The 72,089-nt window shown below is 37.3% G+C and overlaps 1 long non-coding RNA gene across 1 annotated transcript; it reads right to left on the bottom strand.

Annotated features, from left to right (window-relative positions):
• Nucleotides 1-12,403: 12,403 nt before the first annotated feature.
• Nucleotides 12,404-52,679, bottom strand: LOC111758390 (uncharacterized). The gene is made up of 4 exons (XR_002792572.2): nt 52,517-52,679; nt 39,438-39,695; nt 20,230-20,359; nt 12,404-12,870 (listed from the first exon to the last, which is right to left on the bottom strand). It is a non-coding gene; the product is annotated as an uncharacterized LOC111758390 (long non-coding RNA).
• Nucleotides 52,680-72,089: the final 19,410 nt, after the last annotated feature.

The raw sequence follows: 72,089 nt of genomic DNA, 5'->3' as shown, positions 1-72,089 counted from the left end.
GAGCAAGGCAAGCTGATTGGCTAACATCATCAGTTGCCAGGCAGACTATATTGTTGAGCGGGTTGCTTACGCAGTAAGCAGGAAACTAACGTGCTCGATGGGAGGGGTAATCTACCTCAGGCTTTACTCTTTACTACAGGCCTCACGTCCGCCAAGTGAGGCGACCGGGCTCGGGGCTGCGGCTCCCAACATGAAACCAATGCAACAATTGTCCAGAAAAAACAAACAAACAAACAAAAAACATTTTTCCTTTAAAGTCATTTATTGTAGCTATTTTTGTAACACTATTGCAAAAATTTTTTCCAACTAAGATACATTGCTGGAAAAGAGCCAGAAGTGGATCAGTTTTTGGAGTACAAGACAAGATCAAAGAAGGCTTGGGGTCTACAATTGAGATCTAGGAAACTTCAAAGGAAATTGATGCCTAAATTTCTGGTGTATGCTTAATCAGTAAGCTCAGAAGTCCATTCTTATATACTTCCCTTTGTTTAGTGTGGTTTGTTATTTGGGCTTATTCTTTGCTACTCATTTTCTTTGTCCTTGTAGCCTTATGGGATTACCAGGTTTCCTTTGACATGCGAAGCATTCTCAGAGCAGTCGTATTTGCTCTTACCTCCTAAAACTTTCCCTCAGACATCTGTACCATTCACTTTCTCATAGCGTGTGTTCTCCTAACAACCTTATGAAAAATGGAGCCAACACATCATTTCCAGCCTGTAGTGGATTGGTAACTGGTGGTTAACTCAAACATCAACTGATGGCCCAGCTGAGGACTTTCGCCAGCATAGAAAGGAGACCTGGAGAGGAGGAGAAGCACCGTGGGTTCTTCTAAGAGTGGTTGTTTGGAGCCACTGCTTTTCCTGGAGCAGTTTTTCTTGTTGGCTTCCTGATATACACTCAACTGTTTTCATGGTTAGAGGAACTCAGGAGCTCATTGTTCCTGAAGATGGCTGGGGTATTTTCAGGGGAGCCCTGGTCCTTATTTTGAGTGTTGCTACTTGGCTCCAGTAGAGAACCCTCAGCCTGCTGACACAGATCCTTCACCCCTGATATAGACTTTCTAGCTTCTACCACTGACCTTTGGCCTTCTCAGTGCAGATCCATGAAACAGACTTGAGTGAGTCGCTGTGGGTTTTCAGCTGAACTCATGTAGGTTATTGCCATGGAATCCAGGCCCTCAGCAGGATTTTCTAGGTCTTTAGCACTGCAGACAGACTTGCTTTCTTGGGCAATCATTATAAATAATACTATAACTTATGTGTCCTGTATGTAATTGTTCTTCTTGCAAACCCATGACTGCAACAATCCTCACTCTGATCCATTCTAACTTTTAGATCTTGTCCTTAAAGCATCATATTTTAATTGTTTACTCATGAACAGAGTATGAGATCTGTAAGAGTGGAGAATTTCACTCTTTTCACCTTAGAAAGAGATGGACTTTGTCTAAATTCACTGAATGCTTGGCTCCCATCACAATACAAGCACAACTAGAAACATGGTAAGCCTATAATATACATTTAAGAAATGAGTAAACATTAAATTGAAAATACAGCTAACAGTAAATTTGGTAAGTGAAGAAAATGCAGTGACAGAAAATTGTGTGAGCTCACTGATGAAGCTTATGTCTAACAAGCTTGTCATTGTTAATAGGAGCACTCTCATTATATAATTATATTGTGTTGCATTATTACTATAACCTAAGTAAACAATTTAACAGAGGAAAGTTTTATGTTGATTAGCAGTTTTACAGATTTCAGTCTATCCTTGGCGGATTCCATTTTATTGGGCCCGTGGTAAGGCAGAGTATAGTGGTGGAGAGGGCGTGATGAACAGAGCCATGAGGAGAGAAAAGAAATTCTGGATCTTTTCTGACAATTTATTTCCGTCTGAGTCATCTTTACATTACTGTAACAAGAAATACCTGGGCAAAAGGTGGAGAGGTTTATTTGGGCTCATGGTTTCAGAACTGTTGGTACATGATTGGTGGGAGACACAGCTGGGTAGATGGAGGAGAAAAAAAGGGAGAAAGGAACAAACCAGGAATGAGATATAGTTTTCAAGGTCTCACTCAGTGATGAATTACTGTCTTCAACTAGGCCCCACCTCCTAGGTTTTCATGATTTTTATAACGTTATCCCAAATTAAAAATTCATGAGTATATTAACTCTCTGATGAAGTTCTACCCTTCATGATTTAGTCACATTCTGAAAGTCTTACCTCTGAACACTGCTGCATTGAGGACCAAGCCTTTAGCGCATAAGATTTGGAAATTCAAGCTGTAATTGTAGCCCTAACTAATCACTGGTGGTGGCCCTAATTATACTCATACAATTCTGATTCGAATAATATTTGAAGATGACTCTAACTGTACTGTATAAAAGGAACTTGCATGTGATGGGATCCAAGTATTAGGTGAATTTATACAATGTCAGTCACATCCTTTCAATCATCTTAAGTACCTGAAGGCTTCTCTTGATTGGTTCTTTAGACACTGAAACAGTTTGCCTGCACTAGAGCGCAATCTAGAAGGTAATTGCTACAAACTCAAATAAGTTGGATGTCAGCCCAACAGTAGAAATGTATGGGTTGTGTGGAGTGAAAAACACAAGGAAGAGCTGCCCAAAAGCAGGAGCTGCTGCTACGTATGAATCAATAGCAATCTGTTGTGATGCTAAAAGGCAGGTCCAATAGCAACATCTTCTATATTTTAATGAGAAATTGGGCTGGGGAAGTAACTCAGTTGCCAAGTGCTTGCCTAGCTTGTGTGAAGACCTGGATTCAATTCCCAGCATTGCAGAAAGCAAACCAAACCACTGGAAGTTCAGATAATATGTTAAATATCCAAATTTTGAAATATTGACAACTTATTCAAAAGTTGTGTAATATTATGTAAGCAAAGAAAAATTCATAACTGTCTCACTTATACTGAGTTTAAGCCCAAAATGTGATCTATCAAAATATCATTATGTATTCAGGTTCGAATTTCATGTCTATGAACAATGAACTACAATTCCAAAAAAATTGTAAGAACAGAGATATATTCCCATTTTCAATTGCTTCCTTTAAAATTCCGGGGTTTCCTTCACACTTTGTCCTTTTATTAGTGTATATTTATGATACATAATACATTTTTCATCATGGGGAATTGATACATATATATCTCACATCTTGATCCTTGGTTTTCTTTACTGATTGTTAACAGGGATTTTAATCATGTTTATATATCAATTTTGTTCAGATGTTACCAGAACATGAGAAAGATATTATTTATTTATTATCAAATTGTTTTATCTTTTTATTTGTACAAACTTTCAGGGATTCAATGGCAAGCAGAAACACCAAAATGACACCCAGGATTTGAAGGCAAATTTGTTAACGTTGAAGGACAATGATTGGGATCACTTCCAAAATATCAGGCCCTGGTCTTTTGTAGTCTAGGGATTATGTGGGATAACCAGAAGGAAGTACAGGCACAGAATGGCTTGTCGATTGGGGACTGGATCTCACAATGCACATCATTGTGACCAACTATACCTCACAGTGACTGCAGTGTTTCTAAGAGACAGAAACCACCAGAACTGCAACAGGAACTATCAGCTGGGCAACTGATGCCTACTGGCTGGGGTGAGGGGAGCATTTTCTATTACAGGGAAATTTGTTCAGAGATTCCACTGCATACTCATCTGCATTGTTTGGGCAGTGACGTTTAATGTGTCCTGGCTCCCCGCAGGCAAAACACCCTCTGGCCTTACATTCCCCTCCTGACCCGCGAGGTCCCCTCTGCTGTACAGCCGCGGCCAGGAGAGCAGCCACTCCCGAGTTGGAGAGCGGCCCCCCTATCTCTCTGCATATCCTAATCCAGGTGTTGAGGTCCTTGTTCTTATGAGGGGCTATCGCTGCCTTGCACTCCTTTGTACATTGCTCGAAAATCAGCTGCCTTACCAGCGGTCGAGCCACTCCCGGATCAGAAAATATTTTATCGGCAGCATCTTGCATTCGGGCCACAAAGTCAACAAATGGCTCTGTGGTACCCTGAATTATTTTTGAAAGACACAAGGAGGCTGTTCCGGCACCACTTACCTGCTTCCAGGCGCGGAGCCCTATGGCATTGATTTGTTCATAGACAGCGCCGGGGAACTGAGTCTGATCATCAGCGTGCCGACCTTCTCCCATAAGCATTTCCTTGTTCCACCCCCGGTTTCCCCGACTGGCGCTTCTCTCAGCCTGCTCTGCAGAGAACTCTGCGTACCAGGCTCGCCAATCCAGGTAACTACCCGAGGGCAGACACGCCTTTGCCAGCTGAATGCAGTCCGCGGGGGTGAGGGGCCCAGAAGACAGGTTCTCCAGCATGGCAATGGTGTAAGGCGCAGTCGGCCCAAAGGTTGTAACTGCATTTTTAAGTTCTCTAATCTGCTTTATCTCAAAAGGCTCCCATGCATTACGTCCCTGGCCCATAGCTACTTGTACAGGAAATATCCCGTAGGGGCCACTATCTATCCCAGGTGGTGGATGTACCTCATGAGACAAACGTCCCCCTTGCCAAAGCCGCCTGTAAAAATACCGACCCGCCGGCGGCGGAGCATAAGACGGCGGCCGTGATTGGGTGGAAAATGGGGGCCCGTGCATCACTTCCTGTTCTGGCGAAAGGGGAGGGAGCTCCCACGCGGCCGCCTCATGTCGAGGGATCGCTTCCGGGAACAGCCCCCAAGGTGGGGCGGAAGGCTTCGCCTCCCTCTCGCGCCAGGGGGCGCTCAGGAGCTCTCTACTCCTCCGCAGACCAAGTTGAGCGGAGCGCAATTCGCGGCGCAACGCTGGGAAAGAACCCTGCGACTCCTTATCGAGCGGCCTATCCTCTTGGCATCTAGGCTCCTTGGTCTCATCGTTGTCTAAGCCTTCCTCGTTCTCGGAGTCAGACGACTCCGAGGCCTGAGCCCCGTCTTCCTCCTTTATATCTTTGTCTCCTTTGACGGACCCCTCCCGGGAGCTCCCTGACTGGGCCTGTTCGAATGCCCTACGCACTTTAATGAGCTCTTGAGAACCTTCCCTGCAACCACCCTCGCTCTTCAAGCATGCATATATCATTTCCCACAGTGGCCGAGCGAAGACCGAAGCCCCGCCCTCCCTTTCCGCTAGAGAAAGATCCCTGCCCAACTTCTCCCAAGAGGGCAGGTTTAAGTGCCCTGTGGGCAAGAACCAGGGAGCGAAACTATCAATCTCCTCAAAAAAGCTCTCCAGCGTTTTGCATCCCACCTTGAGGTCTCTGGACTTTAAGAGCTTCCGGAGGACCTGTACCAAGGGCTGGGTTTCGTTACTCGGTACGTTATCCATATTTAATATGTTACTCACCGCGTGAGGCCCAAAAATCCGCCACTTACGCGTGAGCCTGAGGGGAGTCTAAAAACCCTGTAGGTGCGCGCCACCCAGGGCCCAGGTTTATCCCCTACTCACCTGTCTCGCAGTGCTGTATCAAGGAACGTTGTCCACTACCACGTCTCGGGGGTGATCAGTTGTTCCCCGTACGGGCCACCAAATGTCGATGTCGCTCCCGGCCGGCAGGAAGGACACACGACAAAGTCTAGCAGTGGACAACCTTTTCTTTTATTTTCTCTCCGTACAGCCTGCCCTGGGATCGCTCCCAGCCGAAGCCTCCTCTGGTCCGCTCCCCGCGGCTCCTTCCGTGCTTCGCTCCGAAGCCTCTACCGGTCCGCTCTCCGCGGCTCCTTCCGGGCTTCTACTTCCCCCCAGGGTTGGCACCAGTATATATACGGATACAGTGTCCAATCATGTTAAAGTAAGCAAGGCAAGCTGATTGGCTAACATATTATTGAGCGGGTTGTTTACGCGGTAAGCAGGAAACTAACGTGCTCGATGGGAGGGGTAATCTAACTCAGGCTTTACTCTTTACCACAGGCCGCATGATCGCTATATGCGGCGGCTCGGCAATGTGGTGGCTCCCAACAGTTTGGATTTAAAATAGAACCACTGACTCCAGCAAAATTAAATCATTACATCTGCCCATCCTGTTCTAGCTTATGCTGGGGCGAGGTAGGTATAAGTTTACACACATCAAATATGCACACATGTGGTTACATCATTTTCTTTTTATTTCTTAGGTTGGCTTAAGACACATGTGAAATGCCTTTCAGAGGTAATGTGAACCTTCCCAAGGTGGTCATGGCAGAAAGGCGCCTGTGAAGCCTATGCAGGGATGTGGAACATATGACCCACTACAGGGGCTTTCAGCCCTCTAATGCTTGCTTTGTGCAATGTAGGCACAGAACTGCAATTCCTAGATCTCCAGGTCAAGACATGTGCTCTTAGTTTAATTGATACTTTGTAACTATTAGTTATTAACTTAAATTAAAACAATCATAAAAGAACTGAGTCTACTAAGGCAAGAAAACATTCCATAAACCTGCTGGCTTGGGATGAATCAAAAATATTTGGGAAAAATTGCATCTGAACCAAACATGTAGCACAGACTTTTTTCCTTGTCATTTTTCCTTATTCAATGCAGTACACCAAATATTTACAGAGCATTTACAAAATATTATTATTCTAAGTAACCTAGAGATGAATAAAGTATAAAGAAGAATGTGCACAGGCTTTATGCAAATATTATGCCTATTTGCGTGAGAGACTAGAGCATCTGAAGTTTTGGTGTCTTTGGGAGTTCATGCTACCAATCCTCTAGAGATGCTGAGGACTGATTTCATGGTTACAGTGATGATTGTTATGCTTTGAATGTTTGTGTTCACTCTGAAATACATTTTAAAATGTAATTGTTAGTACAGCAATATTAAGTGGTAGAGTCTCCAAGTGAGTAGTCCATGAAGGTTCTGCCATCACGAATGGACTGGTACCCTACAAAACAGCATGAGGAGGTCATTTGCTATGTCGTGTGATGACAGTGTGTCCTCCTCTCCAGTGTATGATGCCGCCTTGGAAGTAGAGTTCAGCCATTTAGAGGCCCTCACTCTGCGGACAGAAGAGCAAGCTTGGGAAGAGATACAACCTCTTAAGTGGTGGCCAAGCTATGGTACAATGCCACAGTGGGATGTTTGTATCATAGCAACCTCTAAAATGTTAACCATCACTGTTCTAGGGTCTTAAATGCCTTAATTCTGAGTTCTTCTCCCAATTCCTTGTGTACCTATGCCTGGACCACTGAAAATCTTAGCTACTCACAGTCAAGTCCATGGTATTGAAGCTGAGTAGTCCTAATGTGTTTGAGAGTATAGAAAGCATTCTGATGAAAAAAAAAAAAAAAACCATGGGGATTCTTTTTTAGGAGATGACAGGTACATTCAGATGAGCATTCATATGCATTTTTTGTCTTCTCTTGCCACATTAAATAGAGAGGATGTTAGGTCAACATAAAATTCCAAAGATGGTTCAGGAGTCAAAACATAGAAAATGTTCTTCTAGAACTATGGCAATAGGAATGATGAAGATTCTGTAGACATGTGCTTGAGTCTTGGGAAGATGAAATTAGATAATCAGAATATTAGTCTAGCAAAAAGACTTGGATGAGAGTTGTGATTTTAAACACATAGATGAATATGACATAAAATGAAGTGTTAATATTTTTCTTCTGCATGGCCAATATTTTAACTTGCATCAGTAAGTGAGGAATATAAGAGAAATTTTACTTGGGAAAGAGAAATGACTCCTCTAGCTTTTAAGTAGGAAGAAATATTTCAAGAGGCATTTTGGTTTTAATGTTATTTAAGTGTTCACATGGAGGTTATGGAAATGCTTAGCAACAAATTTCAAGAGGGATCTGAGCCATGATATTTAAGGTGGGGTGAAGATAGTGCTGGCATCTCACTGCCCATCTGTATCTGTGTAAAGATTGTTAAACATGCAATAGACATGGTATCTAATCCACTAAGTATGTGTTAGAGAATGAAAAACGTAATTCTTTTTTCCCCATGTTGAGAATTAATCTCGAGGCCTGGCACGCGTTAGGCAAATGCTCTACCACTGAGCTACATTTCCAATTCCCCCAACCTTGTGTTTTAAAATTTAACATAAGATCTACCTAAGTTCTCTAGCCTGGCCCTGAGCTTGTGATCTACCTGCCTCAACCTCCCCAGTAGCTAAGACACAGGTGTGCATCACCATACCTGGAAAAAGCATATATTGCTTATCAACTATTCCAGGTGATTTTGTTGCTTCTGTCAGTCAGTAAAACACTTGAATGGGTTTCCTTAAACTTCATGCTTTTAGGATAAAACTAAAGGAAAAAATAATCATTAGCTCTTTAAGCAAATGCTTTCTTCCAGGCACTGACATTCGCATTGTGTTTATTTCATTTTGCTATGCTCACCCATTCCTCTTTTATAAATAGTGAAAAGGGAGCTTCAATAAGTTTAACACATTGTAGCTATGAAGCTAGGGGTTAACTAAAGAAGCAGAAATTTGCTTTGATTTTCTACCAACCTCTTAGCTCATTCTATAACTGGCTACTTTTTGTGCCTTCGGTATGCTCTTGGAAACAGTGGTCTGACTAGGCACAAGTACCATCAGGGAGAGATTGATACCTATTTCAAATCTTCCAGCACCAGCCTCTACACTTTGCCTTCCTTTGACCAGAAAAATAGTGGCTACCGCCTTTGACCTGAGCATACAGTGGTATTTGTGGATAAATGAATAAATTAAATCAAGGAACATAAACAAGGAGAAGAGGAAATACAGCAGTAACAAAAACAAAAACTGTTTCCTAAACAGAATCCTATTTATCCCATTGTCACCCTGGGCACCTACTCACATGTAATGAATGCTGTCCTTGGAGCTACACAGAACTCCTGTGAATATGAATAAACAAGCCTAGTAATAGGAATGCAGGCAGGACAATCTGTTTCAGAAGAAAGTGGAACAGTGCCTGCAGAGCTGAGCATTTTGACTTTCAATATCTCGATAGCCACAGTGAGGCAGACCAGGATCGTTCTCACTTTCGTGTACTACTTTTCACAGGAAAGGACAATGGAAATTATAAATAATTTCTATTCGTAATAGAGAAGCTAAATTTGCTAAGTAAAAATTGTCTCCAGATTCTTAATATTGGCCTAAGCTCAATTATGTATTCATTCTTTTTCTTTTTTCTTCCTCTAAAAAATTTATTGGTCTATGTTTGTAAAGCATAATGATTACTTTCATTGTATGAATTTAGTACATGTACATCACATTTCTTAGTTCATTCTAAAGAGCCGCTCCTCCCTGCCCCTTCTTCTATGTCTCTGGCACTGCTTTTCATATATATATTTCTAGACAAATCAATGTGCAGTCTTTGTTTCTTTAGTTTCTTTTAACAGAAATGCTTGAAGATACTTTGAGGAAGGGCTAGTAATGCGTGGAACACCTTGAAGAGTTGTTTAACTAAGAGTAGTTAAATACATGCACGCACACTCTGGCTGCTTTTACACGGAAACCTGACGTGTAGCCTATAAAGAACACAGGGATGGTGGGGATTTGAAAATAGGGAAAGCCGTGGCTTTAGTTTTGACCAAAGAATCTTGTCGACACCTATAAATCCTATAAATATACAAGTTTTTAAAAACACATTAAGAAAGAAGAACTGGAAAATTTTGAGATGTCAATATTACAATGAAATAAAAGGCTCTCCAAGGAAAGAATATGCACTTCTAAAATTTGTCCATCCCAGGGATGTATTCACATAGAGTTAGATAAAGTATTTGGATTATTTATTATTTCAAGTCACTAGCCAATACATGACAATCATTACCTAATTTTTATGACCTGTCATTTAACAAAAGTTAACGCTGAGCATGTACTCTACATTTGCACTATGTACTAGTTTTAATCTTTGCATAGTGGAATAGCTCCATCAAAAGTCCTCAAACTCCTAATAGGAATCAAGCACTTACGCCATGAACAAACGTCATCATGATGCACTGCAAAACAAGAGCGTGGAATGGTGAGTTAGTGAGGATTTACTCTGATGACTTATAACCACATTTCCTTTCTAAATTGTTTCCTCACTTATACTGAGATAATGTTTTAGAATCCAAATAAATTTGCCACCTAGTCTATCTACAAATCAGTAAGTAAAATGACTTAGAATTTGTTAGGTGAGTATCTTCTTGAGTTTCCATAGGATCCTCAGAATAGTGTAGGGGCAGTGACCTGTGCTTGCATAAAGAGCTGCTTTATTATTCTTGCAGAGAGAGTGGTAGGTTTCTGGATCCTCTGTTATAGAGTCCAACAGGAGGAAAAGAACAGTATTGGAGGTGGTTTAAAGCTGGTAGGGAGTGAAGTAAAAAGTGAGGAAGAGCTAAACTGAGTATCAAGTTGCAACTGGTAATCAAAATCTGGATTTCATTAAAGTATGTGTCCACAAAAATTGCACCAGTAATTGTCAAATTGTCCTGTGGAGCCTGAAGCCAAACATAGCTGTCTACATAAAAAGTGAGATTTATGAAAATGACTTGATACAGTGAACAACTTTGATTGGAACCTGTAAAAATATGTATCTATGTCAATATACAGTTATATGTTATATTTATATTTGTATGAATATATGTATGTATGTGTGTGATTGAATATGTTGCATGCTTTATATCTTATGAATAATTTCAATGTATTATGAAGAAGAATTAAAAAGAGAGGGAATGAACATTACAAACCAAACTTACACTTGAAGCTTTTGCCTCAGGGTTAAATTTAGTATTTATACTGAGGTTTTGATGATCTTTCTTGAGAACACAATGTGCTAAGCTAATGTGGCATCATTTTGATATTCCAAATGCAAAACTCAAAACATATCCTACATTCAGATTTGTAGCTCTTGGAAAAGTAGAAGAATTCAAGATCGCAATGAGGCCTTCACTTTCCATTATGAATTCAACTAGAGTTAACTGTGACATTCACCTCAAGCGTTGGATTCCTAGCAGAAATTTTTTCATAACAACTGATCACTTAGCACTTTTTTAGTTTCCTTATTTATAAAATGCTTTCTATTTGTATTAGTAAATAATGATTATATTCATTATGGGGTGTTGCTGCATGTACATGGCACATCTCAATTCTTTTTTAATCCTCTTGGCACTTTTGGAGAAAAGTTCTGTGTGTACAGTTCTTTCAGGAAAACTGAGCTTATAAATATATGAAGAAACTGAAATCAAAATTAGCTATGCTTGGCATGAGCCAAGGCTTGGCTGGATCACAGTTGTTTAGGTCCAAAAAACTGGTAGGATGCGTGGATTAACAGCTTTTCATTTTAGTCTGAGCTCAGATGGCTGGCGATATATTCCTTCTAGCCACTGAGAGAATAAGCTTCACAGAGCCAAGACATATCATCTCTGATGCCGCCCCCCGCCTTTCCTATGGCTTGTTTGCTGTAGTGAGACACTAGTGTATCCAAAGTTCACAAAAGGAAATTTGCATTTACGGAACAGCCAATGTGGCCTAGTTGCTGGTACCAGAAATTTAAAAGTGAGTAACACTTAGACTCTCACTGTACAACGTCCAGGGCTTTCTGAGAGGAGACAGAGAGACACATATCATGTTGCTGATAAGAACTGCTGTAAAATGTATGCCCCAGGCATGATGGGAAAAAAGTGGAGGGATTCTATTGGCCTGGATAAGGCAAGGGCAGTCAGCAGATCTGAGAATGTCGTCTGCTCATGAAACATAAATAAAGATTTATGAAATAAGAATATTAATAATAATAGGCAACATTTATGCTTGCCAGGCTTACATTCATGTATGGACTTCTCTCAATCACTCTGTGTGTTAACTGGTATTACTATGTTCATTTTATTGATAAAAAACTGGGGGAAGACAAGCAATTGATATGGTGCCCAAGCCTCTCCTGTTTCAGAACAATCTGATTTTTACAAGGTCTCATATACAAGACGAGAAGAAAAAAGAATTGAGGTAAAGGTGATAGATTAGAGTTGTTTTTCATACTTACGTAGTATGCACGTGTGATAAAATAGAGGAAATGGGAATAATAACTACAATCAAAGAGCAATATATCTGCTTTCTGCTCTGTAACAAAATATCTCAGATAATTAACTTAGCAAAGATTTGTTTCCACAGGTTTGAAAGTTGCAGTCCATTGCCCATTGGCCTTATTTCTCTCGGCTGGTAGAGAGGCAGACATTTTGATGGGAGTGCACAGCAAAGCAAAAACATCTGGCATTACAAGCCAGGGAGTACAGAGAGGAAAGAGCTAGGGTCCCGCAATGACCTTCAGTGGCATCCACTAGTGACCAGAGGACCTGTCAGTATGTTCTTCTTAAAGATTCCATGGCTTCCCAGTAATTGCACCCTTGGGACTAAGCTTTAACAAATGGGTCTTTGGGTGACATTCAATATCCAGTTTATAGCAGGTAGAGGAGGGGGCTAAATCAATCAAGAAATTTTCAAGCTGTGCTACAGTGTATAATTTTACTTGGAAAGCAATGAAGTGCAATTGTATAATTTTCATCAGTAGAGAGTTGTAGTTGCATATTAGAACTTTCAATTCCAGTTCAAGAAAGATTCATTCTATAAGTTTCAAGGAAATAAATATTTTAGGATGAACCTGAAAAACATTGATAATTCATTGGCAAGAGGCACTAGGGCCATGGTACAATTTTTTTCTTTCTCTTTAGTACGAGTATGATTTTGTCATGCATTTTTGGTTTTATTTCTTCGGTTTATTACTTTCCCTAGAAGATTTTACAGCCACGGCTTACTAGCTATGCCCACTAACTCTGAGTGTTTTTGGAGAGTCTCTTGATTTGGCTGGTAGCGATAGGTTGAAGAAGGGAATCAGGAACGAAGAAGGCCATCTCTCAACCCAGGTTGACGTGACAGATGAGGGGTTACGATTTTGATTTAAACCAATGTTTCTTCTATCTAGAAATACAAAGGAAGACTGACTTTATTTTCATGTAAAGCCTAGCTTTCTTCAATTCTTAGATTAAAATATAAGAACTTCATTTTTGGTAGTAATCATTTGACAGTAACTGGCAGAATCAGAACATTTTGCAAGGTATTTATACAATGAACCTTGCCAATAAAGTCTTAAAGTTTATATGGGTGACAAGTAGTAGTATATTTGCAACTCCAAGAATGAGTGCTTTTCTTATACATAGACACAACACTCCCTTCACATGGTAAATTTGCCATGAACTTCTGAATGTATCTTTTTTTAAAATTTTATTTTAAAGAGATTGAAACTAAACATAAGACAGAACAAAGCAGATCAGAAGAAATCTTTTGCAGGAGCAGTAAGTCTCAAAGAAATTGTTCTATTTGTAAACTCAGATGAAAATTTAACTGAAAAATTTTACACTGAAAATACAAAGCTCTACATAAATAACTTATCAGTACATTGGTTGCAAACCCCAGTGGGCTTTGGCCAGTTGTGAATAAATTTCAAGAAGTACCGACATAGCTTGTTATTAAAAGTATATATATATATATATATATATATATATATATATATATATTCCAAACATGAAACACTTTGATCTAATTGTGACTGTCTTTTCTCAAATAAGAAGCAACCAAACCAAACCTGACCAAACCAAAACAAACTGAGCTAGAACAAAACCAAACAAAATAAATGCACTGGAAGTCAGTTTGAGACATAGTGGCTTAGGAAAAACATCTATTTGCCCTAAAAACTTGAGATTAGGTGACATAGATGATTCCCTACTTAAATCTGACAGAAATTCCCATTCATCTCTGCCAATTTAGAGTCAGCAGAGGAAGTAGTTGAGATGTCAAGGAAAATGAGAGCCCTTCATCTCAAGTTCTTGACTTTCCTTCCATCAGTCAGGGGACAAAATTCTTCCTCTTCTCTTTCTTTTTCCCCCAGTGTCTCCATCCTCTATCACTCCGCTCCTTCACACCTAATTGAAATGTCACCTGAAGAGAAGATCATATTCTTGAATGTCATAAATTGCTTAGCATTTGGCGCCATGTCAATTCTAAAAGATGGGATCACTCAGACATCCCAAAGGTTTTCTTATTGGGATACAATTGTTGGGAGTTATCTGAAATACTCAGGAATTTCCATGGTGTGCCATAGAGTATCATTTTACTTGGAAAGTGTCTGAACAGTTTTCGTCAGTAGGAAGTCACACTCACATGTTATAGCCCTCTCTTCCTCTAATAAGGACGATTCTGAACCACACAGAATCTATGAACAGACTCTGAAAGCTGGGCAGTGACGGGGGGAGTGGCGAGTGGGAATGTCACAGGGATCTATTATTCACTGAAACGGTTTCACCTAGGGGAAGGAGGATACTGCGACGAGATCTAAATTGTTTATGATGTGGTTAGATTGTGGATCATGGGGGTACTTTACTAATAACTGGGTTCATCCACTGATGAGATCATGGCTGCCTGTGCTCTTTGCATGTGGGTTCTGGGAGGCAGAGGGAACCCGGGGGTCTGGCTTGGAAGGATGCCTGTCCCGGCTCCTCCTCTCTCTGCTTCTGGATGCCATGAGTGAGAGCTTTCCTCTGCTGGGCCCTGAACTTTCTGGAAACCCTGAACTAAGATAAACCTCTGTCCTTTAAGTTGCAGGTGTCGAGTATTTTTGTCACAGTATCAGGAAAGTGACTAATACACCAGATATGCCATTTAAGTAGGCTTTTGTCTCACATGAGGAAAATGGACCAAACTGGAACAAATTTAGTTTGATAGGTAGTTTACTGGGTTCCAGCAGCCCGTGTAAGAATTCTTGGGTCATGAACGTAGTTTCACTCATGCCACAAACATTTACTGATTACTCACTTTTAGAAGACTATACTAAGTGACAGAGTTAGAAACAGGTGGATAGGCCCAACGCTATGTTTGAAGAAGTTGAAGATAGATTTTGAAGTAGTGAATACCCAGAAATTCCAGAGTCCAGTCTGCAATTTCTTATCACTGAATTATCTGAATGACAGGAACCAAATTTTTGTCATCATTTTCTTTCCATATGCATTTCATATAATGCAAAATATCACATCATTGAATCCTTGCCAGTAAACAAACTCTGATTAAAGTTTTTTTTTTTTTTCATTTCATTCTTTATCTTTACTCAGATGTCCTTAAAAACTGCCTCTATGTCTAGGTGTCTGTCTCACTGACTGGGGTATAGGTTGTAAAATATTTCAGGGGAGAAGTGATTCAAAATGTGCTGAAAGGCTGTAGACTTTATGCTCTAAACCTTTGTACTACAAAAATAAGACATTATTCAATAGACCTTTGTTTTTCTTGCCATATTTTGATTAAAACTGAAAGATCAGTGGCAGTGTGGCAAAGGATACTGAATGTAAGGGAGGAACCTTGAATCCATTCTTAATTTCTGAAATTAGTTTGCAACCTTGGACAATAAATTTGTTCTTTCTGAACTCATATATAAAAGGGAAAATTTTATTTAGTTAATTAACTTTACCTACTTAGAGGCAGGTCAAGAAAAAGTTCTTAGATTTGCTGAAGGTTTATGAATAGAAAGAAAAATACATCCTTTCCCTTTCTGGTAATGTTCTATTTTCTCATTTCTCTATTGATACAAAGGATGAAGTTATTTAAACAAAAATCACATTGTGCACCTATACTCTGTGTGCACATTTCTATGCTGTGCTTTACAAAAAAAAATCACTTTAAGTAAGGACATAAACACAAAAGCACTTGAGTGTTTCATTTTATTTTGGACAAAAAACAAATAGTAGATAGATGAACAAAAAGAAACAAGAAAATTATTTAATCTCACTATGAATCTCCATCTCATTTCAAGGTGCTTTTTAAGGTCCTTTCTAAGCAACTTTGTATTGAAATATGAGAAAGAAATAGGAATAGAATATCAGCTGCAGTCACAGCTTAGTGTTGAGATGTTCTATTCTGATGAACAAATCCATATTTGAATAATCACTTTGTAAATTATAGCCTTACAACTACGTGGTTTTACTCAGCTGTTCTGAAAAATTACAGGATTTAATTAGTTACAGATAGACTTTTATCTGAAAATTAAAATTTCCAGAATCTCAGTAGCTCAGCAGCCATGATGGTGGATCTCTGGTGCTATTTATTCCACAGTACACTGTAGCAGATATTAAAACTGATAGGACACAGAAAAAACAGAACTGACAATGAGGTCTCAATACAGTAAGCATGAACCATACTTGCGTAAATAAAACCACTTCTTTGTTTGAGCAACATTTAACTTTGGTGGGCTGTATTTACAATGGTTAGGCCATTTATCTGATAAAGATTTCCATAAAGCACTGATACACACATACTTGATACACACATACTTGAGTTTTGTGGAAGTAAGGTTTCTTTGGGTCAGCAGGAGAAAGGTTTGGGTCACTATGGCCTGCACCCCTGCCTTTGAATAGACATCAGAATTTCTCACAGATTTACACCAGCTCTCCACTGTGGAGAATCTCTGGTCAAGTTAAAGATACATTTATAATATGACTCAATGAATGGATAAGAATGATCTCTGCAGAATTTTGCTCAATTTTGCACAAAGAGTTGTGGCAGAAAGCTCATGGCAGCATTGAATGTGACAGTGACATGGTGTGAGAACCAGTAGTTCCATCACTGCAAGGATTAATAAGTAAACCATGGTTTCAGATGAAGCAATAATATTCTGAAGCAGGGAAAATGAACTAAAATAGTATACATTAACATTGCTATATTTCTCCATTAGATTTATGAAGGTAAAACACAAGTTACAAAAATATAATATGATATACCTGTGTGATAGTCAAAATAGAGTGTGATAATTAACTGATTGTGTCAAATTGGATAAGAAACAGCATCATCCTGTGTGTGGCTAAAGGAATTCACTGAAGGCAGAAGACCCATATGAGGAAGAACATTGGGCTCTGATATTTCAGAGGAGCCCCAGTCTTCACTTTCACCTTGAATGTTCTTTCTAGGCGTCTAGCCCAGACCCTCCAGCCTTCAGGCAGAAACTCCTAAACTTCCTGATAAGCACTCACAGGACTCACTATAGGGAAGCCCAGTCCCCTGACTGCATTCTTTAGATCTCCTCCCTCTTCCACACCTGATTTTATGAGTGGCTCCTGCAAGTCTGTCATTTAAATATTATAAATGTATTTAATTCATATTATATTTGTATCTTATATATTTGTATAACTTGCATTAAACATGCTCTTATAATGAGCACTGACTGATGGTACACAAGATGGCATTTAAAGACATGGAGAGTTACACTGATATGTCAAACACCACTGAGAAGGAGACCCAGAAAGAAAAATCAGGGAAAGGGTTAGTGAGCACAGTGGTATTTTTATTTGATTTCTTGTGGTTGCTTTATATTCTCATTAACTTATTAGGTTAACATGAAGTATTTCATACTATAATTTTAAAATTTAATTTGAAATATAAAATAAAATCCAAGTATTCACCTAGCATCCTATTACCTCTGTATTGATTTATTGAGTAAATTGTACTCAGCTTCTAATTTTTGTCAAATTCCCTTCTAGAGTTCATGAGAAAACACGAGAATTGAGACATAGCTCTTACATTCAAAGTTCACTGTAGTTTTGAAGATATACATGAGAATTTTATAAACAGTGTGAGATTTTACTAAAGGAAAATTTACACATAAAAGAAAAAGACTAAAACAGAAGATTTATCTGAGGCAAAACCTACTGACATTTTCTAGGAGAAATGTACAAAATTCTGCCTATTAACCTCCTTGCTTTTTTCTTTTATCCTTTGAACTCAGTGATATCCATTATTCTGCAGAATTTTCTCTTTAGAGGTTGGTTATTTTAAGCCTTTTAAAAAATGTTCTGTATTTTGTAGAGAGTGAATTTTATTCTGATGTGATTTTTCACTGTGTCACAACATTTCTCATAGAGTCGTAACAGTGATAGGCATTGAATTAATCAATCATATATTTTGTATTAGAAGAGTACTTTGTCACTACTCTTTTTGTAGACGTTGTTCAAGAACATTAATACTAGGGTAGAGCTGAATGGACGTGTAACAAGAGGACCAGAGGAAATATGCTTGGAGAACTAGGTAATCTCTGTTGGTAACCATCTAGGTAGGATTTGATAAGAAGTGCTGAGAAAGAATAATTAAAGCGTTGTACAAACTGAAAGTTATTCACCATCTCTGAGTTTCCTTTGGGTAGATTTTGAAATGAGTGGGTTGTCATTAAAAAACAGTTAGGTGATTTCACTAGGGATTGACACTATTTTAAATGTGTACATATGAATGCATGAGTATTTAAATTTAGTTGCTATATGGAATAGTCCTAAAAATAAAAGAACCCCAACAGTTACTCTGTTAGGTCAACGAGACAGTGATTTTTATTTATTCCAATATGTTTCCTTTTGATAGTCAAAATTTCCAAAATTATTACAAAGTGTGATGTCAGGTTAGTATGTCTTTCTTATTTATAGCCTTTAAACTCAGCTCCTTATCTAGCCTTAAGTTCCCTAAGATGTAAATTAAGTTTTAAGCCACTATGTATATAAATTATATATATATATATATATATCATATATATATTTCATTTGCAACTTTACATATTTATAATGCAGATTTGAAAGATATTACAGGATAAGTGTTTCAGATGAGAAAATTAGGGAACAGAAACTTTATCATTTCCCCAGCCCGCCATCACTGAATATAGAAGAGAGCTTGGGTTTGGCCTTCTGCTTGCTATTTCCCACAGCTGTCCAAGACTTCAGGAAGCAGGAAGGTACCACCCAGACTCCCACATTCTCAGTCCGCAGAAAGCCTTTTCTCTTTAATTTTGTGGACCATTGATAGTAAAAAGGGGTTGGGAGATTATTCATTTTGAGGTTTTCTGCAGTGAACCCAAAGCACACTACTCCTATGGTCCTTTTATTAACTGATGTCACTCACAAAGAGGCTCCTGGCTGTTGTCAGACTTCTCAGAGCTCAGAGGTTAAAATGAAGATGAGTCTTGAAGAGGGAATAGGGTATGTTCCCTTTTCCAAATAATTCTCACTTTTTGAAACACAAAACCAAATGATTTTCATGTTTGTCATCTTGGAAATTGAAAAATATATTTTGGGAAAAACAGGACTAATCTAACACTCATTTTTCAGAAGCTGAAAATCCTCATGTACCTACTCCCACTTAAAAGGAAAAACAATATCACTGTGTGGCAGAAGCCTTTCTTAGTTTTCTTCAGCTATCAACCCCCACTCCTCCCAAAGGTTCTGCTACCCTAACTCTAGCAGCATAAATGATTTCTTTTGTGTTTTGCTTCAACTGCTCAATAATTTGCAATTGAAAATTTGTCATTGTCACTAGTGTCAGATACCCTCTTGGGGAGATATACCACAAGGTATGCATCTGTTTAAGTATTGACAAACATCTGAGTGGCTTCGAGGTTTGCTTTCTTTGTTTCATTTGCTATAGTGAGTAGAGATGTGGCTCACATTCTGCTTCATGTTCTTTGGTAAATCTATGTATCGATTGTTTTTACACGACCAGGAGGAAACTGCCAGGTCATGTGGTGTGCACTTAACTCTAGAAGTATTCTAGTGTTAGTTTTATATTCTCATAGCAGATACCCAAAACGGCTAATCTACGAAGAGAAAAGATTTATTTTGGCCCACAGATTTTGAGGTTTCAGCCTCTGATTTTCTGACTCCATGGCTGTTGGGTTGTGAGGGGACAGCACATAATGTCACAGAGGGCAAAGTGGAGCCACACTGCTCCACTCATGGCCAGAAAGTGAAAGTGGAGGGAAGGCACTGGGCCCTGCAGCCCTCTGCATTCTGCAAGCCCATGCTGGAAGTGAATCCAGAGAACCTTGGACCTTTGTCAATAGATGTCATTCAGGAAGAAGCACAAGAAGATGACTGGAAGATCTTTCTCTCTCTAAGCTACATCTCTCACAGTTTCCATTAATTCCCTACGGCCACCTTGTAAATCTCGACTTTTATACACGGATCCTTGGGGGACCTTTAAGATCCAAACCATAAAGCCAGGTTTAGTGGCACATGACTATAATCAGCACTTTGGAAGGCTGAGGAAGGAGTGCCACATGTTTGAGTGAGCAACTTAGTGATTTAGTGACACCGTGTCTCAAAATAAAAGCAAAAAATAAAAAAGATCTGGGGATATAGCAAAAGAGACTAGGTCTAATCCCTAGTACAGGAAAATAATCCAAACCATAGAAATTATAAAACAATGTTTGTCTCCTTTCACAATATTTTTTATGTAATAAACAACTATAAAATTTCAGTTACATACCAAAAGAAGTGTTTATTATTTAGGTGCTGATGGTCAGCTGGGTCTCAGCTTATCTCTCGCACTCTTTTGCACAGGCTGGCCCAGGTGAGTTGGGATACATTGGCTGTTGGCTGATCTCAGCTGGAGTTGTCTAGAAAGAGAGAAACCCACATGTCTTTTCCATTTTCTAGAAACCTTTTTCAGGTATGGTTTCATTGTTCACACAGAGGCACAGGGCACAAGTGAAATGCACACCTGCTTTTCATAACACTGCCTGGGTAGCATTTTCAAACACTGCTAAAAGTTAGATAAACCAAAAGTTAAAAGGCAGATCCTACTTTGTTTCTTAGGAAATTGTTTTAGCACAAGTGGAGAAACGAGGCTGGCAATGATGTTGACGTACAGAAATTTTCCAAAGTAGGCGTTATAAATTTACTTTGCCTTTGGAATTGATAGTTATAGTTGCTGCAAACTGTTACCTACTAATCTTTTCTCTTCTTTTTAAAATCTCTGGGTCTGGGCTCTTGATTAGTGTAGAGCCCTAATCTAGCAAGGCCAAGTTTGGATTCCATTCCCGATACTGCAAAAAGTAAGATTTCTTCTCCACCTCCTGCTTCTTGGATTAGGAATATCTAAACATTTTGCTCTCTGATTTTGTTCTCATTTTCTTGGTTATTAGTGAAGCTGAGAGAATTTTATGGGTTTATTGGCAATTAGATACGCTGTTTTGTGAAACTCCAGTTGAAGGTTTTTTTGTGTTTGTTATTTTTCCTACAGCTATGTGCCTCTTATAGTAAAATATGTGTAGGACTAATAGAAGTTCATGTATATTCTCTGTCTCTGTCTCTGTCTCTGTCTCTGTCTCTGTCTCTGTCTCTCTTCCCGCGCTCCACTGATTTTTCACCCTCTTAGACCTTGTGGTCACTGAACAAAGCCGTTACTCAGTGTGTTAGGTGTGGGCTCTTAGTACACTCAGTCCCGCTTTGGGAGAGATGTGAAAGCTTGAGTAAGGTTGGGAGGGAGGTGAGGGGCAGCTTTCCATTTCCAATGCTGATAAACTACATCCACAAGAACGAAAAGGAATAAACAAAAAGAGCCCTGGTAATGTGAGACAGTAATGTTATCTACAGTATCCTTTAATGCTTCAGAATAAAATAGGAAGAATATACAGCTGTATAAAGCTACAGGATACAATGAAACTGATGAACTACAAGCTCTAAAGGACACTAGGTACTGGAGAAACTGGAAGAACAAGAAAGAGATTCAGAATGAAACATCTCTGTATTTCATGCCTGTAAAAGTCATCTCAGGCTTTTGGCTTTCATAACTATAAAAACAATTAATGTGTTGGGTTTACTCATTATCTTTCAGCCCTTACCTTTGAGTTGTTTGTTACAAAGATATAATGGTTCTAGATAGTTGTCATATGTGTTAGAAATGAAAAAAATAAGAGGGATGGTTCTCTTCTTCTGTTATCAGGAAATGTGATTTCCCCAACCTAAATCTTCAGCGGAAGACAGCAAACATCTCTACCCAGGAAGTAACTGAGCCATGACTTCACTCAGCAAGAACAGATCTTTACCCCAGAAGAACAGAATGTGAGATCTAAGGACTTATAACTTATGTGTAAAATGTGCTCTGTCCTTACCAGATGGGAAGTCATGGAACTATATATGGAAAATCAGCTGTGTTTCAAATAAAGAGCAAAACTGAAGTTGTCCCTCTGACTGGTATATATCAATTTGTTCCTATTAAAACATGTGCATACCACTTGTTGCTGAGGGAGATGGAATAAATGTTACTAAAATTAACTTCTTACTGTAGGAAAATATGATATGACATACAGTGCACTTAGAGTCTGCTCCCAGAAATTGGACCAACAGCCCAAAGATAAGATTCTTAAGAGATGTATGCGAGTGGAGCTTCACTTTCACATGAGCTTTGTACACCCTGTGCAACTTCCAAAGGGTGGGACCGGAGAGGCCAAGTCAAAAATGGAATGAAGTAGTGCTGGGAAGATGAAAGAAAGTGGAGGAATAAGTACCTACCAGCTGGACTAGTAGGGAAAGAGCTGGGGAGTAGAGAATTGTACAGCCGTGATTCTGGGTCAGGGTCTTTTGCATTCATGGCTAAATACCAAGCACTGTATGCATGAGAAGAGACCCTATCGGCACTCCAGAGAAGAGCTCCTGTGGAGCTATGAGCCTGTTAGAAATATTATAGACAATGAAGAACTGTGAGATATGAAAATTCCAAGCAGTAGAATAGCAGAAAATGTACTGAGCAGCTCAGTACTTACTTAAAATCTTGGAAGACCACATTTTAGGAGGATGATTTATTTATTACTCTAGATGAATCTTCTCTTAGGCTTGGTCTACCAATGCCTGAAACTAACCCTCATGAGGATCTAGTTAGGTCAACCCTCATTAATTGTCTATGGAGATAAAATTCAGGTTCTTTAAATAGACGAGATGTGGCCATCCAGGAGTTCACCAGTTAATTTTCCCTCTAAGTCAGAGCAGTGAGCTGCATGCTGCAGCTGCTGCACATTCATCAACCAGCTCAGCCTTTGATGAAAACCATGCTCCTGGCTGTCAGCCCTCAGCCAACATAGGGCTGGAAGAAATTGCCTGGGCTTGTGTGCTATACCCTGCCTAGCTGCAGCTCTCCTATGTGTGATCTCTTCATCCTCCATTCTGCATAAACCAGCTAACTCACTCAACTTGAAATCAGGTGCCTCACTCCAGACAGGAGGTAACCCAAAGTGTGGGAGCTTCTTCTCTATTCACTTCCCTGCAAACATTCATCTCCGGGACAGCTCCCTAACTACTGCCTTATTACCTCGTTTTTTCTTTAGATTATTGTGAAGCTATTGTGTTTCATTTTAGAGACATCTACTGTTTTTTATTCTAGGAAATTTGGGCTTTTCTACTGTAATGTTTTTTAATCCTCAAAGATAAAAATGTTGAAAGACATATTCAGTGAGCACCCATGAAGCCTATTTTTTATACCTGAGTTTTTTACTGTACTTAAGCATCCATGGATTGATCTATCAATCTATCTTTTTTATTGCATTTCAACATCAGTTGCATATACCTGGATAGTTAAGGTGATCTGAATTCTTTCTTGTGTTCCAGAAACTCAACAGAAGAATAAAATATTAAAATCAGCTATAGAAAAGAAACAAATCACTTATAAAGGAAAGCCCATCAGAATCACAGCGGACTTCTCAACACAAACCCTCAAGTCAAGGACAGTTTGGAATTTTGTATTTCAAGCACTAAAAGAAGCCAGTCTTTAACCCAGATTGATATACCCTGGGAGACTATCTTTCACAATTAATGGAGAAATAAGATACTTCCATGACAAAGAACTAATGAATTTATGACTACCAAACCAGCTTTACAGAATGCTCTGATGGACTATTAGATAATGAAGACCACAAACACATGAACACCAATAAAAAGAAGCTGCCATACAGAGCACCAATTAAACAGAGGAGAAATACAGGCAACAAACAGTAGGAAAAACGCATGGAAAATACAAACCAATCCATATTGATTACAACCATCAATGTAAACAGTCTCAACTAACCAATTAAAAGAAACAGAAAGACAGAATGGATCCAGAAGCATAAAAGTATGGTGCATTCAAGAAACATATTTAATGCCCTAAAAAACTCACAGAATAAAAATCAAAGGATGGAAAACAATTCTCCATGCTATAGGAACCCAGAAAAAAAGATTTAGGCCAAGACTGATCAAAAGGGACAGAGAAGGTCACTATACACTTATTAAAGAACACTCCAAGAAGAAGAGATAGCAATCATAAATATTTATGCACCAAACACAGGTTCACCAAGTTACATAAAAGAAATATTAACAGACACACACACACACACACAAAAAAAAAAAAAAAAAAAAAAAAAAAACCAAGTAAGCACCAACTCTATGGTAGTGGGCAACCTTAATACACCACTCTCACAAATAGATAATCTAGACAAAAAAAGTCTATAAAGAAATATTAGAATTAAACCAAGCCTGTGAGTAAAAGGACTTGGCAGACATTCACAGAATGTTCCACCTCAAAAGTTTGGAATACGCATTCAGTTTCAGAAGGGACATTCTCAAAAATAGACCATTTATCAACTGATAAAATATGTTTAAGTAAACATAGAGGAATTGAAATAATGCATACTGTCTGACCATAGCACAATAAAAATGAAAATCAATGACAAAAGAAATTTCATGAACTACATTAACACATGGAAATTAAAAATGCTTTTTTAAACAAACAATGGATCACAGAGGAAATTAAGAATGAAATTATAGCATATATACAATTAAATGATAACCCAGGTGCAATAGAACAAAATTTATGTGACACAATGAGAGTAATCCTATGAGGGAAATTTATACTCACACATTAGGAAAAGCAAATGAGCTCAAATAAACAGCCTAATGTTGATTCTTAAATGTCTAGAAAAAAGAACAAATAAAAGCCAAAGCTCATGTGACAGAGAAAATTATAACGATAAGAGAAGAAATTAATGCAATGGAGACTAAGAAAACAATACAAAGAATTAATGAACCAAAAAGTTGATTATTTGAAAGAGTAAATAAAATTGATAAACCATGAGCTAACCTCACCAAAAAGAGGAGGAAAAGGCACAAATTCAAGCAATTAGGAAAAAAAGGGGAAATCACATTGGATCTCATAGAAATCCAGTAGCTCATCAGTACCTACTTTGAGAACGTACATTCTTATAAAGGTAGAAAACATGGAAGAAATGAACAGATTCATGGACACAATCAAATTGCCAAAACTAAAACAAGAAGATATAAAAATTATAAATAATTGATATCAGTCAATAAAACTGAAAATGTAATTAAAGGTTTACCAACAAATGAAATTCCAAGCCCTGATGGCCTGACTGTTGAATTCCACAAGGAACTCGGAGAAGAACTAATGCTGAAACTCTTTATAAAAATTAAAACGGGAGTAGTATTTCCAAAATCATTCGTGGAAGCAAGTATTATCCTGATTCCAAAGCAAGAGAAGAACACAGCCAAAAAGGAAAACAATCTGCCTGAAGAGAAAGATGTAAAAATCTTTAATAAGATACTGGAAAGCAGAATTCAACAAATCATCAAGAAGACTATATATCATGACCAAGTAGGATTCATCCCAGGGATGCATGGATACTTCAACATATATAAGTCAACAAATATAATATACCATATTAAAATAACCAAAAAATTTGCATCAGCAATAGATGCAGGAAAAGCATTTAACAAAGTCCAATACCCATTTATGATAAAAACCCTACAGAAAATTAGAATAGATAGATGGTCTTTACCTCAATCTTATAAAAGCCATCTATGAAACCTAAAGGCTAATATCATATTAAGTGGTCAAAAACTGAAAGTCTTCTTTCTAAAATCAGAAACAACACAAGGAGGTCCATTATCACCACTCCTATTCAAAGTAGCTCTGGAACTATTAGCCAAACTATTAGAAAAGAGAGAAAAATAAAAGGAATAAAAATGGGAAATAATAAGGTAAATTATCGTTTGCAGATGACATGATACTTTTCAGAGAAGACCCCAATAACTCCATCAAAAGAAACTCCTAGATTTAATATTGAAATTCAGTAGTGTAGTCAGATCCAAAGTCAGAATTCAAAAATCAATAGCATTCCTATACACAAGTAAGAAACTCAGAGAGAGAGAGATTAGGAAAACACATCCTTCAAAATAACATCTAAAGAATGAAATACAATCTAACAAAGGACATAAAAGATCAATCCAGTGAAAATTATAGTACCCTTAAAAAGGAGACTGAAAATACCCAAAAATGGAAAGATATCCCTTGCTCTTGGATAGGAAAAACTAACATAGTGAAAATGGCCTTACTCTCAAAACTACTATACATATTTAATACAATTTCAATCAAAATACCATTAGCATATCTCACAAAACTGGAAAACATTCCTAAAATTCATTTAGAACCAGAAGAGACTATGAATAGTAAAATCCATTCTGGGAAATGAAGGCAATTCAGAAGGCTTCACAATCCCACATCTGAAATTACACTACAAATCTACCATGACAAAATCAGCATGGTATTGACAAAAACACAAGCAGAAATACATACACAAATTGCCCTGAAGATAAGTAGAAGAGAATGGAAGATGCAAACACAACTCCAAACATACTCAGCCACCTTATCTTTAACAAAAGGAGCCAAACACATCCATTGGAACAAAGATTGTCTCTTTAATAAATGACCTTGGAACATGTGATAGTATAAACAAATTTTCTATGGATAATGAGACAGTATAGTAGCCATTGTTCGTTCTCTATTTTTTGGTTCTGAAAGCCCTGTAATGCTTTCATTCTCTTGAATGGTTTTATACTGTTTTGTTATGTTTGATACTATCGTATATGAAGCCATGCTCAACTATTTTAAAGAAAGAGAAATTATGTTAATTATGGGTTGTCTTGTGGTAAAATGCTGTATTACTTGCATTGTCCTGATCTGATCTGCTTTGTTATGTCCTCCTTTGTCTTAATCTCTTTAAAATAAAATAAAAAAAATTTTAAAAAATGACCCTGGAAAAGTTCGCTTTCCATATGCCAAAGACCAAAAGTACACTGATGTCTATCACCATGTACTAACTAAAAATCAAAATTGATTGAAAATATAAGTATTAAAGTAGAAACACTAAATTTACTGGAAGAGAAAATAGGTAGAAATCTCAAAGTCATATATGTAGGCAGAGACTTCATGAACAAAACACAGACTGCAAAAGAAATATTACAAAGAATCAATAAATGGTATCTCACCTTTTAAAAAAGTTTTTGCACAACAAAAGAAATCATCCACAGAATGAAAAGACAGCCAACAGAATGGGAGAAATTATTGCCAGTTGTCCCTCACACAAAATATGCATATCTAGAATTTATAAAGAACTGAAAAAAAAAACCCAGACCTTCTCAAATTCAAAGACCCAATCCAAAAATGGGCATCTGACATGAATACACACTTCTCAGGTGAAGAAATACAAATGGCAAATAAATACATGAAAAAATGTTCAACATCTTTGGGCATTCAATAGATGCAAATTAGAACAACACTGAGATTCCATCTCACTCCAGAAAGAATGCCTATCTTCAAGAAATCAGCCATTAACAAATGCTGGTAGAGTTGTGGGGAAAAAGGAGCCCTTCTCCACTGTTGGCGAAAGCGTAGACTGGTACAACGCTTGTGGAAATCAGTGTAGAAATTCCCTAAAACAAACAAACAAACAAACAAAAAAAAAAAAACAGGATTAGAAATCCCATTTGATCCAGCTATTTCGCTTCTGAGTTCGTTCCAGAATTAGAACCATCACACAACAGCAGTATTATGTGCACCCATGTTAATAGTATCACAATTTGTAATAGGTAAATCTTGGAAACAATTCAAATGACCATCAACTAAGAAATAGATCAAAAATGTGGTTTTTACAGGTGATGAGTTTAGCTCAGTGACACAAGTGCCTACCTGGAAAGCATAAGATCATGCGTTTGATCCTCATTTCCAAACAACAACAACAACAAAAGTGTTTTTTTTTTTTTTTTTAATGTAATGGAGTACCACGCAGCCATAAAATGAGATAAACTGGAGACTTTTATAGGTAAATGGATGCAACTAGAAACCATACTCATAAGTGAAATAAATCAGACCCACATCTGTAAACATTGTATTGTTCCTTAGTATGAGAAACTGGTAAGTAAATACCATCCAAAATGTACAAGAGATATTACGAACTGGGAAGAAACTGTTCAAAATAAAAGACAAACAGTGATAGGAGAAAGGGAAGGGAAAAAAGGAAAAAGAAAAAAAAATATGTGCACACTAGATAGTTAAGATAGTTCACTGAAAAGAAAGGCTTGTGCTAATATTGTTTATATAAGATATCATGCCTATATGTTGTACTCAGAATAACTGCTATCAAGACAACAATATGTGATATATTAATTATTGTGACTTCTATTAACTTTCTTTGAAACTCTATATTATTGTTATTTTTATTCTTTTCCATTTAAAAAAGTCATTATAACTTAATCTTACAAGAATACACACCTTGAAGCTGTAAATATCTGTGTTTCTATGAGCATACCATTGGGGATAATAATAATAAAGGTCTGTAATAATATACACATTTTTCATCTAGCTAACTTTCCTAAAAAGCATAACTTAAATTATTATTGTTAATTATTATAGTGATTGTTTTAAGTTCTATTGAAAGAATAAAGTACAAAAATTTGTGTGTGTGTGTGTGTGTGTGTGTGTGCGCGCGCGCGCGCAGAGAAAAACAATCCTAAACAACAGTGATCAACATTATTCTTGCTAATATAACACAGTGGTGCCTCAGTTCATGAATATACTTTGCTTTGTGATTATGGAGAAGATGGATATGTTTGTTTTGTGTGGAGAAAATGACTGTGGTTTGCTTGTTATCTGATGTGGAGTTTGTGAATGAAAGCAAAATTGTGTCAAACACTATTTTTGGAGAAATAAGTTGCTCACGAATAGAAGCGTTCATGAACCAAGGTATTATTATATTTTAACAACAAATTTTCATGCTTAAATGAACTTTTTAGTGAAAATTGGTATTAAATGTATTACTTTAATATATGTTTTGGACATTTAGTCCTGTTTGGTTGTACATTTGGGTGAGGGTAGAGAGTAAGGAATCATTGTCTCTGTGATTTACATCTGCATGAAAACCCAAGTTCTCCTGCCCATATCCACTCTTACCAGAGGATAAATCCCCATCCCATGGAGTAGAGTTGGTGTGTGATAGTGTCCTTTTTTTTTTTTTTTTTCCTTTTCAATCAGGCATTCTCGTTTCACAATTTAAAGTTCTTTCTTCCCAGCTTTTAAAGAGGTGATGTTCTTGCATGCCAAGCAGTAAATCCATATGAAAACAGCCTGTAAAATCCCTTTCAAAGTGTTTAGTGAAATAGGCTTTGGAGAAATAGAAAATTTGACCTATATTGATTTTATGTCCTTTGAGAAATAGGAAGCTTGGGCTTGATTAATGAGCATTTCCCACCTCATTTATGTTCAAAATCTCTGCAATTGACATCTGAAAATTCTCATACATTGTACCAAAGTAAATTACATTAAGTGCCTTCTCTAGCTCTGATGTCTCTGCCTCAAAGAACCAAGTGCTCTGTTTTGGTGATGCAGGCAACAGCTAGTTTGCGGAAGAAGCAAAAGGAATGAAAACAAACCAAACAAAGTCATGCAAGTCAAAAAACCTAGAATATGATAAATATAATCTGAATCATATACGACAACTGTCCTTAAATAATTTTGAGTCTAACTTTTCTTGGACAACTGCCCTTCTTAAGGACTTACTTTCATGCTTAAAATACAGTGACATTATTAGCATTAGAGGAGAAGAGAGTAGGAACCATGTGCCATGGAGAAGAGAGTAGGAACCACTCTAAGATGAAAGCTGCGTTCTCTGTTTTGTGAGACTGTGCTCCATCATCCACGATGACATCTGAAATGCAAGGATCTCGGAAATGTATCCAATCAGAGAGATGTGTTCACAGGCAGTTCTACCCAAAGGTGCTCACCAGAATCATCTGGGAGTGTTGTGTTTCCCCCAAATGCACACTAGGTTCATACTGCAGAGCAGAGAAGAGTACACATTCTCGATAATGAGCCAGATGTTTAGTATTTTAGGCTTTTTAGGTCCTGAAGTGTTCATAACAATGACCAATTTCCCTACTCTACCCCGAAGTAGATATAGGATGATACCTAAGCAACAGGTGTGGCTATGTTCCAGTTAGACTTCTCTAACACAGATGGAGGCCTAGATTTGGTGCTAGGTGTAGCTCACTGACAGCTGCACTGTGTGATCAATTTGATGTGTCAGAGATTTAAATGTGAAAAAACCCAAAACCATTAGTCTTCCCAGATCAATCATGGAACCATATCCACATCACTCACATTGTCTTCAATAAATTAAAAAGACACAAGATTTTACAATAAAATACAAAATATTACTTTAAGTGAAGATAAATTTTAATCTAAAGTAAAAAATGCATAAATTATCCAGATGCTGATATTGGCAAGGCTTTTGATTTTAAATAATTGATAAATCAAAAGGACCTAGAAATGATGAATTTACAGGTAGGTAGCTTAAGAATGTCAGGAAAGAGAGTAAAATATGAAGAACTAAAATAAAATACATTAAATAAAAATAGTTATACTGAATAATGAAGGTGAAGACCAAAAAGTACAAAACAGAATAAAAGGATACAGAGGTAAACGTAAAAAAATCAATAAAGAATCCACTTTCTGTGATACATTATCAATAATGTTTACATTCATGAAGCTGAAATCCAAAGAAGACTACAGTGGTAAAACAAAATGACAAAACTTTGGAAAAAAATTGTATCTAAATCAGCAACTCTAAATCCAGAAAGTTTAGATGAACACAAGAATAACAAACAAATGAAAAAAAATCTAACAAAATATATCTTAGTTGAGTTTTGAACAGCAATGATGAAGAAAAAGTCTTAAAATCTGAAATACAATGAAAAACACATTGCATAAAGAAGCAAACATAAAAGAATTTCAGCAACATTCTCATCAGAAACTGAAGGCCAACCCAAAGCAGCACTGCACATTTATTATGCTGAAGGGAGAGAGAAGTACCTGCTGCTTGGGAATTTTATACAGAGTGCTTTATAGCCCTAGACCTACCTGAAAAGATTAGGGAAGACATGTATTACAAATGATATTTGTACTGAAATGTCAGAGAAGAGAGAGAAGATTTGCCAAGTGAATTTCTGGGAACAGAGATGAAGTCATCACACACAGCAAATAGTTTAGCAGCACTGAATAGAACTGTTTGACGAACATTGCCTAGCTGCAGAGTCATTGCCTAACACCATGTAAGAATCCAGTAGCAGTACTGGTTTGTAAGTTCTATGCTCCTTCCACCTTTCTCCCCTCCTCAGTTGAGAATATCCATGCTCTGCCTTTGAGTGCTTCAAGCTTCTTGAATGGTATGCTGCCCGAACAATTTCCCTCCAAGTCAAGGCTCAGGGAAAATTATTATCTTAATTTTATATTTGCATAAACACTTCTCTTTTTCCAAAAAAGCTATCTGTCCATGTTGGGAAATTAAAACAGTTTTCACCGTGATAATAACATCACTTCCATAATCAAATGCAATTGAAAAGAAAATGCATCAGTTTAGGTTGGACATGAACTATTTCTACACGCATTTATGTTCAAGACTGTTTCCCCTGGATACTAGACAGACTAAATTCTGCAATTTCAATTTGTTTCATTGGCAATTTTTTTCTCATAATCCTCATCTCCATAGCTGAAGTATAATCGACTTGATGTAAACTGATTATAAGCTAACTATAATAGAACTCAGATAATGGAGAATGAATAATTATAACTTCATTCAACTACTGTCACTGGTGGACCTATATTAGATTTGGTTACTACAGGAAGATTATATTAGTTTATCTATGGAATACCCTTTTAAAAGAACTAGCAAAGTGAATCTGTCCATTTGCACACTTCCTGTAATCTTGCTGAATACTACAATCTCTTGCAAAGTACATGTTTCCATTCGGGTTGCTTTGTAAATTCTTATATTCGTTGGAGAGAATGTCTGGTAAGTTTTTAATTTTTGTTGGGAAAAGGGATAATATGATCAGAAACTGGGGTTATGAGATTTTTAGCCACATTAGTATACTTAAAACATTGCATTTATCTGCACTGTGTTTTTACTTCAGATAATTTGGAAATTGATATCTGAGGATGATTTGCACTTAGAAGTCTGCTAGGTCATCTCTTGGGTGTCACCTCCTTTCCTCCCTTCAGTAATGAAACAAAACATAGTTATGATTTTGTCTGTGTCTATTTTTCTGCTGTAATGGAGCTGTTGAATCACGTAACAGACTGTATGTGGAAATGTCATTACTTTGCACTGACACACTTAAAATTCAGTATTATTTTGAGCATGTCGCATATAGTTAATGAAGATTCTTTATGTATTTTTAGTAGTAAATACCAATAGTTCACCTTTGTCAATACTGGATTAGTCCCACACTACAGTTTCAAATATTTTCTTCATAGAGCATACTATGAATATTATAAGAAAATATGATTTAAACAATTTATATTTACAAAAGCTTTGTAAAATGTTCAAATGCACTTTTATTTACTTCACCCTACTTTTGTGACAATCTGTTATTATATATCCTCTAGATTTTACTTCAGATTTTAGTGGATCACTCTTAAATTCTTCAAAAATGTTCTTAGTTATGGTTGTTCTATGAAGCTATACACAGAGGCTAATTCTGTAATCAGTTTAAACAAAATATTAACTCCTTAATAAGTCAAAATTTGTTGTTTCATCAAGATTTAAGAAAAACACAAGTTTACTTTTTAATTGATTAGTGATATTTTAATGTTTATGACTTTGATAAAGTTTTTTTTTAACAGACTAATAGCTTGGAACAAACTCATCTTTCTCTAGACACATTTCTTTGGTTTGTTGCCATCAAAAACAACTTAATTCTTTCATTATTTTTAAGTCAGTTTTCCTCATTGGGCTATAAATCAGCCAATTAGGTTGCAATTTCATCTTTTTTGTGAAGAAATTTTGATGTTAAAATATTCTAATTTTTATTTTGTATTTTTTCTAATCATATTTTCTTTTGTTTAGAAATATTGTGATGCATTCTTAACTTGGTAATGTCAATGTACAACAAATTATTTCAGAGTAACTATGTCATTACATAACAAACAATGTTGTGACACCCAATTCAATACCAAAATAATACACGTAGTTCTCTGTATTAGAAGTTAACTTGTTTTGTTGTCTTGATATTTGGTATTTACAAAGCAGGTTCTTGGTTTATATTTTAAAGTTTCATTATGATTTTTGAGCTGACAGCAAGGATTGAAATTTTTCAAAATGAGAAGTACTGCTTTCAACCACTGTTACAATGCACCAACTAGACTTAAAAACTGGATTTTGTTGCCAACTTGAAAATATATCTTTGGAATTTCCACCTAACATTTCAAGATCTAAAAGGCAGATAAAGATGACTGGAAAATAAATAATCTGATATAAAATAAAATGATGTAAAATGTCTTTATAAATTACTCCTGTTGGTGATAGTTTTTGAAGAAAGATTGTCATTCTCAGACAAATTTGATAATCACAAGGTATAAATTTCCAAGTTCAAACTACAATTCCAATAGTGTTTCACAATCCAATGCAAATGTGTAAGTAGGACTCATTTTTAAAATCCATTAAAACATATAACTTCATAGTTTCTTCTAACATTGCATTGGGAGTGACTATTCTTCCATATTATGGCAAACTAAAAGGCAAATATAGCAAATAATTTAACAGAATCTTATGTTTTTAAAACAATAAATGTGCTCAGTTAAAATCATATGGTCATAGGCTGATATCAGTATTCTGAAGTAATTTGCAAATATGAAATATGAAAATCATGCTGCACATCAGCTGTTATGGTTTGTGTCTGGATGTCCCTCCAAAGCCTCATGTGGTCATGGGGCAGGCTCTTCAGAGGTGGCTGAATCTAGAGTTTATTATTGGTTCATTTTCTAGTGCCAGCACTGGAACTGTGAGTGCTACACCTGCCCTGGGATGGGTGGCCTGCATACACTATGAAGGAAGAGTAGAGGCTTTTCTGCATATTTCTCCTTTTGCTCTTGCTGCTTTTGCTGTCTTTTGTAGCCATGAACTACTGTCATCTGCCATGCTGCCTTGCCTTGGAGCCAGGGGATTACAGACTGAAATATCCACAAAAGTGTACGCTAAATAAACCTTTCATTCCTTAATTTTGGACATGGGGCATTTTGGGCAGCAATGATAGAAAGGTAACCAAAACATCGTTTTTTTCAAATAAACATTTTCAATCAAATTTTACATTAAAGAAAACAACTTTGAATCTAAATTAAGCAAAATATTTCTTCTCCTCTAACAAATGTCATTATTCCAATTGTTGAATTATAAAATACACTCGCATTATAAAATAAATATTCCATTTTTCTTATTATATTTTCAATTTCATAAATAACTGTTCTCTTCAATTTCATAATATAATCAGGTTGTTCTCAGTTTTGTCCCCTGGCTCATAGAGCTGAACACTATTCTCCATCTGCCTTTTTTTTAAAATGAGAATTATGCCTTTATTTCCTTGTTTTGCCACTGAAGTATGCTGAATAGTTTTCTTTTTGATGATTAGTCAAAGAGAACAAATCTCATGTCCTCATCTGACTCCTCCAACTCTTGCTTGGCTTCAGCAATGGGAGGCATAGTTGCACCAGCAGAGGTAGCAGCCACAAATACAGATGGATCACCCAAGAAGGCTTTGGCCTTTTCAGCAGGGGGGAAGGTGTAATCAGTCTCCACAGACAAAGTCAGGACCTGCTTGTACCCACTGATGATAGAATGGAGCACTGATGCAACAGCTGGATAGCCAGTCTGCAAGCAAAAGGTTGCAACGTTGCAGAATCCTTACAAAGCAAGAATGGAGTTTCTCTGTAATATCAAGCACTACTGGGGTAGATGCTGCCATTGTCAAACTATTTGGTCTTTAATTGAAACTTCTTCCTGACATTTAATCTAGTATTCAGGACAAAAAAAGACATTCATTATGAATCTCATTGTAGCATCACTGTAGAGAAGATCAGATGGCTTCCATTTACATTTATTCCCAGAATCTACATTCATACTCTGAATCATTCACCTATAAATTTGTTATATTTTTGCAAACTGATAGAGGGTCGATGCAAAAGGTATAAAAATAGTTCTCTGTCCTGGAGGGAATATATTTGAGAAGTAATAATTGTGTTTATGAGCATCTAGACAAAACATAGCTATGTTAAAGGGCAATGGATGGGATATCATTAGATGCATTAAAGTGAGCTGAATTGCTAAGAAAATAAGACCCAAACAATGTCGTCTGTGCTTGAGTCCTAGCTTTACCAATAGCTAGCTGTGTGAACTAAGGAGCTATGGGAAGTGGTATCAAGAATTGAAATTCGTCAGTTGTGAGTTGAGAGTAAAATTGATGAGTTCTTTGCTTGCTGCAGAGTAGGGCATGTGTAATATATACAGTCAGAGAAATGTGTGCAAAGATAATTAAGAGAGAAAAAGTAATGTGATTAGTTAATTCTACTCAGTCACAAGACAGGCTGGAGAGCACTATGACTTAACACAAGGAGTGGCAGTGGACAGACTGGCACTGGTAGTGGAGGGAGGGAAATTGAGTGTGATAGCTTTATCATCTCAAATCAATTTTTCTCTGTCTAATCTGTAACTATCTATACACAATGGAATATTTTTCAGTCTTGAAAAAAAAAAGGAAATTCTGACCCCTGCTGCAACATGGATGAACACTGGAGATATGGGGCTAAGTGAAGGAAACCAATCACGGAAAGTTTCACTTAGATGAGTTACCTAGAGGAGCCAAATTCACAGAGAGAGGAAATAGAATGGTAGTTGCCAGGGATAATAATATTTGAAAATTTATTTTCTCTTTTGTTTTATACATGCCTGAAGAACACCATCTATTTTGCATCATAGCTTGCAAAGACATGAACTATCTGACCTTTCACCAAAAGGGGAAAAAAAAAAATTCCTCATCCTTAACTGTAATGCTGACCTATATTCATTAAGCAAGTATTCCATTTTAATTTATTTGCTTAAATTCAAAATCCTTTGAACTCCAACTTCTAGAAATTAAATGCTCATACATACTCAAATGCACAGGTAGAAAAAAAGGACATATCTGTATTTTTGGCGAGTCCAGGTTTTAGTTACTAAGTACTCTTGTTTTGAACAAAACATGTTCAATTAATGCTGAAGCTGCCAGATTTCACCTCTCTAGGACATTCAGTTTTTTTACTGAAACAATTATGGAAATGAAAGTACTTAGAAAAACTATATATATATATATATATATATATATATATATATATATATATGTATATGCCACCTGTGGAATGGAAGGTTTTCTACTAGGAAGGTAGAAAGAAATGAATTTTGATAACTAAGATCTAGGCATATGACTAGGATTTGAATGAGGGGAGACTGTACAGGCAAACTGGGAAGCAATAAAAATGAATATTAGCAGGTAAAAACAATTAAAATTGGGGATGGAGGATGGGTGCCATCATTTTTAACACTGGATAATCTAACCAGATGTCATGTGGGTAGATGAGCTGAACCACATCAGTGCAAATGGCCTGGCAAAGTACCTGTACTCTGTCGTGGCTGCTTTAGGAAAGAAAGCCTTGCTGTTGGAGCACTGTGTGAGAGATTGCACATCTTCAGTCTTCTCCTGGGTGGAGGAGAAGAGGCACTCTGCCCAATGAAGCAACCCCAAGACACACAGATACAAACACACTCAAGAGGAATGTAGCATTGAACAGCTAACAGGTTAGCAACTCTGTGAGATACATTTTGTGGGAAGTTTATACGTAAATGTGTCTCTATAACTGCTACACTTTCTGAACAGACAGGAGAAAAGATATGTGAGCCTTAGTACTGTTCCTGAAGTTGGACAACAATTATTTAACACATGTCAAGGAATTTTACTAGCCAGTGAGAAATGAAAGCAATATTTTTTCACATACTTTTATCTTTCAAATTTAAATTCCTTTCTCATTATAATACTAATTCCTGTAATCCTAGTATCCTGTAATTCATTTAAATGCAATTCTTTCTCTTTAAGATTTGTCTCGCCTCATGATTCAATAAATTCTTATTTTTTGCAAGTGCGTCTGAGATGAGTAACCTGAACTGTATATGCCATAGGTTTTTTTGTGTTTCTATTGTTATGTTTCTTTACCTTCTTGGGATTGAATAATTACACCTTCAGAAAAATCTGAGCGGAGGAGATATAAGCTTGATAATGTATCTGTTACTGCTAAGGAAATGCTGGGATCACCATAGTGGCTGTGACTTTAGAGTTGAATAAGTTGAAACAATGAAATTATATTTGCCTGTGTGTCATAGGTGAAGGTGGTATTAGGCATTGGGACTTATTGAGTGATACTCAGTTATGAGAAATATTAAAGCTTTACTTCGATTGTGCGTTAGCTTATCATTTACTATCCCTCAGGGTCGCTGCAGACAAAACCACAGCTACACGTGTTATTTCTGCAGCCCCAGTTTTCATCTGTGGTTTGCAGGATCAGGATATCTTTTCGGAAAATTCTATTTTCCCAAATTGATTTGTAACAATTTTTCCCACAGGATGTGGAACTTTTGTCTTTTTCTCTAGCTCAGACTTGAGAGGGTTAGGGCAATGAGACAGGAAGGAAAATATTAAATGACGAAATAAAAGCTTTCTTTAGCCATTTATCTGTTTGAAGTCTGAGCGGAATTTCAACATGGTATTTCTCACTTGACTTTGTTTATCCTGAATGCACTGAGGATCACTATGTTCTGGTAAGATCTCAAAATTGTTTTTTAAAGATTCTGAATGGAATACAGTTCCTAAGTCAGCTTTATTTTGATGGAGAGTTGTGTTTTAAAACCGACTCCTTTTTTATGAGTGCCACATTGAATGCCCACAAATGCTTATTAGAAGTCTGCTTGAATGGATTACTTACATGTTAATAATACTGATATTTCTCCTCTTGTTAGTTCAGATATCCACACTTTAAAATAATTATTTGTACTTTATGAAAAGTCAGCCATATTTGATTTCTTATCTTAGTTTATCTATTTTCTATTTTAAGCACACTCAATAAAATTATGTCAGACTAAAATGAGATATTTTAAGTTTGCTAATTTAAACATATCTTCAGCTGAATACTAATATATACTTATTTAAATTATACCTTAAATCCATGTTTATATTACATTATATATAAATATATGAGTATTCTAATATAATAACATTTCAAAGAAAGCTGCATTTGGCACATTTTAGAGTGCCATAAATTATAGATCCATAAACTGAAATTGAGACTTCTAAGTGAAAAGAGGACTTGTTAGTGAAAAAAAGACTTGCTTAAAATATTTCTTTCTCATTTTGATTTTCATTTTGAAGGATGCTATTGTCTATGTACTTTCAAAGGACATGCATATAGCAAAGCCATATTATTCTTGACAGGTATTCAAGCAATTACATCTTGGCCTGTATTATTTCTATCTAGATAAGGCAGGTCGTTCAATATCAATCTTCAAATAATATCAATCATTTTCCAATGAGAGTGCAAATCTAATTCTATAGTTCTAAAGAAGAGACATTTTATAATTTGACATTTACAGTATTAAAAATAATTCTTTTTAGCTATTTTATAATTTCTGAAACAAAATAATTGACACTCACAAGCTATAAAAAGGGAGGTTTATTTTAGTTCACAGTTTGTAGAGATTTCAATGCATATGTAGTTTCAAGACAGGGTGGCATGCCAGTGGGGCACAGCAGAGAAGCAAGAGGTCAGTGAAAGGCAGGAAGCAGCAGCCAGCAAGGGAGGAGGAGGAGGACTGTGTACCCTTAGGCAGCACCCAAAGTGAGCCACCTCTTCTGAGCAGACTCCACCTTCCAACATCACACCCAGCGCACCAGTGACCTAATCTAGGACCATACACCCATGATCCAGACACTTTCCAAAAGCCTCACCTGTGAGCAACTGAGGATTTAGAGGGAGGCATCTAGATAGGAGCCATAACAACTCTCCACTTTTCTTTCAGCAGCTAAAGAAAATGCTATAACATTAGTTATTAATATTTTCTGGGTAACCAAAACAACACGGTAGGAAGATAATGTCACTGGTAATCACAAAACAACTTTCCACGCCACTCTTCTTTATGAGATTTAACAGAACACTGGCAAAACAATTGTGAAAATCAGTGTTTTCAGAATTCTGTAATTTAATCAAATACTTGTAAGAATTGTGGGGCATTTGTTCCAGAAAAACAGTTTACTCTAGGTTAGGCCAGTGAAATTTGTGGTATTTTGTCATGCTCAGTTTCCATGCTGCACAAACTATATTTGTGCTGCAGCAGCTTTGAAAACCAGTCGCTCCATAATCACCATGAAAACCGGCAGCCTGCACAACCAAGCTGAGCCTCTCTCAAGACTCATTGGATATCCTCTGAATTTCCATTTGCAGAGAATTGTCATTGTTTGACTTACCTAGTAATTTCCAAGATTAATTCATCTGTAGAGATTCTCTTTACTGGATCAGATGTAGAACCCATCCACTATGAATAGTCTGTTTTCAGGGTTGTTCATCGAAAATAAAAATCAGCAATTGTCTAGCTTTCTTGGCAGCTGTCAGATGGTGGTAACGGCTGGAGTAAGCTGCATGCTGATCAAAAGACTTCATAAAGAAAATTCTTAGAATGAGATGCCTGTAGAGACTTTGAGAAATCCTCGCATGTTCCGGAGAATCTGAAAGACCATGCACGTATATAGATCTGTTTATGTACTCAGGAAAAATCTAAAAGAGGCAAAACAAACAAACAAACAAACAAACAAAAAAAACCCTAGAAAATAGGATAACATTTTTGCAAGTAATATGTTTGATAAGAGACTTATATGTAAGATATATAGAGAATTTTTACAACTCAAAATAAAAAGGTGAATCAATTAGAAAATAGGCAAAGAATATCGGAATATTGCCACAGCATGCGTGAACTTTGAATAGATCATTCTAAGTGAAAGAAGTTAGACACAGAGGTCACATGCAAGATTCTAGTTACGTAAGCTGTCCGGGAAAGTTCATTAGGACTTAGGTTAATTGAAAACCAGAAGTTATCATAAAAAGTGGTATAAACAGTGATTGGTATCAAAGGGAGTTTTATTGAATGATGAAAAATTTTAAAACGTTATGTTGGTGAATATATTATCTTTTTTCTTCTCTCTTTGAAACATTGTTAATAAATTTAGTTTTATCTTTAAAGGTTTTGAAATTTATTCACATTAACTAAATGCCAGCTCTTTTTTGGTAAGAACAAAAGATAAAACAGAACTAAAGCTTGTATATTCTTGGTAAGAATGGAGTTTCTAACTCAAAAAGAGCAATATAGATATAGTTAATGTCAGGAAAGTTAAACACTGAGGTATTTAAAGATCATAGCATAAAGGATTGAAAACAGAAGACCAAATGACCATGGAAGAGTGACCCTGACCAGACAGTAACAATGCTATGATTTCCTTTATTTATCTCTTGTGTCTGACAGTTACTTCATTCAATTGAGATTTCTGTTTTTAAGGAAATTATCCATTTAAAATCAATGTTCAGTTCATCCCTCTTTATCAGCCAACCAGTGCATAAGAGTTTGGCTCTTCAAAGATGTTACAATTGCAGTAAGAATAATATCCCAAAAGATGGAGAAAAGGCTATCTAGTATGTCGCCAAGGTGTTTAATTCAGTTGCGGATATGAGGGGAAGCACAGGGAGTTCATAAATTAGTTCATATAGCTCAGAGGCCTAGAGATGACCTGGTGGCCAGATTCATTGCCACATGGCCTTGTAGGATTCCTGTAGTTTCTGGATTAATCTCTGAATCCCAGATAACCACTGCTAGAGCATCATGTTTATTTCAAAAATGTATATAGGTGTATATGTAATCATATACATGTCAATAGATGTACACATGTAATCACATAGCTACTAATAATATAGGACATGTGACTTATCTGTATATTCTAAATGTTTATAAATGCATGTGTGAAGTATAGATGGAATTTATGTATATTCATACATAAAGAGAATATAACAGTGATATAAAAAACCTCCTTTTTAAAAATCTCAAGCCAGTAACATAATAGTTGGGCAGATTCAAAGGATGAGGGTACAATTTCTCACAATCTAGTGTTTTAATAATATAAATGTTTTGCAGTTTTTTATTTTTGTTTCATCCTATATAATTTCTCAATATTCAAATATATAAATAAAACATAAATAAGAATCATTTCAGATTTTTCCATTAATTTTGGTTGTATAGTTTGCAAAACACATGTTGGAATATCATTTATGATGACTGTTAAGTAGCAAGATTGTTGGAATTAAGACTTAGAACTTTTTCCTCTTGATTATACTCTCCCCAATTAAACCCAGTAGTTTTTCAGAAAATAATTATCTGAAAAAGCAGTTCAGCTTTTTGCTAGATCCACCATAATAATGAGTCCAAACAAAACTCAATGCCATTTTTCACCATTGAAACCCAAAATACTGTTCTGTTGTCATCTTTCTAACAAACTCTCTTCCAGTATCATTATACTTTAGAAATATAACTTCTTTCTTTGTAGGCAGAAATGTTCTTGCCACTCAATCATGTCTTAAAAGCATTTAGTATTTACATTCTTGTCCTTAAATTTGAATGTCAATTCCCTCACTGGGCTTCAGGCATACATCAAAAACAGGTTCCTCACACGCTACTTGTAAAAATGCTAGTTTTAGTAACTTTTTTCTCAAGAAATAATCTTCAGAAGTTCTGAGAAGAAGCTGCTTTGCAGGACTGTGGTAGGAATGGTGGTTCTTTCTCTGGATATTTTACAAGATGTCTCCAGAATAAATGCAGACACAGAGATTAAGTTATCCTCTTGCTACAGGAAAGGGGGTGATGACATTGTGGTCCAAGTCTTTCAATAAGTAGAACACAGTGGCTACATCAGTCTACACTCCCATCAACAGAGGAGAAAGGCTCCTTTTTCCCCATAGACCTGCCAACTTTTGTTGTTGGTTGATCCTTCATGGTGGCTATTGTTTCTGGGGTAAGGTGGAATCTCAGTGCTGTTCAAACTTGTTGTTTTAACTCTTGAATGGCCAGTGATGCTAAACACTTTTTCCTATATATATTTGTTATTCATATTTCTTCATCTGAGAAGTACATTCATTTCAGATCTCTATTTTTATTGGGTCTTTGATTTTGGGGAGTCCTATGTTTTTCAATTATTCATATGTTGTAGATTTGAGTTCTATGTCTGAGGGACAACGGGCAATAAGTTTTTTCCACGCTGGGTTGTCTTTTCATTCTGTGGCTGATTTCCTTTGTTGTGTAAAAGCTTTCCAATAAGGTAAGATCTCATTTGTTGGATTCTTTGTAATATTTCTTCTGCAGTCTGGGTTTTGTTCATGAAGACTAACTACATCTATGTCTTCAAGATGTATACTTATTTTCTTTTCCAATAGGTTTAGTTTTCTCTGTTTTAATATCTAGATATTTGACTTCAGGTTAGTGCATGATGATAGGCATGCGTCTAGATTTCATCGCCATGTAAAAAGCCACTTTTGCTAGCATCATACATTAATGAGATTATGAGATTATCTTTATTCCAGTGACTGTGTTGGGCTCCTTTGTCAAAGATAAGCTGACTGAGTGTGTTTGAAGGTGTGTCTGCATTTTCTGTTCCATTCCACTGATCCTCAGGTGTGTTCTGTTTGTTTGTTTGCTTTTGTAGTACCATGCTGATTTTATCATAATTGCTTTGTAGTAGATTTCTTTAAAAATGAGAATTAGGGCTCTATTCAACCCAGCCATTCTCTTTCTGTGTATCTTCCCAGAAGAATTAAAAAATTTTACCACAGCGATGTATGTGTACTTATGCCTATAGCTGCATAATTTACAATAGATAAATCTTGGAAATCCAAATAACCAACAGCTGAGCAATGGCTGAAAAAGGTGTGGGATTTTGTTAATATAATGTACTACTACTTGACTCAAAAAAGGATGGAGCTGAGACTTTTATAGGTAAATGGATACAACTTAAGACGGTCCTCATAAATGAAATAAATCAGGCTCACATGTGTAAACATTGTATTATCTAACTAATGTGAGAAATTAAATGAGTAAATATGGTCCAAATGTACAACAGCTATTGTGAATTGAAAGAAACTGTGCAACAGAAAAGAGAAACAAGTGGACGGAAGAAGAAAGGAATGAAGAGAAAAAGGGAGAATATACATATGCACAAGATAGTTAAGCATCACAGGATAGTTATACAGCTAGCTTCTCTTAATTCATTGAAAAGAAAGATTTGTGCTGATATTGTTTGGACATTATTTTATGTTTATAGCTTGTACTTTGAGTAAGTACTATGAAAATAACAATACACAGTGTATTAATTATTGTTACAATTCTATCAGCCTGATTTGAAACTCTGCTCCATTTTATTTCTATTTTTCCACTTCTCTTTTATAAAAAGAGAGACAAATGGTGATGGAAGGAAAAGGGAAAGAGAAAAAGAAAAAGTATATATATATATATATATACATGTACACACACGGCAGAGTTAAGATAGTCATACAACTAGTTTCTCTTAGTTCATTGAGAAGAAAGGTCTATGATAATATTGTTGAGACAGTAGTGTTTTGTGTGTATATCATGTACTCTGAATCACTACTATAGGCAACAATAACAATGTAGTAATTATTATTACTGTCCTCTAGCCTATTTTGAAACTTTTAAAAGAAAGAATGTATAACACAAACTATCTTTTTAAGTTTCTTTTTTTATTATTATGACATTCATGTGATACATTGCAATTACCTTCATCTAGGGAAAGTGATAGACATATATATGGAATGTTAATCATTTCCACTTCCCTTTTGTCTTCTCTTCCTGGCCTTCCATCATCCCTGTCCTTCATTTTGGAGTATGGGGAGACACACACACACACACACACACACACACACACACACACACACAGAGGCAGAGACAGAGACAGAGACAGAGACAGAGACAGAGACAGAGAGACAGAGACAGAGAGAGACAGAGAGAGAGAATGTGTGTTTGAACCAGGAATTGAACTTAAGCTAATGTATTTTTATCTTACTCATAGTTCTCATCACAAGAAAGAGTAAGGATTCCCAATAACAAACATGCCATCCATTACATTACTAGCTAATTCCCATTTTCCACTTTTAATTGAGATGAGTAAGTCAAAATTTAATCATTTGCACACTTCCAATAATCTTTTTTATTTTTTATTTTTTGGCCTTTTTCCTTTTTATCAGTACCGGGGATTGAACTCATGACTGCCTGCTTGCAAGGCAGATGCTTATGCCGCTGAGCTAAATCTCCAGCCCCTACTTCCAATAATCTTGCTATAGAACAAATTTTATCTGTAAGATGTAGAGCATTATTCTCATGGAGGACATAAATTTTAAAAATCTTTAGCTGGGGTGCTTTTTAACCCAATGTATTTGAACAAACTTGTTATGCTTTTTATGAAATCAGATTTCCTTTAATGACCAGTGTGGAAGACCTTATTTTACTGCTTTTTCAGAAAGGCTGTGGCTCAACACTTCATGCCTTCCTCTTTATAATGGAAGAATATACAGTGGGTGTGGTAAACAGGATCTCTGCCTCTGGAGACATTCAGGTATGGGAATTTCAGCAAGAGTAATTACTGTCCACAGGAGAACAGGAATAAACACAGTCATCTTCTCAGTCCTATGGGGCCCCATGAAATACTGCAGCTCGCCCAGTTTACACTTTTGAGTGTGTGGCGTTAAGAACGGGGAGTGAGGTCACTGGACAACCTTTTAAGGGGAAGAAAACCTGAAAATTGAGAAGTCAGAAATGAAAGTTATATATTATAGCTCCCAATGTTGAAAATGCTAAGTAAATAATAATTTCCATAATAGAAGACAGCATATACATGCCAAACTCTCCTCTGGAACAAAAAAAGAAATTGACTAATTACCATGTAACATGGCTGCTCCCAAAAGATTATAATTCTTTGGAAAATAGTAATAAATCCCAACAAACTTCAGAGACGGAGACAGAAATTATCTAAAAATTATAAAAATACATCTTGCAATCTTATGTTTTTCAACATGGAGGTTATAGGAGGAGAAATTAGATCAAGAAAAATTGAGTTTATTGGATCAGAAAGTTTTCCATTTTGAGATGTAAGAAATCAGATTCAGATCTTTAAAAATTCAAAGGAAATAATATGCAAATTTTTTATCTTACTAAGAATCTTTTATTAGAATTCATAAAAAATCAGATAAAAGTGTAATTGGGTTTGCTGAGCCACTGCAGGGATTCTGAACTTGCAAGTAGGTCAGACATTATAAGAAAATAATAATTTTTAAAAATGTGGATATTACTGTTTAATAAGTCAAGTGATAACATTTTATTCAAGTGATACCATTGCATTTATCCTGCACATCTGGTTTTAAATCACTCGTTTTTCGAAGACATTTTGAAGTTTTTATTTCCATGCATGCAGTGATCACAAATACGTTAGCAAAATAAATTTGATAACAAATTTGAGCCTACTCTATTATAATTCAAGTAGTCAAACAGATAAGGACTAAAACAAGAATAATTAAAGTAAAACATCTCATTACGAGCTTCTAAGCTGATCAAAGTTGTATTTCATGCTTTTTAGTGTTTAGAGAAAATTTCTTATTAGTACAATAACAATGATAAAAATTGTTGTTATATATTTCCTTTATGGAACATAGCTTGTAAATTGTAATGTTATGAGTTTAGCAACACAGGATTTTTGCTGATCCTACATGCATGGGATAGTGTAAAGGAGGCTATGTTATCTGGATGAAGTGAAAAATGGAGTTTGGGACTGAAGTGAAAATAATTCTGAATCTTCCTTCTCAGCTTTGATATATTCTGAAGTGTTTCAAACAAATAAATCCTCGTTTGATAATATCTTATCTTACTTATATCTTACTTTTATATAAGGTTTTGAAAGTTTCAGAACTATTCACAACAGTTATTATTATTTGAGCTGCATATTTACTTTATAGAAATCCAGAGCAGATATTAATAGATGAGCCAAGTAAAAGATAAAAAAAATTCAGAAGCTTGCAAAATTTCACACTATAGGTCAATAGGAAAACTGAATTTACCCTTTATTTATTAAATCTGTTGGATTATCATGGCACAGGTTGATAACCCATCATAATCAAAGGTAAGTAAGTAAGTGAGCCCAGTCTGTAATTGCATAGGTATAAACTGAAGCTTTACAGAAAAAGAAACAGACTTAGAAGTTTAAGAAGCAAGTACATCAAATGTGGAAAATCTAGGTTCTATACACTTCATTGCTTTGCCAACCTTCCCTTTAACTTTAAAAATGTTGCTGGCATTGATCTTCAGTCAGTGGTTCCCACCATTTTCTTGCTGTGATAAACCCAAAATTGTGATGGCTTCTACTGGCTGAACTCCAAGCAAATTTCTTCAGCCTTGATGCATGTGAATGAGCAAGTAGATGTAGCAGGACGACGGCTTTTATTCTCACACTTGGCAGCAGAGAGTCTATCACTACTGTCAGACCCATGCAAGTGCCACTGCTGAGATCAGAATATCCAAGCTATTAACCAAAACTCTAGAATTTTCTCAATATTAAATTTACCTCTTTACTGAGAATTTGTCTTAGAAATAGAAGACAATGTTAGGAAGAGGGGAATAATCAACTTTAAAGAGTTTTGATTTTGTTTTCCTATCCTACCTGGCATATTCTGATACCTATAAAGTTGGAGCAGGGAGAAATTGGAACTGCAGTGGAAAGGAAAATCTTCTATCTGAATAATAAGGTAATAGGTTGTTCTGTTGTCCTCTGTGCCTTAAGGCTTATTTATATTCTTTTCCAGCCTCCCCCCCTCAATTGTTAGAAACTTTCTATAGTTTTCTCACAAGGCCTTTTCAACAATAGTCATATGACTTGGACAAGGAAGTGAATCATTTGATAGGTAGTGATTTTCCCTAAATTAATCAATGCCTACAAATGCAAATCCTTCTCAGCTTTATGCTATTTAGATTTGCATCTTCCTTGACGTTATCTTATTGTGCAATGTTCAATGTAAGGACAGGCAGGTTCTACCTGTGGGATATAGGTACAAGTCACTTGTTTTTAAAAAAGTAGTAGAAATACATTTATTGCAAGATAGGAGCTCTGTCCTGCTGTTATACTACAGACTACATAATTTATAAATAATCGAAATGTGTTTATCGCAGTTCAGAAGACTGGGAGGTGCAAAACCAAGGCACCGGCAGTTTTGTTGTCTAGAAATGCTTTTCTCTTGCTGCTTTGCATCTGCTTTCTCTGGGGGACCAACACCACCTCCTCACGGGATGAAAGGAGTATGGTAGACGAAGGAATGCTGTGTGAAGCCACTTATTAGGTCATTAATCTCACTTTTGGAGGAGGATCTACTTACCTAAGTGCTACACTTCTTACTACTGTTGCATTAGGGATGAAGTTTCAATAACAATTTCAGAGGAATGCAAACATTCAAACTGCACTAAGAGCTCTCGTTGATGGATCACACAGTAGTACTTTTTGGGTTCTTTTTCTTTCCTTGAGGGAGGTCATATTTGTGAAAGCGAGGACATATTTATTGTGAGTAGACCCAGGATGACCTACTTCATTAGGAACTGGGTGAAACCATTTGAATACCCTGAATTTACTTCCAAGGTTGTAAGGAATCAAAGTTTAAGGGAAGAAGAATGTCTTCTCAGATATATTTTTAGAAATCAACTCTTTTTACTTGTCCACGATATTTTCTACCTTTATCTAGTTAGCTCAAAAATATATATATTTCTGCATCTGACTATGACTATGGAAATCTCAATTTGAAAATTTGGAGGTATATATATTGAGACCTTTTTGCAAAAAATTTTTTTTTTTTTTTTTTTTTTACTTTTTGAGACAGGGTCTTTCTATGCAATTCTCACAAGTGCCTTGAGCTCACTTTGTAGCCCAGGAAGGTCTCAAACTTGCAACGATCCTCCTGTCTCAGCCTCCCAAATGCTGGGATTACAGGCATGAGCTACCACACCAGGCAAAATTCATTTTTAATATCCTATAATTTGTGATATATAGTCAATGTTGGGACTATATTGGTGTTAGGGAGATATTTATGTCAAGTGAGTGTTATTAATCATTTATCAGGTTTTAAGTTAAGAATTAAATGGGTAAAACCAAATTCAGCCACACCACTGGAGAAGGTAATTTGTAAATTGAAATGGCAGGTCTAACTCTAACTTAGCCTTGACATTGAAGATGACTTGGAGAAGAAATGCATTTGCCAAATTTTATACAGGTTTTCTCAGGCAGGACTTTTACTTACTTCTCAAAATTTACACAGCTAAGCTATCACTCTATAATCAGCCCTATACTGTAATTATAAGCATTTATGGTTGCCCTGTATACTTTTCAAAATAAGATTTTAAAGAGTGAAGCATTTATTTCCTTTAACTTGGAATGTGTTAATATTATATATGTTAATATGTATTTCTTTCATTTGAAATCTGTTAATATATGTGTATTTATTTAATTTGGAGTGTGTTATATGCTAAAAGGTATTTGATATATTATCTGCAGAATGATAAATATTCTTAGTTTAAAAGCACTGCATACCAGCATTGTTGGAAAATGGAAAATGCCTTTTACAGATCATTACATTTGTGGTCTTCCTTTCTACCTCATTATTCCCTTTCCCTTCGTTAAGCTCTTCCAGAGTTAAGTGGAAAGCCGTAGTGACAGTGATGGGGAAGAATATTGTGTGCTCTGTCAGTTCAAATAAATTCCAAGTTAGTAAATGACGATTTTGTCAGCAAGGATTAACATCTAGTGATGCCTAAAAAAGTACAAATGTATATCCAATTGCAAGTGATAATGACAACACTTTAAAGCATATTCTTAACGGGGGAAAAGGCTACCATTTATTTGGCATGGATTAAGTATGCTGAATATTTTTCTATCTGTGGCTTTCTATGATCACTTTTATTTAAAAGTGTCAGATATAGAAGATACTTTCATTGGTACCCACTAGGAACTAAGAGTTTTGTTGAATTTCACTTAAAAAATCACATTCTTACTACATCATCTACTGTGTGACAGGGAACAAAATGAAGCCAAACTACCCATCAAGCATGGAAAGTACACAACAAGAGTAAGTGAAATAAAATAAAATGGTAATATCTACTGTCCACACTGGAGAATTACACCAGAAGTGACCATGTTACTCATTTCATCATTATTCTGTTAATACATCTGCAAATTAAGGTATCAAATATAATTTTTCTTCAAATATTGTTTAAAACCTAACTTGTTATTACAAGTAATTAAAAATAACTACAAAAACACATAGCAGGGGGCCGGAAATAACAAGTTCCCAACAGTGGCTTACTGATAATAGTAAAGCATGCAGGGTTTTTATACATCATTACACAAAATAATTAAGTAACTAGTTAGTAGTAAAAATAAATTTATGCCTTTTTAAAGGAAAAGTATAGATGATATACAGTTTGAGTGTGTCCCCCAGAAGGCCATGTGCTGGAGGTGTGGTCCCAGTGTGGTAGTAGAGTATTTAAAATTGGAGTCTAATGGGAGGTAATTAATTATGGAGGCCTCAGGCTCGGAAGGGATAAATAATTGCCCTTGCAGGAGAAGATTTGTAGCAAGTGATCCTGAAGTCTCCCCTGAACCTTTCTTCCTGTTAGCACAGGTCTCCTTTTCTTGCATGTGGCCATACAGCGATGTTGTGCACTATGCTGTGATGACATCAGAAAGCCATTACTAAGGCAGAGCAGAAGCTGATGCTATGTTCCAGAACATTCCACACTAGGAGTTCAATAAAGCTCTTTAATTTATACATATACCTGACATCAGCTTTTCTGTTGTAGTGATAGGCAACAGTGTAAAAAGACTAGCAAAGCTGGGATCTTAATCCTGTGTGCATCTCTTTGTGGTGCTTCTGAATTAATGGAATCCAGCCTGGAAAGAGTTCAGTAGAAGAGACTGGAGCAGAGTGGTGGTGGAAGTGGGGGTGTAGGCGTGTGCCACCATTGTGACTGTGGAGATGAAAGGTGGTCACTTCCACTAGCACGATGGCCACTCCAATGGTGAGAGGCCAGTGATTCGGGTACATGTTTCTCATGCATGGTTGGCTGATTTATTTTACAAATTATATGACTATGCCTACTTCTGCTCAGAGTATCCTGTCCTTCTCACCGAATGTTACTAATTTTCAGTCTACCCATGTAGTCTCTGGAAGCAATGTAGTGATCAATGAACTAAAACTATAAATTGAACTAAATCTTTTGCAACACGATTGACAAAGGAGTTGGTTTGAAAATTTGTAATATTCACATTTGTTATTGACAGAGGTAAGTGGAAAGTAGAGATTAAACATAATGTTGTAATAAACAGATTAATCTACATCTCATTACTCATTTAACTGAATTCAGGCATTAGAAAAGCTTTAGATCTAAATAAATTAATACCTAATCCATCTGGGAATCTCAGATGCCTCTTTAAAGCATAATTGGGGTCAATACGCTTGGGAAAATGGAAGCTCTAATCTTTATGGGAAGAAAAATATTTAGCTACATTTTCACCAAGTTTCTATGGAAAATATTTCACACTGTGTAAAGAATAACATGAGGCAATTAACTTGTATTTATTCAAAATCAACTTTGCTTTTAACCTTCAAATCCACCGACTTTCTTTTCTCTTGTCACTTTGAGCTTTGTACTTGGATCAGGATCTCTTTAAATTTTGACTTTTTAACATGATGTCGCTGCCCTGGAGGACTTTTCACTCACTTATTGAGGCAGAAAGGAGGTTAACAGAACACAGTGAGGAAATCTTAAACAAAGGATCCTGCAAATCTGTAGAAATCATTCAGAGAGGAATGTGGATGGCCGTCCACAGGTTCTTGAAGAACCCTGGCTTCGGTGGGAAGGGCAGCAGGTAAAAGGTTTTTGGTTCATCTTTCCCATCAGAGACCTCAAGTGGTTAGTTGCATACTGGAGCACAAACCTTGGTTTTACGTGTAAGCCCATAGCCAGGCTCCTCTGATGATAGCTAGGAGAGTTCCTCATACTTTCTTTCAGCTAGTAACAAAGGGTGAAAAGCCTCTTCTCTGTGCATTAGCTTGGAAAGTGGATTTTGGAATCACTCCACTTTATAAAGATTTACGTAAGAGTAAAGGTATGCATTTTCTATCACCCTTGCAATCTCTTTCCAAACCTAGAGATTTAAAACAACGACAATCAACTATTTTGCTTAAGATGAAGAGGCTGTGTTGAACAGCCCTGATCTGCTCCACACACCAGCAGCTTCCCAGGGAGCTGAAAAACCACATTTTAAGTGACTCTGGGTAAGCTGGGAGCTCAGTGTTATGGCAATGTGACTGAACTCGAAAGCAAGTGTCTAAGAGAGTGAGACAGAACATACATTGTCTTCTGTCACATAACTCTGGGAGTCACATATCACTTCTATCACAATCTCAGCCTGACCAGATTAAGAGAAGGGAAGGCAGCCCAGCTTTTCTGTGGAAATATGACAGGTGTATAACAGAGCATGTGGGGTAATGAAATTGGTGTAGCCCCTTCCAGAAAATACCATCTGTCATAATTTTCCTTAGATGTCACCTAAAAGTTTTTATATTTTGATGAGCAACAATTATTCTATCTTCAAGTTGTCACCATCAGAGATAGAGGGATTAAATTTGGGGAAAGGTTATGGAGGCATTAACACAATAATCATATATAATAGAAACTGGAAGTGACGTTACTTTTTAAAAGAACTGTCACTTGTATTTTTGGCATGATAAAATAGAGATGAAATAGAGATATGTTAGAATTCTGGGACTTTCCAAGGACTTAAAGGGCATTTGTAACAGCTACAAGCATCCCAGACAAACAGGATCTCACCTTTGTCTCCCTGGACTAGGGGCTCTTTCTAACCACTGGGTGAACGCACAGCCTGGGTTGCCCAGACCCCAGAATGAGATCACAGCGCACACCGGCCAGGACCTGGAGAGAGCTGGATGCCTTTTTCCTTACTCACATCCACTGCGACAGCCCTGTGGCAGCCCTGGAGCCCTGCAGACAGGTGCCTCGCGGGGACAGGTGAGCGGAGGGCCAAGAGAGAAGAGGTGGAGACCAGCAAGGGTCATTGAGGGTGCTGGAGCGCACGATTGGTTCCTAGAGCAACTGCAAAGCTGGAAGAGGTTTCCAGAGTCCCGCAGGAACCTCGGCTCTGCGTCGCCAGCCCTCCAGCTCCAGCTGCTCGGCTCGCAAGGCCCCTACACTCTTCGCTGAGCACCCCTCAGTCTCTCCAGCTGGAGTGGGGGCGCCCTTCCCCTTCGGTTGCGCAGAGAAGATCCTGCATCACAGTAGGACCTCAGGAAAAGGACAGTGCGGAAAAGTGGGAGGAGGTGCAGGGCTCCAGCCCCGGTCTGCAGCCCACAGGGAGCCCCCCCTCACCCCCCACGCGCGCGCACTCACTGGGCATCAGCGCGGGCTCCCGAGGTGCGTGGCTGGGGGCGCATTCTCCCCCGCTGCTTAGGGCTTCTCAGGCTCCAAGGCCGAGGAGAGAGTAGGGGTGGCTGGTCAACCCGGGGCGCTGCCTGGGCGCCCTCTGTTGTGAGAATGCAGAGGAGTAGCGGGGCCTGCTTCCGGAAGCCAGGAGCGAAAGGAGTAGGAATCCGGCCGCTCTGCACCGGCTGATCCGAACAGAGGAAACTTTCCTGGGGTGGCAGTTTGCTCCAGCAAGACGCGGCACAAAAATGCGCTACGGGACAAGTGAAAAATCAAAACCATGCAGAACGAATAGAGAAATGATGTTGGGCTAGATGTAAAGAAAGGAGGAAAGAAAGTTAGATGGGATAAAAGAGAGATAGGATGGATTCTGTGGAAATCGTCTTCCAAAGCCACACGTCCAGGAAATGTCTAAAGGAGCATTTTAAAACTTTATTTTATTTTATTGATGGCATTGGCGATGAAACCTATAGGTGCTCTACCACCGAGGTACATCCCCTGTCACAGTTTTGTTTGTTTATAAACAGGATCTTGCTAAGTTGCAATCTTTCTGCCTCAGCCTCCCAAAGTGCTGGGATTACAGGCAGGCTGGACAGTTCACATTTATTTGCAGTCTCCTTCCCAGAACTGCACAGATGAGGCAAGGTGATATATTTGCCTGCTTTTCGTTGTGGTGTAGTTACCAGCAACCCACTCAGAAACGCATTACCTGGGTTCTTAGTTCTGGTTGTCTCAGTCCTTTCATCAGAAGTCGTACGTATTTCAGAATACTTGTCTGTCCATTTTTAAATGCCTTTGGTGTAAAGGCATGTGTTATATTAAGGCAAATCATGATGATAGTAGTTAAGGTGAGCTCCCAGTTTATCTGCAATCCATCCTGCAGGTTAGAGGTTCTGATTGTATATCATTTCTGGAATAGATTAATCAAATAATTGAATCAGAAATTCATTTCATCCTAGTTTGAGAGACTTTTGTCTACACTTCCTAACTCAGGCACTCTATCTTTCCTTCATAAGTCTGAAAATTAATCCTCTAATTTGAACTTGAATCATTTTATACTAATTGAATAACTTTCTTGCTGCTTTAGGTGATTAATCGAAGTTCCTTATTTAAGTAGAAAATTGAAATTCATGATACAGGTAAAACGCACAGAGACAAAATTAAAAGAACTTCAAAACTGAATTATTTTTTCCCTTTTAATCACATAGACATTTGAAAATAACCCTCCTTTGACTTCTATATCTGTTTCTGTCTTGAAAGAAAGACGTCGGAGGGATTGAGGAGAAAGAAGCACGCTTTTGTTAAATCAAAAATCCAGTTAAGAAATAGCCACAAAAGACTGCCAGTTTTTGTCTAAAGCTCTCTAAATGACAGTGGGGCTTATCTGAGTCAGGACATAGTGGGAATTTAACTCAGCATACCACGTTTCACTTAGAACACCCCTCTAACCACTTAATATCATGGGCACCTACCTTTAGCTGAGCTAAGACTGTTGATACTAATCTTGACTGCCTTGCTGAGAATATGTTTGCCCGTTTTCTCTACTGTAACACTACTTGCCCCTCCCCTTTATAATTACATTCTTACATTTGACATTATTTCATCAAATATGGCATTATATTCTTATATTCAAAAGTATATTCTTTGTACAGATGTCTCTATGCACAGCCCATATTTATGCAGTGGGGATCTATACTTTTAGCCCATAGTGTTCATGCTAATCTTCAATTCTCCTGACATTGAACTTTATTCTCCTGACATTGAAACACAGACTTCCCCTGTCTATTATTTGCTTACTTATTTGTCCTGCCCTCCTATACAAGTAAGGATTGCCAATATTTAAATCGCTTTTCCCATCCTCATCACAGTCCAGGAGGTTTATATTTGTAAACCCATGGAAATGTTATTGAGATGTTGATGAGTTGATTCCAATCCACCAACTCCCTGAAACCCACAGTGAGAATAAAGACACTAAGATATACTTACTGTCATGGCAGCAAAAGGGTTCTGCGTCTGGACCAGATAAGTGTTCATGGAACAAAAGCCCTGACCCAGGGACTAATCCAGATTTTACTAATTCATCAAGAAGGGAGTGGATCAAGGATGAGAGACAGTGAGATTCATGGGGATTACATGAGTACTGTGAGCTGAGTTAGCTAAGCGGCCAGAAAACACCTCTGCAATATACCAAGAGAAGATGTGCAGAAAAACCAGTGTGCATAACACAATTGAGGTAGCATTTAATGTTTAGGCCCTGGTGCTTCAGTTATGACATGCAAATGTTTTCTGCCCTGGGAAGTCATAGCCTCTTATCCTGAGATTCAAACCCAGTTGACAATCCTGGAGCACTGGGTGTAATCCTGCTAGACTGGACCACTAAAAGGAAGACAGGAGAGGAAGCAGGGCTATCCCCTGGCTTCACAGATTTCACATCACTACCTCATCCAGCCCAACTCATATTGCTTAGAGCCAATTGGAGGGAAAAGGAAATAGCTCAGCCAGCTCTATATGTATCAGCATATGGAGAAAAGGCCAAGTTTAGCTCAGGTGGAGGTAATTACTCTTTATTTGTGGAGAGCCCTTCCAGTGGTCCTTACAGCTAGCATTTTTCCCTATGATAAAATTACCAGCTAGAGCACAGTGTTTTTCGTCTGGTGTCTTTGTCTTTAGCCTTATAATAACCAGCCTGTTCTCTCCTAGAGTTGCTCACATCTCTTCTTTCCTCTCATCTTCTTCTGTGAGATTACATTATACATGTGTAATATAATTAAATAATTATCATGATAAGCAACCTTTCCTGAGGTTTTTCAATCTTCTGGTTAACTTTTCTAAAGCTTATGTTCTTTATGATTTCCTGATACACGAGTTTTGATAAATGATTTTAGTCAGGTGTCCACCATCCATACTTTAAAAACATCATGAACCTGGTTTCCTCTCAGCTGCTATCTTGCAGTCAGCTCCTCTTTCCACCAATGTTTGGCAGCTGCTGGTCAGTTTTCATCTTACTATTTTTCCTCTTCTGTAATGCCATGGAAATACAATCAAGGAATATATCGTGCTTTTGGTCTGTCTTCTTTTATCTAGCTTAATTCATTGAAGGTCCACCTATGATATTTCATGAACTACTAATTTATTTCTTTTAACTGAGCATTATCCCATTGTGTGGGTGTGCTACAATTTATTTATACATTAATGTATTTGAGCTCATTTTGTCTCTTTCCGATTTGCTCAATTACAACTAAATTTACTACAATCTCTTCAGAGGATTGTCAGAAAGAAAAATAGAAGCTTTCCTAGGACTTCACCAAGTAGAAATAGTAGATGGAGACCTTGATATTGGAAATATAATGAAGACAAAGAAAAGACAGGTGCAAGTTCTAGTCCAAGGTCTACCATGCAGGCAGACTTTCTCAGTCTCAATTTTTTTGTCCAAGGACTATAAAGTCTAAGAGGATGCTTCACATGATACATCACGCGTGAGAAGATACCACTGAGTTGGCAATTTTCTTAGGTTCAGTTGAGTTCATTCAACACTTTCTGATCACACTAGCATGTCAGAACCTGTGGGTAGTGGGGGCCCAAGTAGGTGAATGGATACCTGTACCAAAGCCCAATATTTTATGAGTGCAGGATCTGAAAACAGAGAAACAGGGGTAGTGGGGACACCACACATGTGTGTTAAGAGTCTTCGCTCTGCGCTCTGGACTAGCCATTAGATAGAGATGGCTAAGGCAAAGAGTCATGTCAGTCTTTAGCAGGCATATGCAATAGCAGAAAGAGTACAAACTTGGGGGCCACAACTTAAGTTCAATGATTTTATTCACCACAGTGATCATTAAATCAGTAGTTCTGGGAAAGATATTTCCCTTCTCTGTAATTATTAATTAGCATATCAAAAGTACCTGATTCATGCCTCCATTGAACAGATAGTAATACTGTTTAATGTATGAGATCAAATACAAATACATTGAATTGATATGATTATATTAGGCAAATATAATAAAATAGGGTGATGATGTAGACAGAAACAGGAGGATTCATTAACTTGGGGTTGAAGACCCACTCTCTAGGGAGGCTGTCTTACCTGAAACGTGAACAACAGAGAGTTGGTTGTGCCCAAACTGTTGCAGAAGCCTAACAAATGCTCATTACAGAATCTATAATTTTGATCAGAGAGCAATGTATGAAAAGAGATCTGGAAGGAGCCTTTGAGGTAATTGTAACCTGTGATTGCTTTGACTTTTTAATGTGTCACAATTATCCGAGGAGTTTGTTAGATGCGTATTGCAGGGTTCCAGCTGCCCTTGCTGCCTTTTCTGTCCAGCACAAAGCCCAGACCCTAATTTTTAAACTGGGCAGAGCTATGCAAGTATGGTTTTCTTTGCAGCTAATTGTCCTATTATTGGGATTTCAAAGGATCAGCAGATGCATTGCTTCTGTGCTTCTAGCAGCCTAGTTAGAGACACTGACAGTGGCCTGAAATCCTTAAAGGGAATTCAAAAGAGGTCATGGACAAGTGCGACTGTTGGCCATGGATCAGAACATTTCGACTGAGCCTGTTGGTTCTCTGCTGGCCTCTCTGCTCTCCAGAAAACATTCTGAGGAAACACATGCATCAGCAGGGGTTATATAGCTACAAATGATCCCATGTGCTTGGACTCTGCTTTCTATCAATAATGCCACTAATAACGCCACCAGTTTAATCATGGCAGTGGATTGTGTATGTGGGCTTGTTTCATGATATTAGATAACCATTTGCAAAGCTGATCCCATTCATATAACTCACCATTGGTTCAGGGTATAGGTGTGCTCGAGTCATGGTTAAAAAGATGTTAATTTTTTAAAACGAGAAATAAGGGTGTTTGTTTTATTTGCATTCTTATGCTATCTACTCTCATTTTTCCCCTTCTCGTCTTAACAGATTACTGACATCCTGTTTTAGTTCCCTTTTCTGGTCTCAATTCTCCCTGTCTCTGGCTCAGTAAATGCATTGAAGAACTCCCTGAAAATCTCTAGCAACAGTTGCTTGAAAATTGGGAGCTGAATTCTGAGAGAGGGATTTGCAAGTGTGGAGGTGTCATATGGGGACCTTCATCTGGGTCATGAGAGGGATTGTCCCTCAGGCAGTGTATCCTGAGCCCTCTTCTCTTTGTTTTTCTTCTTTTCTTATCTTTCATAAACATTAAAGATGTCATTACATCACCGTTCAGAGCACCCTCATAAGGTAAAATGTTTTTAAACCCAAGGCAGTCAAAGGAGAATGAAAAGGATCCAACTTTGTAGCAATGGCTAAATTTGCCTTTCTCGCTCCATAGCAAAGCTTCCCCCTGGTTTTTCAGGTTGCCTGCTATGTCAGGCACTGTTAGTGGGGCAGAAAGTTAGACCTAGTAGTCTGGGAGGAAACGAAACTATCACAATTAGAGTACGACTCAGCAGCAATATTCCCACTGCCATGTATTTTATTTCTCCCTTTTCTCCCTTATGTTCTGGTTCCCTCAATTTCCTCCTTTTCTCTGACCTTTTGATGTTGAAGAGTACTTGAGGGCCCTGGAAGTAAAACATCTGAATCCATGGAAGACACAATAAAATTATTCTGAGTAAGACCAGAAGCTCAGTTATGGTGTAGACAGTTTGGGGTAGTGTGGGGTACTAGGTCTCATCCTGGGAAGATGGATGAAGAGGGCATGTGTTTGTGTGTGTGTGTGTGTGTGTGTGTGTGTATGTGTGTGTGTGTGCTTATGGGATTCAGATAAATTAAACCATCAGCTATAAATATGGCTAAATATTAAGTGTATTTTAAAAGCCACAATTCTTTAGTGGAGAAATGAAATGCCAATAGTACAAACTATCTCTTAGTTGTGGTGTGTACTTGTCTCAAATCCTGAATTGAAAAACTCAAGAAACTCAAAGACAAATTTATGAATCAGTCACTCTTCAGAGGATGTCTGGGCAGCATAACACATTTCGAAGCTGACGTAGCAGAAACTGAAAACAAAAAGTTGATATAGTAGAGCCAATTATTCTTCCTACAGTCACGGCTTGGGTCATTACCAGAGGTGGACTACTCGATCAAAAGGCCAGAAGAGGGAGTAATGATCCATGAGGGAATAAGGGAGTACAGAGCAAAGATCAATAAAACTGTTTCAGGGGCCTTTTGTCAGTGTTTTAGTTCTGTAGACCATATGGAATTACACAGCTATGCTTTTGGAGCCCTAAAGGAGCATATACAGGATGGAGATGTGTTCAAATAAAACTTTGTTTTCAAAGATAAGCCATGGGCCAGGTTTAGCCTAGAGCATTAATTTGGTAACCCCTTACCTAGCAGAAGAGCACAGGCCTTGGAGGCAAGAAATCCAGCTTTGCTACTGTCTCATTCAGGGGTGGCCATGGGTCAGTCATTTTATATACCCGAGAGTATTGTTTTCTCAAAGAAGAGTAAAGGAAATTGTTTTGTTTCTCCAGATTGTGGAGAGAACTCTGATGTCAAAGCTCTGGCAAATTTGGGGAGGGATTTTTAAAGCTAGACAGAGTTCAAAAGGGGGACCCATGTCCCACTATTGGACTTCAGAGTTCAAGTGTAGGCGTTCACAATGAAGGGGAAAAACCGTGCAGTGTTTTCATGCAGCTCCTAACTTTACAAGCACATTTTCATTTCTCTGTTCTTCTACCTTCTTGACTTCCTTTGTTTTGCCTCTGGCGTCCTGGATTTAGCTCCAGATTCAGTACCAGCTGGTCCTAAGAGGCCCTCAGTAAGGGTGCACACTTTCCTATGGCTCCTGTTGGAGGACTGACAGGGAGGCAGAAAAACTTGCCCTCTAAGCCCCCAGTGCCTACGGAAAAGAGCGTGCTTTTGACACACTTTGATTGCAGCCCTTACCTGCAGTGGTTGAGCTGCATTTAGAAATCCATGGGGAAGTAAGAGTTGACAGGGGAGCTTTTTAAAGGCCACCTTTGCTTCTGTAACTCCTGGGGAGCTTGCAGGGGTCCATTATGTTTTGGAGGACAAATCTAGATGTAGCTTCTTCTACTCCTCCAGTGAGTATCTGCATTTTAAGCAAGGAGTCTTCTGTTTCAGGGGAGGCACATGGCTATATTTGAAAGGGTCAGTGCTTCCTAGGACCCTCAGCTCTATTGCTGGGCTGTTGACAAAAAGGAAGGCAAAGAAAGTGACTATTTTCTTAAGAAAGAGCTGCTCCTTACAAGTCGGTGGCCTTAGAGGAGACATTTTTCCTTTCAGGCCTCCCTCTGTTGCTAAAGAAGTTTGAGGCTGTGACATTATGTACACCTGCTCATATTACATTAACTCTTGTCCTTCTTCTAGTGGGGAGAGGGCTATCTTCCTTCCTATTTGAGATTAACACTACTGTGAGAACTAGGAAAGATAAGGGAAAGGTGACATGTCAGCTTTACCAAGCAAGGAGAGTCCTGATGCATTAGAAGTGACCTTCCAATGGGGTGGCTGTGTCACCCAGCATCTCATGTCATGGGGATTGAGAGAAAACTGGTTTTTGAGGTTTCCTTGCTAGTTACTAGTTTCCTGGGACAACATAAACTCTCAGAGCAGGCAAACATAACATTCAGGCTACCAACTTCCCCTCAGTGGTGCCAGTCATACAATGTTTGCCAGCTGGGAATCCCTCTCTCTCCTTTGCTCAGCTGAGATAAGGAAACTCTGGGGTGAGTGCTGCTTGTCAAGGTGTGAGTCAGGAGGGCAGGGTGGGCCCTGGTCTGGAGGTGTGCGAGCCCTGGATAGTAACGATGCCCACCTACTTTCATTCTCTTGACCTTTCCTTTACCTGTGCAACTTGTCCAGTGTTCGTTGGGCTTCCCTTGTTTCACTGTCCATCCAAAGAAATTTACAGTACAACTCTGTGGCTCTACCTCTGGACTCTCTTTCCTATATGGCCTGCATAGAATGGCTCCAGCTTGGTGCATACCAAGGTGCTTCTGCTGTGCTCTGAGTTGACTACTGCTTGCATCACTGATGAAACAGAGTGAATAGAATTTCCTTGTTTATAAGACGCTGCACAGAACCTACCAGATTAATACCAGGTAAAATTACGTTTGATAAATTCTAGATCAAAAAGTGTGATGCAAATTTATAGCACAGACATTGTCTCTCACGTCTGGTTTTAATGCATCTATTGTTTTATGTTTCAGATGAATATCCTGCCACCTTCTTGAAAGGTTTTACCCTGCTGATGGAGCTAGGCACTCCCCACTCTCAGAACTCTGGTTCTCTCTTGGTTATTTTTAGTAAGTGCTGTAATTTCTGTGCTTTCTTTCAGCCCTGTGCTTACCTTGTTTCCTCATCTTGATTTCTCATTCCAACTATATTTTCTCTTTCTTTGTTACAGGCTCTACTGCTTTATATTATGGATTTTAGCAACAGGAGTTGTTCTCCACTTGTGTATGTAAATGATTTTCCACCACCAATTTAATCAGTTTCACTTAAAAACATGAATTTCTAAGCTATTTCCTTTGTGATTATGCCTAATCAATCAACGTATATTTGAGTAAAATATTTACTGTAATCTTAACTTTAGTTCCATCTTGACTCCTATCACATTTACTTTATGGCATCAATACAGATCTTATGTGATATCTTCAAAAAGTCCATTGATTTGTTGTAAGGACAAGGATTTTTTTGGTACATTTGAGCACTTGACATATAACTTATATTATTTATCATTTTAAGTAAAACAATGGTGAGGAGTCTTAATGATATATCATTGGCACTTGCCTGATATTTTCCTTTGTATAAAAGTCTGAAATTTGACCCCCTGGGTTAAAAGGTTAGCATGTTTCTATGAGCTTTACTTTGAGGATGTATTGTTGTATTATGCTTTGTTTTTTGTTGCTTTGAATCTTGATATTATTGTTTACTGATATTATTTCTTTATTCCCTTTATTTTTGCTAGTGCATAATTTTCAAAGAATCCTAGTTACACTTGTTCAGGGGAATTATACATCTAGATAGCTTATTTTGATCATTTTGATCCTTTATGTCCTATCGTCCCTCCCCTCTCCTGACTCCCTTGTCCATCTGAAGTATGTCTGCCTTTCTGTTTCTCACCATCTCTCATTTATTTTGCTCCTTAACTTATTTATGGTTTGGTTTCTTATAAAACAGAAATTATACAATATTTAAATTGTTCTGCATGCCTTATTTCACTTAATATTATGACCCCAAGTTCCATTCATTTTTCTGAAGATGATATAATTTCATTTTTCTTTATGATAAAATATTCCGAGGTGTATATATGCCACATTTTTGTCCATTTGTTTGTCAATAGGCATCTAAACTATTTCTAGAATGATAGCATGTTGATTTAAAAATTTTCAAGAATATACACAAGAGAGGTGTATCTGGATCAGATGGAATTTCTAGTTTTTTTGTTTGTTTGTTTTGAGAAATATTCATAATGCTTCCCATAGTGGTTGTATTAGGTTACGCTCCTACCAACAATGTAAGAGGGCCTCTCTTCCCTATGGCCTCACCAGCCAGCCAACATAGGGCTGTTTATTGTGTTCTTGGTGATAGTCATGCAGGGACAAGATGAAATCTCAGAGTTGTTTTGATTTAAATTTTCTTCAAGATGATGAATGCATTTTCATGTACTTATTGGCCATTTGTATTTCTTTTGAGTAGTGTCTGTTCGATTCATTTGCATATCTTGGATTGGGTCATTTCATTTTGGAAAACTGATTATCTTTGAGTTCTTTATATATTCTAGATGTAACCCTTCTATAAAAAGAATATCATTCCTACCCTTTTGTGTCAAGCTACGAACTTTTCAGCCTAGAAGAATATTGTACAAATACCAGTCTAGTTTTATTTTCCCAATTATCTAGAAAGCATTGCTTTTATTTACATCCTGCTCTATTAAAAAGAGCAATAAGCTTTTCTCTTAGTACATGTTTATGATTATCTCCAGATCCCCCGAGTACGTGCAGCCTATTTTGTTAGAAACTAATTTCCACAACCCTTCTAGCGATTCTCTTTTCCTGGCCAGTGTCACCGATAAGGTCTGTGATGGCAGTGCCCAAAACACGGAGTGAGGGGAAGCCATGGAATGAAACTGGAAGGGTCCAGAAAGTAGAAGATGAAAACTTCCCTAGTAAAACCCCACCCACTTTTTAACATCTCCAAGTGTAACACATATCCACTTTTTTTAGATGTGAGAGTTTCGTCTAGTTACAGTGTGTATCACTGGGGTTTGTTTGTTTTGTTGTTGCTTAGTAAAGGGTTGAATTGGTCATTTGGAAGATTAAAGGGTAAAAGACAGAGAAGCCTGAAAAAAAACCTGATCATTTAAAAAATTCTGAACCTTATTGCCTTATATTCTAGAGTTAGAAAACATAGAAAAATTTTATTTCTTTTTTCTTCTGTTGCCATTAGGGATTCCTCTTATACAAATTATTTGGCCATCAGTAGTTAATCAGCCATGAGGAGAGAACAGTACTACATCTGTTGCAGTGGGAACCGTGGTGCCTTTGAACACAGCCTCCGTGAAACCAGTAAGAAGAGTCATCCTTTACCCTTCATTAGCTGACAGGCATTTACTAAACAACTATTCTGTTTAAAGCACAGTTGAACTATGCCCTGCACTATGGGGTGCCAAGGACACCTTTGTGATCTTCACATGTTGCTACTGATTTATTTTGTTTTTCTGACTGAGAGCACTGTGCTTATTTGAAAAAATGGTGATTTAAGAATGAGCATGATGATATAGTAAAGTCGGCATGACCCCAAAATGGGGAAGAGAGTGATCCTTGAAAGAAGAGACTGGTCCCAGGGAGGTAGACACTGCATGCCAGGATGGACTAGAGGGAAACACATCAGGGTAACCGAGAATCTGAAGACAGCAGCTAGGGGAGAGCAAGGTTTCTGTGGGAAGAGCACCGCATGACTGAAACGTACAGTTCAGTCCTGGCTGGCAGGAGATTCAGGTGACCACTGGCAGCTTGTAGGGGGAGACCCTATCATAATGTAGGGCAGGTGAAAAGTTAGATTAGTGTGTGGGATTTAGATGAGAAAATAGTTGCATTTATAGTCTTGGGACTGGTTGTTTTGTGTAAAAAAAAAAAAAAAAAAATGGCCCTAGGCAGGTTTTTGTTATCCTCAGGAATTAACCTGACAAAATATCATAATACAAAAACTTTTAAAAAATATTTAAAATTCAAACGATAAGATGTAGAAAAATCTGTGCCATTCTTCCCAAGCAAATACCAGTATTGGACAGCAGTGGCCTGATCCCAAACTAACTCGCAGGAATGAACCATTGTTACAGTGAGTCACAGGACAGCAGACAGAAGATTGATGTTTTCTGCTGAAGTCTTCATCATGTCAGAGGAGACAGAGACTTAAGATGTCTCCTGATCAAGCCATATTTTGCAGATGAAGACTTAGGCTCAGAAGAGAGAGATAAGAGTCTAAGGCTATTATGCTAGGGTAGCCTTACAAGAGACCCATAAGGGGTCTGCTACTGTTTCCATTTTACAGAGGAAGTTTGATTGAACCAAGATTGTTAATAAACAAAGACTAGGAGATTAATTTTAGTGTACTTAAATGTAGGAGTTCAGGGATCGAATCGGGGCTGGGAATGTGTAACTCAGAGGTAGAGTATCAAGAACTTTGCTGAAAGCTCTGATTGTCTGTCTTAAGGGTACAGTGAGAAAAGTAAAAAACAGAGACAAGTTTAGTAATGCGGGAATGGCTGGGAGATCAATATCTCCTCATGGGTCCTTCTCTGACACTCTAAAATGGCTACTATTTATTAGGTGTATGCAGTGATAGGCAGGAAAATGATGAAATGCAAAGGAGAATCTTGTCCTGGAGTACAATCTTGGGGTGACTCAAGAGGGCATAGATGATCTTATGCTTAGAAGAGTGAGTGGGAAACCTCAGATGGGTGGCACCAATAATCCCAGACCTCCACTGTAATCCATAAGGAAGTGTGCAGAATTAGCCATTGTGAATTTGTGGTGTCCAACAGTAAAGCACTTGCCTAACATGAGTGAGACCCTGGATTTGATCCCCAGCACTGGAAAATAAAGTGGTAATATAGGAACGGCCACTATTGAATTCTTTTATTTCTCACAGAAAACAATCTTCAGGTTTGGTGCTTTTACTGTCTTTGTGCTAGAAATAAGGATAGTGAGACACAAAGAGACTCAGAAAAGGAAGTGTCAGTGGAAGAATCAAGTTTGAATCTTTCATAGCTGACTCCAAGTTCCTCAGAATAAAGAATCAAACACAACAGGATAGAACTGGGTGTGGATTGGTGATTGAATCTCTGTACATACTCTCTGTGGTAGTACAGTTAGGGATTTAACTATATTTTTGTTTGTGTGTTTGAATTTTTTATGCTTTATGTTGTATGTTTGTGTCAATGGTGCATAAAACTCACTTTGTTGGACTTGTAAATTGGGTTCCAACTTACAAACATTCTCCTGGAATGGAATTCATTCAGAAGTAGGGAACTTACTGTGTATCAAATTGTTATTGAGCAAAGAACAGTTAATATTGTGTTCCTCAATGGAATAGTATTTTGTGTGAGGATTTCTGCATGGTTTTTGTGTTTTAAAATCCTGTAACATTTTGACTGCTATATATAGAATCTCGTCTTAATCTCCTCTGAGGTGGAAATGATCCTGTACTACATCCAGTCATGAATGTTACAATTGATATTAACAGCCCTAAGAAAGGATGAAAGCCCCGCCTTGGTTCCCAGAGTTCAGCTCCCCTCTGATTGAAGTAGGGTAAAAGACAAGAGTTTGGGGCGGGGGGTAAAAAAGTGCTACAGAGGTAGGAAATGCTGCCACACGTGAACTTTTCAACCTACTCTAGCTTTGGGGCTCTTCCCTTTATGAAATCTGCAGAATAAGTATGTAAGACAAGTTCTAAGAAACCATTCACTAAAATTAGTAAACAAGTTTACTATATCTATTCTTTAAATCAAAATCTGAAGAAAATAATATGCGTTTTCTACCAAGAAGTATTTACATAGTCTATAATATAGTGCTATCATTCTGAATTGATATTCCATTTTATATTTGTATGGTTAAATTCATATCTCACTCATATCTTTGTGGAATGAGAGGTGTAATTGATTATATACTTTTCTCAGAGAAGAATAAAAGTTTCAATTTTGATAAAATTGATATTCATAATTAGTGGAGTTATAAAAAATACTAGATAATCTTTCCTAGACAGATACCAAATTCCACACAAAATAACATGCTGACAATCTGAGCTATCAAAAAGAGAATGTGTACTGTGGGGATTGCATAAAAGAATCGATTCTATAAATTAATTATAAATAAAATACACTGAATACACTTGGAAAATAATATATTAGAAATTTTTACTGTTGTAGTTTTATTACAGACTTACAAGCTGTTTTAATATGATAGTGTTGATTACTATTTATTAAATTGTCTTACTGAGATATCTTACAGGAAGAATAGCTCATGGAACTCGGCAATAGCTCAGCTAGATGGCTTTTTCTTGTTTTATGTTCAAATTATGGGGCGCAGTTTTTGCAGTTTGAAGGTGACATCAGCTTTCAGTAGATCGCAGACAATCTTGAACAAAGGGTAACTGTCATTCTTTGCTCTTTCTTCAATCCCTTTGCTTATTGACTATCATTGCTTTTAAAAGATATAGTTGATTTTGTTACTTTTGACGAGTAATTTTACACCCAAGCTTCCTTTTCAAAATGAGGGGTGTGCGACAGACCCAATTCTGAACAAAGAAAAATGAGATGTCTATTAAGGAGGGTTCTATGAAATATTTTTATATCCAGCAGAAGGTAGATATAAAGAGGAACTTCTTACATGCTTCCTCTATGCCCTTCTTGTCTTCATAGCTATGGTGCTGTGGGAACCACCATTCTGTCGGGTGAAGAGGTCTACAAGAAGATAGTCATTTGTGGGCTCTGATTATTTGTTGAGTGACTGTTTCATGCCTGGAAGCATCCCTGCTGATGACCTGCTATCTACCTGATCAGTGTCTTTAGATCTGAGCATCTATTCATTGGCTTCCAATTACTGGCAACTGGAAATGTCACAATACGTGCTTGAATTTTCTAAAAACTATATTACCAGTACCCTATAATTGATTTTTCTAATTCCTGTTCCTCAGATGGGAAATATCTCTAGGAAGCCAGAACCTTCATATTTTCAAGAGTGCTGAGTTTTGTTTCTTTTCTATTTTTCATAGACTGGTAAAATAGGAGCATGTTTCCTCATATATCTTGAAATAGGTTTTTGTTCTATCCTCTAACATGAAAAGAAAAAGAAAAAGTATTTTGGCACACACACACACATAGAATCCATATTAACTAGGGCTACTAACTAAGGTTGCAATCACTTTTCAATTATACTTCCCATTAGATTAAATTGAAAGCATCCTTTACACATTCTGAGAAGGATTTCAGCAGGAAAGGTTAGGCCTGCTCAGAACAGTGTGGTGCACATGCATTCCGTTGACCAAGGTTCACTCTTTGTTATCTTGGCTCTGCTGCTCTCCTGAAGAACTGGACATATTGTTGTCAAGAGGGCCCTCAGGAACTGGATTGCAGCTTCCCCAATCCCAGGGGACAAATTACACAGCAGTGTATTCCTGCTGGTTCAGGGGTTGCAAAGCTGAGACATGCTGAAAAGGAACCTCCAGCTATTTAGGATCTCCCAGTTTATAAATATTTCATGCACAGTGGTCAGTGCATACCTATCCACTTTTTAATACATTTAGTTGGCATTCATATTGCCCACTCTCAACTGCCACAGGGCAGCCTTTTCCCATTCAGTGTAACTTTAGGAACCTTGGAACCATGTATCTGCTCTGAAAGCTTAAGAAAATTAGAAGAATAGACAGGAGGATATACGAATTTCATCTGCCCATCCCAAGCTATGTGCTACTACTTTTGACAATGAGAGGATCATTTTGAAATAAATTCCTTTGAAATAAATTCCTTTTCCATATGACAAATTTTTTTTGGAAATAAAGTGAGCAACAGAAATAATGTAAAAACTGGCCTGGGGTGTAGCTGAACCATAAAGCACGTGCTTAGCATGCCTGAGGCCCTTGGTTCGGTCTCCATCAGCACACATACACATATGGGAAAATAAACACAGAGAGTGACATTTTCCTTTAATTGAACTTCATTTATGTAATCTTGGCAATAAAAAATAAAACAGAAATTTTCCTTGCACTAAAAGCAAATGGAAAGTATTAATATTTCCGTCATGTTGATGTAGTTTTGAAAAAGAAAACATTTATTTCTTCATGTAGATGTGTGCTAAATTTGAACAATAACGTTTCAGTTCATTTTTGTCTATCCGTTTTCAATAACCCTTACATAAGAATAAATTTGTAGTAGATTAATAAAATGTTGAATCACAACACATCTAGAAATTACATGTCTTTGATTTTTTGAAATTAGTTTTCAAGTGTACCAGCATTCAAAAAAATTTCTACTTATTATTTTCACCAGAAAATTTACCACCAATTTATATTAGGTCACTTATGAGACTTTACTTTTTTGCAAAATAAACCATAAAGATGACAAAGGAACAATGAACATCAACATCTGATTGGCTAGGCAAAACAAAGACCCAGTGCTGGGTATAAGTAGTCAAAGTGTTCATCTCCTGGCTATTTGATCTCTTCCTGCCATGTAAGCTGTGCCTTTCTCACTATCACTCCCCCAAAGGAGAAGCTCACATTTGGATTCCTCCCTCTCCATGTCTGGAAATTCTGAACATTTATCTCTCAAAGATGATTTTTCCAACATTTTGGCTCAGGCTGCTCTTTGTGGCTGCAGATAGGTACACACGTCTGCGGTGATGGTGGAGTAGGTATGGAGTCAGAGATAAAGAAGGCAGCAGGTCCTTCCTGGCAAGCATGAGGTTGTGAGTTCAATCACCAGTAACAAAAAAAAAAAAAGAAGAAGAAGACAGCAGGTGCCATGAACAGCTGAATACACGTTGGCAGTACAATGAAGGTAAAATCTGAGTTACTAAATTCCGGGGTGACATTAATTAAATGATCAAATATCACATGAACTTTTTGAACTTCTTTATGGGAATGTATTTATCTATTTTATTTGCTTAAATTTCTTCTCAAATCTTATGTGACTTCATTACAGAAAATGTACACCTGCCATTCAGTTGACCACTCACTACCCAACTCACACATACATACACACTCGATCATTTAAGACAGAGCCTAAATTATTAAGTAAAAAGGAAAACCTCCTTTATATGTGCCATAAAATAAAGCAAGTTATTTTAACTTTTTCATTAATTTTTTAATAAATCCTGGAAGCAGAATTTGTTGAGGCTAAATGGCCCCAGAGAAGGCTAATAAGGTTAACAAAACTATATTTATATTTCTATTTAGAATTACATTACAGAAAGGGAAATTAAGCACCCTGATTGATATCCCAAGAAAAATAAAACCATCCTGTATTTTGAGTCCATCATTAACAAAACTGGTGATAGGACTTCTCACTTTACATCGATGAAAGCCAGTTTCTTCAATACCATGTGAGGCATCTCACATTGATTCAAGAGATTCAAGAGAATCTGATGACTTTCCTTGATTTACATCTTAGGAAGTGGACATCTTTTGGATATTAAAAACCCTGAAGCAAGGAACTGCATATTTTCCACATTAAGACCTTCCTCCATGTTTGGGGAGCTGGGTGATCAATAACCATCCTGTTATATCTGAATAGTTCAGGGTATGAAATGAAAGAAAGGTGCACTGCAAGACCTTCTAAAGCAGGATCCATATGTACTTCTGTCCCAGTTGCTCCACATTTCTATCCTTGGCAGATGGAGAGGGGTTACTATATTTCTCATGATTATTGGCTCTGGTTTTTATCATCTGGAATTGAATTTAGACTTCCTCACTTATGTATCATAACATTTTTCTTTATCCTCTTGATTTTGGTCTCCTTGCCAGTAAAATTGGGATGATAAACATTCTTAGTTCAGTACATAATTGAGGATCTCTCTTGAGAAAAATCCATAGATATCATATTATTCATGCATTTCCATGAATATTGGTTTCCTAATACACTCCCTTCACTATAACTGAGTTGATATTACAAACCTTCCTTTGACTCTGCATTGACTTTAGTTGAGAATTTCCCTGAGTTGCCAATTCTGTTCTGACAGATTGTTAAACAGTAACACATTCACTTATATTACCAATATTCACTCAGCACCTTTCTATAGCTTTCATAGAATATTGCAGGAATGATCTGAGAGGTTATTATAAATCTGGCTTTCATCTTGTCTGATTTAGAATCTCTTCACTTGACTTCTTACTTGTGGGTAGCAGAATCCATATTATCAGAACCCTGGAGAGCTCTCCATGTGACCATTTATGGTGAGGACAGGGTTACAGCCACATCATTAGATTAGCTGTTCACTTCCAACAGGATTTGTGGCATGTTTACTGAGAAATGTCATCTGCCAAGGAGGTAAATCGTACTGAATCTCAGAGGGAAGGGAGCCTTGAATCTGTATGCAGTTTGTTTAATAAAAAAGGCCTGCCTCTACATTAAACACTTGCAGTTTCATTTATTTTTCTCATCCTTAAAAGCTATCAATTTTCTTGCATTTACTATCTATGCTCGTTTCATTACTGTGTGACGATGCATCAAAACGTGCATTGAGATTTTCATGTAGTACTTGTTTAATTACACTGATAAATCATTTTTTGTTTGTCAGAATCCCACAATGACTGCAGTAAGATTACCTGTAAATTAAGAAACTGATTCATTTTCTAAATTTTATGGAGATATACACGACAGCAACAAGTGCCAGCTGAAATCGAGTAGGGCTGGAAGAGGAGTTTCTTTTAATGGCTTCCATAGTTTAATACATGGCTGGTGGGGTACTCTCATAGTTCTGGTGGGGTATTCTCTCCTTAGCAGGAAAGGAAGAGCACAGACAGTTCCTACAGAGATAAATTAATTAAATAACCTTACTTCTTCTCTGTGATGCAAATAAAAACACATGTAATAAAAATGCACTGAAACTTTCCACAGAGAATTTTAGCCTTTTCATTGGCATCTAATCTATCAACCTGGTGTTATGTAGTGATAAACAGAGGGGCTTTTAAAAATTACTGATGCCTTCATCTCCCCTCAGAAATTCTAACTTCAAAATTGGCAGGAATGGAGCTTTTATCAATATGGTTTTAAAAGAATCAAGGTGAATCTATTTTGTAGCTGTGTCCTGATCAATTTCCCATGATCACACAGGGTCTGTAGAGCAGTAGCGCAGAGTAAATTAGGAGCACGGCTGGACCAAGGACAAGTTTCTCAGTCTCTTAGTTGTCCTATAAGATCTCAGGCTCACAAATATGCTTCAAAAAGTGTTTCACTCATGTAGAAACAAAAACATGCTCAGACATATACATAGATGATTCCAGACATAACTTCAGACTCCCAGTATGCTAGGTTATCCACTGGAAGAAGAATATAGAATAGAGACACAGGTTCATAATGTTATGCAGGGAAACACACATACAGACAGACAGACAGACATAGTTTTACACGGATACCTCTATGAGGATTTAGAGAAATACAGCATATACAAAGATGGGCATAAAAACCAAGCTTCTTGTATGAAGGCTTGTTGTGGAGATATAGTTCTCCACACATATTCAAAATATCTACTTCAGAAGTTTCAGCACTTTGTTTTTGAGGGCTAACTTCTGCTTTTCCATAGATAAGCTTTAGCCCTGCTCAGTATAAACTCTCTGCTTTCTTAGAAATAGAGCTGTAGAAAGCAAGATGGTGATTATAGCCTCAGAGCAGGAAACCACTAAAAACTTGAATGGTAAGGAAGTGTTATTGTAAGATCAAGGGTAGGAGGCTGATCAATATCTGAGCAGCAGACCATAAAAAGCCTTAAACTTATAATAATAAATACTTGTGCAGCATAGCACATTTATCAAGAATTCTCATACTTTTGACCTTACATTTCACCTGTGTTTATACAGAGCATTAGAGGCTGGATCATAGAAAAATCTCAGCTACTCAATTAGGTGGAAACATTTATTATTTCTATATTACAAGGTTGGAATTTACATGATTATCTTCACTTTACAAATGAGAGAAACCTGAGGTTCAGACAGGTTAAGTGCCTCATTTAAGGATACTACAAGACAAACCCAATTGCTAATTCAAGATTAATTTCATCACAACAATGAGTTGCATAAGAACTTGATCAAGTGCCAGGTATGGATGGGGGCTATGTAGATGCTACATAAAAGATATGGCGTATGCATATCTCAAATTCAAAATCAACTGTGTCCTACAGAAAGCAGTGGGGGTGATTCCTGAGATATATACCACTGGTGTCTCTAAAACACATGCCAGTGCAATCATAATAGATCTGAGCAACTACTGCACTCTGGTCTGTTCTCTGTAGAAATGGTCTGGACATAGGGAGAATTTTTTTTTTTTTTTTTTTTTTTTTTTTTTTTTTTTTTTTTTTTTTTTTTTGGTACTGG

The sequence above is a fragment of the Cavia porcellus genome, unplaced genomic scaffold (genome assembly GCF_034190915.1).
Source record: "Cavia porcellus strain 051 isolate PalLab524CR breed Dunkin Hartley unplaced genomic scaffold, mCavPor4.1 scaffold_2, whole genome shotgun sequence".
In the NCBI taxonomy this organism is placed as follows: Eukaryota; Metazoa; Chordata; class Mammalia; order Rodentia; family Caviidae; genus Cavia; species Cavia porcellus.
Note: the sequence above shows the minus strand (reverse complement) of the source record. Positions and strands in the feature narration are given on the sequence as shown.